We start from the raw sequence: 72,089 nt of genomic DNA, 5'->3' as shown, positions 1-72,089 counted from the left end.
AATGACTCGAGTCAAGTCGATTCATATGAAAATCGTGACTCGAGTCGGACTCGAGTCGCGCCATGACTCGAGTCGTTACAACCCTGACAGAAATCCTAAAGGATATTGACATAATTCGGATCACAAGTGTGATTTCAGATTGGCAACTCCAGTTTTAATTATGCGTAGAATTAGGGCATTTATATTTAAGCTACACATAGTAGAAGCGTGTTTGTAGCTAACATGGTTATGATGCTGTCAGCATTGTGTGTCCTGGAATTGAACCAAAAGTTGAGTTTATATATCTATGGACAGATCGCTGCTCATAGATTTAAATTTCAATCCTGTTTTAAGAATCGGGACTACCGACTCTCATCTCTATATTATGACGAATTGGTTATTGAGGTCGACCAGCCTATGAAATTTCGCCACTGTTTCTGACGCGTGTACGATATCATCATAGCAATGTTTGGATTGCTCTAAATAAGTAGGCTTACCATACGTCCTCTTTTAAGAGGATTTGTCCTCTTTTGTCCTCTTTTTTAGGATTTAGAGCAGATTTAGAGCAAATTGCGAGTGATATGCACAGAAATGAAGCTCCGACGGGTGAAAAACGGTGATTTTAGCTCTGAGCGAAAAGATGACCTTTTTTTTTTAGTCAACCACCTAGCGATGTGGAGTAAATAACGTTATTTTGAGATCTGAGCGGAAATGATGACCTTTTTTTTTTTTTTTTAGTCAACCGATCACAAAGTGGGTAAAATTAACCGATTTTTGAGAATTTCACTCCGGTTTTACAAGTTCCAAATTTCTGAAAAAGTGTCCTCTTTTTTGATTTCCAAAATATGGTAAGCCTATAAATAAGCATATATGTTATCTCCATGTCGTCACTATATAATCAAAAACTAATATTGGGTTTTGGTTTATAATCCCAATTTTATATATAGTGCGGCCCGCGAGCTCAAAAGTTTGCCCACCCCTGGTGTATCCATTTCGAGCCTTCGGATAGAACGCGCAAGAGCTGTAGTCGCCGCTTGTGGGCGCTTCCGGGATCAGTATGCAACTATAGAAATTAAACATGGAACGGCAACGACCGATTTTGCAGCTTCGTTCCGCTTCGCCGAGGCTGGAGTGGAGAGTGGTTTTGCGTAAGCGACTGTAGGATTTCTGGCAATCCAAAACCTATCTTCCCGAGCACATAAATTATTGAATCTGGTCTTGATCGAAAGCTACTGTCGCACTGATTCCGAAAATATAAAGTAAAATAATGATCAGTCACTGATCCACCTAGAATCCGTCCTCTAAGTCGAAATATCGGCATTGTTCGAACAATCGGAGAGTCGCAACGGGTCATTGTTATGGTCATTGTGTTGCGGTTACCCGATCGTTCTGAACAATGCCGATATTTCAGACTTGGAGGACAGATTCTAGGTGGATCAGTGCCTGATCATTATTTAAATTTATATTTTCGGAATCAGTGCGACAGTAGCTTTCGATCAAGACCAGATTCAATAATTTCTGCGCTCGGGAAGATAGCTTTTGGATTGCCAGAAATCCTACAGTCGCTTACGCAAAACAATTCTTCTCTCCAGCCTCTGCGAAGCGGAACGAAGCTGCAAAATCGGTCGTTGCCGTTCCATGTTTAATTTCTATAGTGCAACTGTGCATTGCGTCGCGGCTTACGAGTTACGACTCGCAACGGGCAAGGGGCAACTCGCGATGTTGCGTCGCGAGGTCAGTGTGCAGCGGGCTGTAAGGTAATGGATTCAGTAACTACGAAGGCTGTGATGAAATGAGAGATGCACCGATGCATGACTGTTTTTATTCCTGAGAGGAGAAATTTTTTATGTTCATTTGCTATTCATCTCTTGCCCTTACGTAGAAATGGCGGAGGAAATGCATAGATAGGTGTCCTACTCTGTAGCGTCAGTGGGTAGTATGATCGCAGCAGGAAACAGTTTCCTATGTAATTTGTAGTTCATGAATTCCTAAACCATACCTGAACACAAATATGTGGGGCGGTATCTACTTTCCCGCGAGAAGAGATAGGAAAACTGTGTAATCTGTTGTCTGTGTGACAGGAAATGCGTTTAATTAGTTGCTGGCAGTATCAGGGCTGTGGAGTCGGTAAATTTTACCACCGACTCCGGCTCCGACTCCGACTCCACACATTTTCAATATACCGACTCCGACTCCGACTCCGACTCCTGAGTCTTTAAATGTACCGACTCCGACTCCGACTCCGACTCCTGGGTCTTTAAACGTACCGACTCCGACTCCGACTCCCGACTCCGACTCCAGCATTATTACCAATTTACTTCGAAAATTATATGCGACATTGTCGGTTGAATGACTATCATACAACCATTTAACATATGCGAACATATTATAAACTGTGGTATGCTAAATTGTTTCATTGTGGCACAGCTCGAATTATCCACTATGCAATTAACATGAAATGAAGAGTTGCTTAATATCCTCCCTTATTCAAGTTTTTATAACATGGACTCTCTAATATCCTGAAATGTATGAATCATTCAAATATGGCAGATATCCAATCCTGTATAATAAAAATGTAGATAAAAAATCCAAGTGTAGCTCTTGTTTATGACTCAGCAACTAATAAAGAACTTACTAATTTTGTCATTGCACACTATCCTGATTACAAGCACAAACGCTCTTACCACCAATAATTGACATTGGTCATAAATGGAATTTAGTTAAGTAGTCAAAGACCATAGCCTATGTCTAGTCTACATGTACTTAATCAAGTATTCAAGGATTGGGACTTGCAGTCTTTCTTAATCATTTGTTCGACCCAAACAACTAAGCTAAACTACAAATATTTTTAATTTTTTTAAGTGGGAAGCATCGTTTGGTCATATTTACATCATTTTTACAATTTTACAAAACCAGCCCATGCATTTTCTCTGTCACAGTATCATGGTATAATTCCAAAAATTGCAATAATTTTGACTGCATCTCGAAAACGCATCTTGTGATTTTCTTCCCCTCTGCAACTGAGTTGTAATTCGCAAGTAATGTCTAATTTTATCTATATCAGGGGTGGGCAACTTTTTCGGCGAAAGGGACACCTGAGATTTACGAACCATGGCGCGGGCAACTGGAATGTTGATAACCTTTTTTTAGTCGTCGATAGGAGCGAACCGAATTAGGTAACATTGCAAACAAGACTTATATTAATACGCTTTAAAATTGATAACAATATGTCATGCAACTGTGCAGTGCGCAATCATGCCCTGGTCGCGCGAAGCGCGAATTTTTTTGCAAGATAACGACTGAATTAGGCTATAGCTATATCAATAAATATGTCGCTGACATACATTGGGGGTCGCATCTGTATACCACTGGGCTCATTTGGCAAGGACAGGATTATTAACGTTTAGACATAGCAAAATCGACGGTATCAGTGAACATGCCTCTATCATTTTGTGCAAATGTTTTGTCGACCCTCTCGCTGCGAGTGCACAAGCGAAGCCGCATCTCTTAATTGCGAATATAGTTAGACTCAATTCTGTGAATAATATGTATTTATAATTTTCAGAAGGGGACTCAAATACTCAATGCAAGAAATCTAGTGACAACGAATCATGCGAAGTACCGAGAAAAATTTCAAGTCAAATAAATCTGCTATGAAATATTCTACTTCATGGTCATATACGAAGATCTGGGATAAATGTGGCTTACCCCTGGATACGTCAATGCATAGCCTTTATAAAGCCATAGTCTTATAAAGGCTATGGTCAATGCGTCAGAACTGTTGTTTTAGTCATCATCAAAATTCGCGGTCATGCTAATCAAATTTTGGTTGGCCTTGCAATTGTACCTGATGTCATAAATAATTTCGAGAATTACCTCGCAGGCCACACCTAACCTTCTCGTGTGCCAAATTTGGCCTGCGTGCCACGGGCTGGCCGCACCTGATATGTATGTTAAATAATAACAGTGATTGGTGGTACATAAAAATTCTATTGAAAATTCTTTGAAAGCAAATGTTTTCATGATAGAGAAGTTGGAGTCGGAGTCGGAGTCGAAGTCATAGTCATTCTCACAAACTCTGACTTCGACTCCAGTCAGTATTTTCCCACCGACTCCGACTCCGACTCCGACTCCATCAAGCGAAAATTACCCCGACTCCGACTCCGACTCCGACTCCACAGCCCTGGGCAGTATACTCATAGATTGAAAGTTGTGGCTTACAATCACGGTATATTAGCATAAGAGATTCTTTTTACGAAGTATTTATTATGCCAAATTTTAGATTAGGTGACAGCTGATATCAACCGTTGTTAAGCGTTATAGACCTACATAGTTATAGCTTATATAGGATAGGGTTGCCATTAGGGATGGTGTGAACGTGAGGTTCACGTTCGCGTTCTGTGTGTGAACCTCGAAAATTTAGAGGTTCGCGTTCACAACAGAACCTTGGTAGGTTCTGCACTGTGAACCTTTTTCATATATTACAATTTTCACTTCATTATGACATCTTTGTTTCGAATTTATTGCAGCTCAACTGCGGACCATTTTATGCATGGCGCTGACACAGCATGAAAAATCAACACTAAACGAGCATGCACCTTGACAATCTCAAAAAATTTTCGTTTTTTGTTACAAAAGTTTGTTCGAAATATCCTGCTTTCCGTTTGTGAATATTTACTGACTCGCTGCTGTGAGCTTGACCCGCAGTCACACAGCATCACGAGCGAAAGAAACTACAGGTAGTCAGCGAATGATGCTTATTCAACCAATCAATGAGATTGATATCGTGTTTTGATGTATCATATCTAGCAGGCGTACGGGGTCAATCTTGACTTCATATATTTACTGTATCTTCAAAACCAAATCCGTGCGATTGAGGTGTCGGCTACAGCTTTATAACGTGTGGGGTAGCCTTATATCGGTAGCAACTATAGAAACCTGTTTTCCACTCTCCTCAATATCAATGTTGCAATACTCAGACGCCGAATACATGGTCCGGTCTGGCCAAGACCATTAAGGCGTAAGCTTATATTCCCTGGTAAGTCCTCGTCGAAATTGTTGGCAAAGCGACGGATGATTTTGATTTTATGGGAGTATTATATCGTTTGATTGCCTCAGTTGATACATTTAGCGACGTTTAAAACGCCAATATGTGCTTCAGCATTGTGATATTATGTGGGCCGAGTCGTCGCTAGGTATCGTACATTAATATAGGCTATCACTTCATTGAATGATAGGGTCGGAATTAGCAATATGACGTCACGTGACGTCATGAGGTTCACGTTCGTGTTCACACAGAACCTTTCAAAAAGGTTCGCGTTCACACGAACCTGAACCTTTCAGAGGTTCACACCATCCCTAGTTGCCATACGTCCGGAATTTCCCGGACATGTCCGGAATTTGACTGAAAAATCTGCGTCCGGGAGGAATTTCTAAAATATGCCTAAATGTCCGGGATTTTGAAGGCTTGAAGCAGGCGAAAAAGTTTTTCGTAAATCAACATGAACAATATTATTTTCAAGTCGATTTATGCTTTCAATTCAATTAATGCAACGTAGAATGATATTAGTATTGGCTCCAGGCACCACCCTCGCCAAAAATGCAATCAAAATAAATATAAATAACCATTATTTACTCAAATAAGTCCGATTGTAATCGCAATTATAAGCTAACGGTATATTCCTAGAGTTGGTTAAGGCCGATTGGATGCTTCAATCACAGACAGTGGTTCCCAATCTTGGGGTCGTCCGCCACGATCTGGAGATCGCGATGATGTTGGACGTAATCAGCTTACTAGGCCGTGAGTGAGTTAGGGCAAGCTGATTTTTTTTTAATAATCAGCTTATCAAGTTTTGAGCTTTGCCACGGAACATTTTTTCAAGTGGGAAATGAGGTCGCGAGCATAAAAGGTAGGGAATCACCGGATGTGCAACCAGCTGGTGCATTCTATAGTAGCCTAATATATCGAAGAATCATTATTGACAGAATTCATACTTAAAATTTAACAGCTAAATGCATATAGTAAGTGCCCAACAAGTTACATCGACAACCATATGGTGGGCGCAAGATCCGTGCTTTTGGGGCGGAAGGGGGGGGGGGGTGGAGAAAAAAATGTTGTTTCGGGCCTGATTAAAACACATAAACAGATAGCCGCACCGACCTAACTGTATAGCAGAGCTGTCAAAGTCGATGGGCAATGTTTTGCTAGTGTGACGTCATATTGACGGTCAATGTGTTACACCTCATTATAAAATCCGCTAGTGGGCGCTAAATAGTGTCCGGAATTTGCTTCGCAAAAATATGGCAACCCTAATATAGGATAGCCCTGGAGTCTTAGACGGAGGACGTTTACCGCGATGCAAATTTATAACTAGTTTTGGGAGATTAATGTAACGTGCTGAAAAAGCTTTCGCGGTCGCTCCTTTAAAAGAAAATCATAAGTTTGAGCCAAGTGATGTTTGATAAATGGTCCATCCGAATCGTGCGTCGAAGCCGCTCGTCGACTGCTTGAAGTGAGCGGAAATTGCGACGCCGATTACGGGACAACGACAGCCTTAATTCCCATTTTCGGTTTGCTTATCCGATTTAGAGAACGCACATTGTCCTTGTTCTCATGCAACGGGATTGCATAGCATTAATGCCGTCCTTGATGTTCCTGACCTATATAGTTGAATCACGTGGTTGAAACGATTGATTCCCGGCTGGAGATTTGAACCATTCACAATTCCAGGAGTGCATTGTATAATATTATGATATCGCTTCTTACGTTTTGACTACCACTTATCTTTGGCAATGTAAATGTCGTAGCAACTATCCCGGCCTTGTTTTCGCGTTTTGTGGATTTTTCCTAATACATACGACACGCTATGCCAGTAACTCATTCTAACTCTGGGTTTTTGAACCTGAGGTTCATGGAACCCTTGGGGCTCCGCGGACAAATTTTAACGGGTGCTGAAAGGCCAATGATGAAATTGCAACCATAAAACTTATTTATATGAACTGTCATTATTATTGAATAACGTCCTAATTTCGACCGATTTCCAGTGTTCACTACATACCGCGATATAGCTACACAGACGATTGATTGCAACCCAACTGGTAATTGCGCCGTGACCAGGGCATTCGGATAGTGATGAGATTCATTCGATTTTTTACTGTCATCAGAGTGTTAAATCGATTCCCTAGTCTTTGAAAAGAGCTATCGGGTATCGTTCGCAGCTCATACTTCAAAATAAAATGACAGTCATCATTATGCCATATCTCATGTATCTCTACTTATTTGATAACAAAAATATTTATTGGTAAATATGCCCCTCGCCCGTTAGAGATTACAGCGTTGTAGGCTACTGACCTAACTCTATAAAAATGTGGTTAATAAACTGCGTCGCCTATTTTGTCTCGATAATGAATTATTGCGTCCCGCCGCCTCTACGAAATGGGAGATGTGACCCGCGACCCGTTTTGAATTGGCGATCCCTGCTGTAATCCTTGAATCCCTCACAAAATCCGCTAGTATATGCGATTTGCGCCAACTTCATTCTGGATATGTCGCTACACTCCGTTCACAGTAAGGCAAGAAACCAAGATGAGCTTCAAAGGCGCAGAAAAATAATGGAGATGAGGCTGTAACCATATCTGCATCTCTTGGACCAAAAACCTCATGCACTCGCCATAAGCTCTCTACTTGTTCATGTAGCTGTTACCTATTTCGTGCTAGTTTGGCACCTTCTGAATATGATAGACAATCGATTGAAAAATATGTTATTCCATATCGTCCATTTCAGTCTTACAGCATTATAATAGTGGAATTTACAGTCCACTTTGCGATGAAGATAACTTACAAAAAATCTAAAACCCACTCTGGCAATCTGTTGTCAAAATTGAAAGCAAACGAGGAGTTTTGCGACGTCACAATTAGATGCGGACACCTCCGCGTTAGGGCGCTTAAATGCGTATTAGCCGCATCCACGGAATACTTTAGAGGGGTTTTGTCGGCCGACACTAACGAAGCCAAAACCGAAATTATAGACCTCTCTTCTGCAATGACTCCCGAAGTTATGACCCGATGCGTCGACTTCATATATTCTGGATCTGTGGGGATCTCCAAGCCAATAGCAAGAGACCTGCTTGATGCTGCGGAAATGCTGCAGTTGCAGGAACTATCTGAACTATGTGTCGAATTTCTGGCCGAAGACTTGGAGCTGACGAATTTTGAGGAAGTGGTAGCCCTGTCGCGTCTCGATAGGACGGGTGTTTTCGATGAGCAGATAATGATCTTTCTTAACGCCAATCTTAATTCACTTATGAATTCTGGCCGCATCAAGTTGCTCGATTACGAAACGATGGATTATTGTTACGATTTGATGCAAGAGGAGTCTCACCCGCCCGTGTTCTTGAAATGGGTCGGTCTGCAGGCGTGGGCACATGGGAAACCCGAGGAAAGGGGAACTAATTTTCATGAGCTGTTTTTGAAGATCGATCTGCGTCGTATTCCTGAGGACTTGGTTAAAACGCGAATTGCTACGGATAGCTTGGTTGGAGGTTCGTCCCAGCAAACACAAAACCGTAAAAGGATCATCCGGGATCATCTCGATTAGGTTCTGATTTTCTAAGTGTCGAGGGAATGTCTAAAATACGTAGTAGGATGGTCTTGTGGTTATATTCAATCAGAATAAATTCATACTCGGTGTTGTTCCATCTCATGCATTAGGCTTCGTTATATCCGGTAGTTAACCTAATAATGCAAATTTTCTATCTCTCGCGGGTACGACTAAAATACGTAGAAAGGATGACTTTGTCGGTACATTCAATCACGATGAATTCTATCCGGTTTTGTTCGATCTCATGCGGTAGCTTCGTTCTATCCATTAGGCTTCGTTATATCCGGTAGTTAACCTAATAATGCAAATTTTCTATATCTCGCGGGTACGACTAAAATACGTAGAAAGGATGACTTTGTCGGTACATTCAATCACGATGAATTCTATCCGGTTTTGTTCGATCTCATGCGGTAGCTTCGTTCTATCCATTAGAAAACAATGTTCTCCCTTCGTTTTATTGCGTGAGGATGTCACCGGTGTTGTATATTCGTGTTGTTGCTCTAAAGTCGAATAGTTTTGTTTTCCTCTGATATATATGATCTTCATTATATATATATTCGCTCTTTCGGTAATCTCGCATGTTCAACGAGTATGGTTAATAGTTTTATTCAGAGAATAACTAAATAAGTGATATGTTGTACGTTTAGGAATATGATTATCGATGCGTGACTTCTAGAATATTTCGGCGATTCAAATTTTACGTCATCGCGCCATACAAAGATTTGAAGCGCAACAGGTCGCAGCCAGGCATAGTTCGCTCTTTCTGTATGGTAAATGCCGTAAATATATAGGAATTGTGACTGACTGAGGTAGCGGGTTAAAGGTATATATGCAGTAGCATATAGCTTATGGGGTATTTCGAATTGCCTGTAGTATATGACGCCTAGAGCTGTTTGACTTTCTGCAAAACAAGTGTAGACAACTATAGAAAAGTTTCAGCTTTTCCAGGTTAGAATTAGAGCTAAACCGTTTTTCCGAATTAGATTACAATTATATTGCTGGCATTTCGCTCTAATTTAGTGAAATTAGACCACTATAATTCGCTTCAAACATCTGAATTACCGGTACCTATACCTACGGTATATCATAATATTTATGCTTGAATTTCCTAGGTATATAAGTCATATAGATACATTCCTGTAGAACACTGATTCATGATTTTATAAAAGTTGGTGCAAGAATGGAAATTTTCAACTTGATGTTGATTAATGGAGCAAAATTTGATATTTGAGTGCAATTATACCTCGAATCCAGTGACAAGATTATTAATCGTTGAAACCAAACGCAGCTTGATTATGTTGGCCAGAGAATTTGGCTAGCCAGACCATATTGATGGAATATGGTCACAGTAAGATAATATTTTGGGCTATTTTACATGAACTTTCCAACATTTGATTTGATATGTCCACTAAAACAGTTGTTATTCTGCTTTCGAATAAGACCTTAACCCTTTGCGACCGGCTGTCCAGTATACTGGACCGCCACTGTTTAACACAGAGGAGTCGTTATTTAATCCAAGATAGCTAGACCTGTATTGGTCATAAACTGTTACAATCGTTTTATAAGGATAGCTCTTATGAATTCGCATACATCGAACCATGTATAATCTATTATATCAATGTATATCCTATTTGAAATGAAGATTGAACACGCAAAAACGTTTCCAGCAAAGTTGAATTTGTAACGATGTTCGCTTGAATGAACGCCTGAAATGTAAACCATTGTAACTTCCATTCTAGCCGTCATACAACCAGTTACAGTTATCTTCAATGACTTGCTGTATATTATACCATTGTATGAAAGCCCTTATATCGAAGATTAGCACGTAGAAGATGTTTCAAATTGACGTGAAAGAAAGCAATACCTTGCCACGTGAAAATCATGGCTACGTAAGAGCACCTGGCTGGTTGCGGTTTCAGACAGATGTATAATTGCTTCAGGCAATTGCAAATGATATATATAGTTAGCCATTATCCTGGCAAATCCATCAATATCCCTATCGTGGAGCCTAGTTTTGTATAAGACAACCGACACCAGCCCTAACACTGAACAAATAAGCGTGCGAGTTAGGCTATTTCGGTAGCCGAGCCTGTAATAACAACATCACATAGAGGCAGCCTATGTCAGTTTTAGATGGCACAGAAAGTTACTGTTCACTTCTATGAATAGTGTTGATCATACGTAAATCATTCGCGCTATAGAAGACAGTTCAAAGGGATGTGAAATGAAGCAATACGGTATCGTGTAAAATGAATTCTCAAGCGCATATGGGCAGTGTCGAACAAGGATAAGCCAATATATGTTCACTTGGATTTTGCCTTATCGCAGTTACACACAATAACCAACTGAAGCTGATAACACTTGAATAGCAGGGAGATATATAACTTAGGTACTATTATGTATTATGTTACGTAGAACTGGACACGCGCGTTGCCTTCAGCGAGAATACGCGATTACGTAATGATTACTTATCAGCGGCGGCCGCGTGAGTCATGCTTATCCTCTCTGTCTTTCCAATATCGTAGCGCTGGGCTATGAAGCGTTATAGTAGCGTGTAATGGCTCGTTGGAACGTAGAGATTCATGCGGAGAACAATCAGGTGGTCATATACCAATAGAAGCCATATGAATGACATCAGGATAAATTGAAGAACAAAATTATCTTCCATTTTCAAAAAATTGACAACCTTTCCTCGCATAACGCCATTCCCTCTCGCGTCTGAGCCGTGCGAGTGTCTCAGTCCGCTAGGCGGCTACTTCAGGTTTACGGCAATATATTGGGCGTCGATTTAAGCCCTATGGATCACATTTTATCGGTATTTTTATGGATGCAGTAAAATTTTGGTCGGTAGGCCGGCCGATCACAAAGGGTTAATTGCTGGTTTCAATGGTAACTGTGTTTGTCAAAGGCTGCAAAGGTAATTTCTTTTCCTTGTTAGATGTTTATTTGTTTGTTTGTGGTGTTCATGGTGGTGGTTCGACTACACTGGTCATTTTACACCAGGCCGGTTCTTATTATTATTATTCCGTATCTGCCCGATTACCAGTGAACTCGGCACTTGGTGAATTTGGCCGCACAAACTCGGCACTTGGTGAATTCGGCCGTGGTAGATCTCGTAGCGGTACCGGTCACCATGATTGGTTACTGGAATGTTTGCCGGTGAACTTGGCACTTTGAGTGGTTGTCAATGTTGTACGGCGGTCAGGGCATACGTAGATCACACAGTCACGGCGTGATTAGATCACAGATTGCGTAATTGCGGGAAATAACGCGACGCTCTTCACTTGGTGAACTCGGCCCTTGGAGGAATTGGCACTAGAAGACCTTCGCATTAGAAATGCATTTAGTATGAATGAACAGTATCAAAAAGGAAATTTAAACGTGTCGTGGCTCGTGGTAGATCTCGTAATCTTGGGATCCTTCAACCGTGTTATCGAGACACCCTAATCCCAGAGTGGGATCGTCTCTCCAAAGGCAAAAAATAATTTATTTTGACGTGATCATGCGAAACATTTGTTGATGAGGAACACTGGCTTGTCGTGATCGATAAACGAAGAAGCGCCGCTTGATGTTCCACAGTTTTGATCTCACATACAACGCCAAGATCCATCTTCTCAAAACTTACACGACACAGGCCCGTGACTCACGCCATCGATTCCAAGCAGACCGCGCGTGGTCGGTATATGAGCGCTGTGTTATTTCCCGTGGCTACGCAATCCGTGATCTAATCACGCCGTGACTGCGCGATCTACGGATGCCCTGACCTCCTTACAAGATTGACGAATCACTTGATAATACTATTATTAGTTTGATAATTCATATTAATAGCTGTAAATACACTTCATTTCAAAATTTCCCGAGGGCCGAATTCACCAAGTGCCGAGTTTGTGCGGCCGAATTCACCAAGTGCCGGGTGCATCGGCAACCATCTGCCCACTTACAGCACGGCCCACTCCTAGGCTTTTTAAGACATGGCTATGCGAATCAGATGGCGAGGAGGAGCCTAGATAAACGGTCAACACTTCGGTAGGAATTATGGAGTCGACGTGTCACGCTCGAACCCGCAATTCATTGGTGTTTAGCTATAATGGGACGTACCACTACGTTTCCTCGCCATACCTTGTAAAATGAGACCGTAGCATTTGGCATTTCGTGTGGCAATTGACTTTTGTGTGGAAAATTGTGTTCGTTTTAGAACTTATCCGAAACTTTTATTCCGCCATAGATTGTATATGATAAAACAATATCGGAATTGATCCTAGAAGAATTCCAAAGCAACTCACCACAAAGGAGGATTTAAAGAAGTTTGATGGAAAATTGAATGAAAGCAAAAGCCTTTGCAAGAGATGTGGTATGTTGAATCTGTTTTGGTATTTTTAAATAGGCCTACTTTGTTGTGCCGATAGCAGACAGTATATATAAACGTAAGATGTGGAAGCTATCAAGGTGTTTTTAGAAATTCAGTCAGTCAAAGTGGACGATCGTATTGCTTGGATTATATTTAGGCTTATTTTAGCATCTTTGAGATGCAACTCTAAACGTGGACGGTCATGAACAGTAGGGCTCTTCAAAAATGACTTTTTTTCTCAAATCGTACTGGCTACTTGATAAAATTGTTAGGTTACCTAATTTAAGCCTACAAACAAAATATGGTTCAAATCCAGCCAGTATCTGCTTTGCTACAAGAGAAGAAAGTTCCTATTTATTATATAAAAATGAAAATTTGAAGATTTTCTGTTAACCCCATGAAAGTGTTAGGCTGTCTATAGAAACGATGCTCACCAAATTTGGTTCAATTCCAACCAGTGGAAGCGGAGTTATTGCTGTCGAAAAATTTGGATTTTAATAAGATAGTACTTACGGTGAGCGCAACTTTAATAAGTAAACAAAGAATCGGTCACCGTAAATACTATTTTATTCAAATCCAAATTTTCGACGGCAATATCTCCGCTTCCACTGGTTGGAATTGAACCAAATTTGGTGAGCATCGTTTCTATAGACAGCCTAACACTTTCATGGGGTGAACAGAAAATTTTCAAATTTTTATTACCTATTTATTTTTATATAATAAATAGAAACTTTCTTCTCCTGTAGCAAAGCGGTTACTGGCTGGAATTGAACCAAATTTTGTGTTTAGGCTTAAATTAGGTAACCTAACAATATTATCAAGTAGCCAGAACGATTTGAGAAAAAAAGTCATATTTTAAGAGCCCTAATGTCCATGTGAGAGAAACGTTTTAGGGTAGGCCTACTCATATGTCTCGCAGCGTTCTCTACATAATTGTCAATTGCGATACAAACTGTTTGCTTGTATTGGTGAAGCCATCCAACTTCGAATTGTAAAATGTTGGGAGTCTTGATATCAAATTTTTGAAAGGTGCACTTTGAGAAGATTTCCGATCTGTCAAATTATACAAAAATTTAGCAAATTCTTTGACATATTTCATCTATTTGGGACTCGATCAACGTAAAAGAATTGGTAATCATTTTATACAATGTATTGTATTTGTAGTTGAAGTATAGTAATAATTCTTATGGTTACCGCACTTGTAACGATTCACGGCCATAACTGGAATAATTAGAATGATGTAACTTTCAAATTGTCATGCATTTTGCAACCACATTGTTCTCAATTTTCAAGGTGCTGACCATTCGAGGAAGAATCACCCACCGGGAATTCACGATCCGTAAACGCGGCCGACTGTTTCTCTCCTCAAGCGGAAGCGACAGAGAAGAGGAACGAAGAGAAAAAAGGAGCAGAAATAGCAAGAGTGTGACAAGTCGCGTCCGTTCGCTTTAATGCGTATTTCCATCCGCGAAGTAGTAGGTGGGAAAACTAATGGGCGTTTGGTTAGGGCTTATATAAGGTTGACTCCAGCGCTGTATTTGCTTAATGTTGCTATGAAATAGGGGTGGTGTCATTTGGTATCAATACTGACTATTGAAAGACCATTTGTTAGTGGTCATGGATTTGTTCGGCCAGTATGCAGTAATTTCTGATGGTCACTTCCCGGGCTTCTGTTCTCTAACCCCTCATGATTGTTATTCTGCTTCTAGTAAGACTGTCGATTCTAATGTTTTATCGTATCATTTGTCGGAGGTTTCGCTCGCTTTATTTACAACGTTTTGCTCTCTGCTAGGTCAATTACTGGCTGAGTATCACTACAGCCTAAGAAACTGCACTAATTCTCATTTTAATGTCTTGCTGGTTATCTTGCTGTCAATTCTAATAATTTATTAATGTCTATACCAGTGCCGCCACTCAAATGTTTTGTTCTCTGTACACAATATTGTTAGGTCTTCAGCTTTCCAGGCAGAGTATCATTCCACTTTCTAGACTTGAGTATATATCTCTCCAACTAGCTGCCAAATAACTGATTCATTTGGATTGTTGAATTGATCATTTTGGACAGAATGTGAAGAAATTTTAGTCAAGAATTCTTTTTGTGTTAGTGGCTGTTTTCAAAGAGTGCTGAAGTAGTCATCGTTGATCTTGATAATCAAGTAGAAGTGACGATTGAAGTCAGTTCTCTAGTCATATAATTAATAAAACTTGAAAACTTAGTGGAAATAGTTCAGAATCGAATCCATTTTAGTAAGTATGGGCGAAAAAAATGTAGGAGTCATTCGTTAGTCGCTACCTCTGCCATTTTCGCAGTACGAATGTCTTAGCTATTAATCATCATTTTCATTTTATTTCTGCAGGGTGTTGAGAAAAAAGGCCGCATGCTGGTTATTTGACTGGCTCATCAGAAGATGAAACCTGATGATAAGGACTGTTTTCACTTTCTTTCTAAAGACATTCGTTCGTTTGTTCGTTTTATTTTTTACAACGGCATTATTGCCAATTCGTTTGAAATTAAATTATCACAAATGTGATTAATATGTAGTAAATAATGTGGTGTGTGTACGCAGCCGTGATCAGGTTAAGCCCATAGTGGTAGAAAACAGGTTATTATATCAGGATCTTCTTCTTCTAACGTAGGATCTACATTCTACTCACCATGTTTAAAGGCTGTAGCATCTGCATAATATTTACATTATTGAAGGACATGGAAAAGACGTTGAATTGAGTCGACACAAAATCCCCCTTTCTACGACCTGCCGAGATCTAATATCTACTATATCGGCTCGGCTTTTCTACATCTTTGGTCTGTACTGTGTTTGCTGGGGTGTAAAAGCCTCCTACGCTTCGGCAAATTATTATACACCGGCAAGTTACTTAGTGCTGAGCTATAACCTACCAAACGCCGCACTGTTATCATATTGGAGATCAGTGAATTTTGGAGTTTGTGTTTGAACATTAAACGTTGAATATTTGGTTTATTGATGGAACTTTTATGTGATTTTTCCGTATACTGGATTCGGATTTGGATTTCGACTTTGATAATTTTATATTTTACACAAGACTTTTGAACAAATCCGACCCATTGGAAATGGTCGTGAGCTTGGGTGGGATCAGCAAAAAATAATGCGACGCAATATGGCTTCATAGGTTGCGGTAAACTTAGAAAGGCTTGATATATGTAGCTTTCATTTAATAGCAAGTAATATAGTGACAGTGAAACTTAATCTGAAATAAACCGTATGCCTCATACATATGACACGATGCAATGTAAAAATATTACTTGAAAAATAATTCTTGGTCGCAGTAGGCGTTTAAATTCTCTGCAAAGAAGGACGCCCTCTAGTCAACTCAAATCAGTCTTATTTCAGGGGGGAATCTGGCTTAATATTTTTAGGGGAAATCTGGCTTTGTCATTGTATCGGAAGATACACTGCTCACAAGGTCTTTGGATTTTTATGGTATAGAACTGTTAAGTAGAAATTAGTTCTTTACAATTGTATGATTCTTTGGCGGATTTCAATCTAAGTGTATGTATAAATGCCTACCGTAGATATTACATCCTCTGCTAAAGTGGGGCTCACGAGACGATTTCATTGGGTCCGCAACAGCCTCTCGACCAGATTGCTACTAAGCAGGAAAACGTCAAGCCAAATTTAGCACAAGGCCGCTAGTGAAATTGTTCAACTTTTTCAGCCAACATATGAGCTAACGTGAAAAATATACCGTACCAAATTCATCGATTCAACTCAAGTCCATATCAAGCGGACTTAGTGATTTATTTTTCGTCAGCGGCTACCCAACCGGTCAAAAACAGTTCAAATTTTAATTTACTTTACCAAAGTTTAGTGCGGTCCGCATTCGCCGTCGTTCGGATATATCTGAATATGTTTGGCCATCAGTTGCTCAGTTAACAAATGGTTGTGCGTTAAAAAGCAGATTTTTATAGTCACAGGCAACTTCTTCATAGGGGGGAATTTTAGCTCAAATATCGGCCAAGGGGGGCACGAGACGAAAAAGGTTGGGAACCACTGAGCTAGCCCATTGTTATTTATAACTTTGTAAAACCATGTTATTTCGCCATTCCCAGAAAATAATGCGCTATTGAAATGATATCAGCATCGCTCACGTGTACGAGGCCATACTAAAAAAATATCTTCCGTGAGGCGCAGGTGATTGTGAACTCTAATTTCTTCACGGAGCTAGGTTGCTATTGGGTGGGGGTAAGTAGATATTTCCTTTAGACGAGGATCTCGTGTAGTGGGAGTGGACATTTTTAGCAGGCATGAAAAAGTCATCAAACACAGGAGGCAAACTATTGGAAAAATATTTGTGAATGACTTTTGATACTTCGAAGCGATATAGGCCAGTGTTGGGATCAAGTCACTACCTTCGAGTCACGATTCAATTCGAGTCATTACACATTTTGACTCGAGTCAAGTCAAGTCAATCGATTTTCGAAGGTGACTCGAGTCAAGTCAAGTCAGTCGATTTTCGGAGGTGACTCGAGTCAAGTCAAGTCAAGTCACGAGTCAAGTCACAATTCAAGTCTAATTGCCTTTCCGAGGTATGAGGCTTGATTACGTCATTGTATTTTGCTAGCTGTCTAAAATACAGATTGAGTGGTCATTGATTTTGAACCGATCAACGAATATAGAGTTAAATATACACGCAAGTAAGGCGCTGTATCGCTCACATATAAGTAGAACTAATATACTACGTAAGTAATTGCACAATGCACAGCCTCAGTTTATAGTTACCAGCCAAAATAGAGAATAGAGAAACGAATTGATAAGATGCAATACATTACCCTTTTGCAAATTGATATGATACAATTCGAGCTTGCGCCAATGGTTGAGGACTATGAACGATTTGCGAATTCAATTTCAATAAAACAAGAGGTTTGGTTAAGTTAAGAACACAGAACAGAAATAGACATTTTGCTATTAAATTACTTTACTATACTATAGTTTACGACAACGTATGCTGTCAGCTTCGATCAGTTCGTTTGCGATCAATATATTTGTAAGAGAACAATGAAGGTTCAGTAAAACGCACGTATGATTGGTCGCGGGTTACACCAGCGTTGCGCGAACAATCCGAACATATGTAAGATACAATGATTTTTATCGACACCGATTACTTGATGACTTGAAATTGACTCGTGAATTTTGCTCCGAGTCACGAGTCAATCCACATTTCTGATACGTCAAGTCAAGTCATTTTACCAAAGTGACTCGAGTCAAGTCAAGTCATACGAAAAAGTGACTCGAGTCTGACTCGAGTCAAGTCATGACTTGAGTCATCCCAACACTGGAAAGTATTGACAAATTTTATGCGTCACAGAATAAATACAAGTTTGCCAACCTCAGAAAGATGGCCATGAAACTGCTGGCTCTGTTCGGGTATACATGTATTTTCGACCATTAACAATAACGAGACAAGGTTGCGTTCAAATACAACTGATATTCACGTGCAGTTTCTACATACGACATGCAACCAGAGTTCAAAGAACTATTGTTGGCAACTTTTACCAATCACACATATCTGATTGACTTCAACAGCCATTGTTAATAAATTCATTAAATACTGCTTTGGCCTCTATGCTTTAAACTTAAAGTTTAGATTAAATAAGATTTATTCCTTGTATAGGTGGATAAATACACGATTGTGTAATGTATATATTCTGTAATCTGGCCCGCCAAGTACTTCATTTTCCCATATCCGGCCGCCGACCAAAGAAGTTGCCTGCCCCTGCCTTACGTAGATTCTGATCTCAGCTTCATATGTTGCCTTTTAATTGTTATTTAGCTCGAAAGTTTGTATGTTCCGCCGTCTACAAGTTTTAGAGTTGCTTATGCGCGCGTCTATAAAGGTCAATGGCCGAAAGCTCCGCTCTCCGCTATCTCCGTCTTTTAGGAATCGGCATTTTTGGCTCTCTCCGCTGCCTCCGTTGTTTCCGCGTTTTAGGGTCCGTTCTCCGCTTCTTCGTCTTTTAGGGATGCCCGTTACAACCCGGCTGTAAGCTGGTACAAAACAAATAACTGAACAGAAACTTGACAGTAATATGCTCGGATGTTGGCTAGCACCTCCAGCATCCTCTGCAGATGGATGCTAACAGTGTTGCCGCTCTAGGTTCCTGGAAAAACACAAGATTATGTCATGAAAAAACACTAGATTGGTGAAAAAAACACTAGATTAGTAAATCGTTGGAAAAATTTGCCGTTGCCAAGTAATCATGATGACTAATGTACAAATCCATAGATAAGAAGCGTTCCACACACGAATTCGATACATATGTATGATATACTGAATCATTATTCAATGAAAATTAATGAATAATTTGATATACTGCATGATTATTCAACGAAAATTAATGAAATGAATTCAACAGAGTAAGAAAAAATCAAATATTGTCGCTTTCGAATTGTACGGCATCATAAAAATTATCTTTCGATTGCACACCATCAATCAGACATCAATATCTTTTGTGTGGAAACTTGCTCACTACCGTACATCTTCAACCAAACAATGGGGAGGTGTCCATGTGCAGCATACTTTATTTCCACGCATGCAGTGAAATGTGGCAATGCCAAGAGATTCGTCATGAACTTCCCCAGTAAAGGGAATTTTGATTCACTGAATCCATTGCGCACAGATTTCAATTTTTGCTAAAATTCTGTTAGAGGGCATGGACTGATAACCTGCAACTCAGTTTGCGAATTTGCCAAAGCAGCCCATTCTTCCGACAAATCATCAAGTTCTTTGTGTTGATAAGGCTGTTAACAGACTCAATTAAACTCAACTACGAAAGTATGCCGTCCTTGGCAAATGAAAATCTTGCCCGAATCAGCAGAGTGAGTTCAACAAGAAACGACAGAGCATCAGAGCAAAATCGCTCTTCATTTTTTTCCGAGGCTATTGTTCATAAGTGCGGATTCACAGCGCACCCTATTTTGTAATAATTACTTGTTACTGCACCACCACATAGAATTGTTGAAAAGAGAGACAGCTAGAGACACCACATCGCATTATTTGCGATAAATTAGCATATTATTTAGTAGTCAAATGTTGGAATATTCATTATTTGCACAATCGCAGACAAACACTAGATTAGCAAAATTGTGCAAAAAAATACTAGAACACTAGGACGACCTGGCACCAGAGATGAGCGGATTTGGAATTTCTATGTCCTAATCCAATCCAAATCCGAAACTTCAAATCCAAATCCAAAACCTAATCCATAACTTTTTCATATTAAAGTCCATGTCCAATCCTAATCCGATTTCAACTTGAAATTCAGAAAAAATGCTAATTTATGCAAGGGAGGGATTGGAAAATTTGCTTTCACAACCAACGATTCTCTTGACTTAAGATAACTTAGCATAGTGCTGCACCTCTCGTGTTCATTTTCACCGAGTGAACCATAGTATAGTGTACTATAAGTACATCAATAACTGATCTGAATAAAGTTTGTCGCCATTCGCCACACGACATATTATAATCTCCCAGAAAATCGGTAAATCCAATCCAAATCCTAATCCGTTGAGAAAAAATCGCTAACCCTAATCCAATCCAAATCCGACAAAATTTCACAAATCCTGTTTTTTCAAAACCTAATCCTAATCCATGCTCATCTCTGCCTGGCACCACTGGATGCTAATCTGACGTTGAAGCAAGAAAAAAGCTCGACCGGGTAGGGGAACTCCCGAGTTTGTCTGTGGCTTACTCCCGCCAGCTGATGGCGTGAATTTATCGTACCAGCGTCTTGCTTCAGAAAATTCACTTATTTCCCAGATACAATAGTTACGACCGTTTTAATGGGTCGTATTGACAGCAATACAACGCGCGATATGGTTGAAAGAACGGTGCCGTATGAAAGGAACCACGTAACCTGCTGCCAAAATTATATTGACAGATATTTTCGTGAAAACGTATTTTTCATTCCATAATCCATATCTATTTCACGCGGAACACGACGAAATTTTGGGACTTTACTTAACTTTTGGGAGAAGTAAATAAGTGTTGGTACCCCACAATATCAGTCTCTAAATTCCATTGTCTCGCTGTCTCCCTGCCTGCCTCCCTCCCCCCCCTCTCTCTCTCTCTCTCTCTCTCTCTCTCTGCATTCGCAATGGAAGAATGTAATACTTCCACTTTACAAACTGTAAATAGCGCAAAGAGTGTAAATCACAACACATTAGAACCAGTAGATGTAGCGAAAAATTTGATTTACTTGGTAGTGCAAGAAGTCGAGAAAAACTAGTTGAGGACTTCCATGCTAAAAAATAAAGTAGTTAGGTGGCCGTCAACCAAGTGGTAGTTTGTAAAAGTCTGTTCGGGGCGTTATTCCTTCACCTGCTCATATCAACAGCGCAGGTTGTCAACAAGCCTTGGTCATTATGGACCAAGGTTACATCGCTGTCGATGTATCTGGCAGCACACTTCGTTTGTGCTACCGTGCATTACTCATCCTTGGTACTCAATTAGAAGGGACGTCAAGAGTTTTCCCGTATAGTAAAAAATAGAAGTAACGACGTTTAATTCAAAGGTTGTCAAACAGCTGCAAGTGGAAGTAAACAAATGTTTGTTAGAAAAATAACCAAACACGACCTTGAGTACTGAAAAAAAGGTATATTTGATTGAGTGCTCTTATTATCTTAGCGCAGTGGTTCTCAACCTTTTTTGACACGCGCCCCCCTTGGAGATGGTAAAAAAATCGCGCCCCCTAACCCCCCTTGCATTTATCGTCATGTCAAAAAGAGCACATCATCTAATACAGAGGTGGGCAACGTTTTTGATAATCATATGGACGCATTTCGATTGCTTATGTAGCGAAAGGCCGCGTTCCAGGGCATAGCCGCAATGAACGATCTGGACGCAAAATTCCTTGGTAAACTGTCCATATCCATTCCCGGTGAACTGTGGAATATTCTACTTTTCACAATGGCCTATTGTGCGAACCGAAATAGCGAGTGGCAATGTTATGAATAGTTGCCGGGAGGTGCATATTGTCGCGCGGAGCGCGAAAATTTTTCAAGGCCGTGAACGAATTGTTATTTCTTGCCAATTCTCATTCCGCTGCATTAAAATCGAAAAATGAATTCTTGTTGAATTGCGCGGAGGGCGAAGAAAATTTCAAGATTAATTAAAATCTATCGAAAATGCGGGAGTGAATTCGTAATTGCAATTGGCATGTCTACGGCCGCCAACACATACTAATTGAATTAGGCGACGACGGCCGCTCAAATTCCCTTCTACGGCCGCAGGCTGCCCACCCCTGATCTAATAGTATACATAAGGTATATCTACGCCAATTTTGAATTTGCATTCCACTTGTTGAGTCTTTTACATTGCTGACAAACTTCTCCAAACTTGTTTCAAATTAACAAAAAAACATTGAACAAGACATCCATTAGTTAATTTTAAGGTCGGTCACCCTGAGACTAATCCTGATGCTGGTAGCGAGTACAGAGAGCAAGGCGTCGTTCTGTCCCGCCAGGCTAAATTTGATCAGTTTTGGAAATTAATTAAATTGTGTTGATTTATAGCCTAATTGAGGGCGTAACCGGGCAACCTATGTTGCATCCAAGGCCGTAACAGCACTTCGTCAGGCCCCCCCAAAACGTTGGTCCTGGGCCCCCCATAGGGTGATAAATCTAACTTCTGGGGGGCTTCGCCCCCTAAACCCTCCTCAGCCTGTAGGCTACGTTGTTTAGCGCTGCTTATCATCTATATTGGCTGTCCGTTGGCTCACACAGTTTTTCTAGCCTAAACGCGCGAAGCGCGAAAAATTTCTATGATTCATGACCGAATCGGGCAATATGATCGGGAATTGCATATATATTGCAATCAATTTTTATCCTTTCTCTGCTTACGTAATCAGATTTACCGGTAGAGCAGAGTGAGGTGTGTTTGAAAGGGTGACCCCTCAATAATAAATAAACATCTCCGGGTGTATTGTATACCCGTTGGCAGGAACGAAACAGCACTTCGTCAGGCCCCAAAAAAACTGGAGTCTTGGGCTGCGATAGGGTGACAAACCGACCCGCCAGGCCGCCACCACGTTGTTCACTTTTGCCACGAAATTAGACGTACTGCTCCGTAAGCCAGCGCGAAGCGCGAAAATTTTCGATAATTCATGATAAAATCCGTCCATAAGATCGGGAATTGCATATATATTGCTATCAATTTCTTGTCCTCTATGCTCAGTTGCTCACGTAATCAGATTTACCGGTAGAGCTGAGTCAGGTGTTGTCTTGGAAAATGTAGAGCCCGTAAATAAGAATTAAACATCTTATGGGGAAGGTGGACCCGTTGGTATGACTTCGTTACATGATGTTATTTCGTGACCTCCTGTTTGTCATATTAAAAATATACAATCTCCCAAACCTACTAACCTAAAAGATCACACGATTTCAAATTGGTATTTCTTCACTGGCATATAATTTTTTCCTGCGGGGTGGTATTTGTCTTGTGAGGTTCAGATTGCCAAGACAGGAACATTTAGATGCCAGTCATTTGGCGCCTATAGACTTAAACCCACATGTATTTTGTATGTAACGAAGTTTTCGGTCAGCATAAGGGCAGTCCTTTTCGGCCAAGGTTTTCTCGCTGCCGATCGTTCTGGCACACTTCTTGCAGTCGCATGTTACATGGCCTAAAACTTTATATGTCTTGGTGCGTCGTGGCGAGGTAATGGCCATAACGCTGATATACCCATTTCTATAAATCTTGCGTATTTTTTCTTGTGGGAAGAGTACCCAATATTCAAGATACTTGGCAACTTGAAATCGCGCGCAGCGCGAAAAAAGTTTGATGAAGTTGCTAAAATTTAAAAAAAATACTCTATAATTTATGCTAATTCACGAAATAATTTTGGGCCCCTTTCGAGCTCGCCCCCCCCCAATTGGGGGGTTTGGGGTGCGGCAGTTACGGCCCTGGTTGCATCGAAGTCTGTCTTAGGCAGTGCAGTTCGCAAGCTACCAACAACAGCTGCCCAGCGCGACAAGCTTTAGGCTACTGTCAAAGCTATGAAGCAATGAATGACTTGCACGTGGGAATTGCTCTCTATATCTCAAAAGAATTTCAAAAATTTGCTCAAATGAAGTTGAAATCATACTATACTCCGTTGAGCGCGGTTGCTAGAGTTGCAAGCTTTCTTGAATATGGAAAAAATTTCATCTTCATTAATCGTCTTGTCATAATGGATGTGAAACACATGTTTAGACACGTACAATTTATACTGACTTCGTCAATTTCTCGCGCCCCCCCTGAGAGCCTCCCGCGCCCCCCAGGTTGAGAACCCCTGTCTTAGCGAGTAATTATAGGAGGGTTCTTTCAAAATTACAGGGAATATATTCACGATCACAGGAAAATAACTACGGATCGCTGCAATTTTTAAAAATCGCTATATTCCGTCACGCAGTCGCCATAGCCCAGTTGGTATTTTGCTCATACAGGCGATGGGAACATACCACAAAATTACAATCTACGTCACAAAACCTGAAATTCATAGAATAGTTTTGACTAGAAATTTAGTCGACGAGGAGCCTAACATCACACGAACTTGAGCACGGTAAGTGGTGCAATTGAGCAGAATCAAATTGAGTTCTCCCAAAAATTAGAAGTCATGTGTTACTGACAATCTCTGATTTCGAGGCTCAAATGCTATGCAGTATGCAAGTGCGACTCCACAAAATATCTCCAAAATCAAATTCTACACTTATAGACCGCCGCGAAAATGGAGTGTTTCATAAGCTTCGCCACACTCGACTGAACAGCATGGCTGCAGTATAGCCATTTCAAATAGAATTCATAGCCAACTTTGTTAAACTCTGTTGAACCAGACAACTAGAAAATTTTCAGCTTTTCCAAATTATATTAGAATTAGATTACCGGCATTTCGCTCCAATTTAATGAAATTAGACAACTAGAATTATCTATTTGTCCAAGTCTGTGTTGAACAAATAGGTTATCTTTTAGATAGACATACATACATGCAGAACGAGTTTGCTTCAGAATTTTTTATTGTGGCTCCAAGCTCTGAAGTCGGTCAAAACGAAACGTGGGTATACAATACATGGATTAAACGGTACACACTTGAAACGATTCTAACATCACGTTTGAATGAAAATTAATGAGTGATAATGAAATTTGAGGTACAAATACGTCAAGTACAGGTCGCAAGGTCAAATCAATTCCAGAGTCAATGACAAATATGGTCAGGGTTATGAATTCGGATTCGCCGTTTTGATGAGTTTAGGTTTAGAGAGGTTGGATAAGGGCTAGGTGTAAGACTCGATTTATCAGGCACACAATATAACGTAGCCAAGTCTTACTCGAAACTGCTTCATTTCTGTATTCTAACGATTGAAACTGTACTTTTAAATGTATGACCTGAATAACACCAATTTTGTCATACAAATGAGATGTCATCTAGTAGATATGCATCATGCAATCAGATTGAACGAAACACAATGTCATTTCAAATCCACAAAGAAATCAGTTTGAAGTTTTGGCACAACTAAAACTTATCCCATGCTCAATAATGCTCATTGAAATATTATTTACACAGAGGATTTAGTTCATGTTCGAATATGCATCGTCCTCCTTGGAGAGGCACGGCATTCAGTTGAAGAATCAGTGATCTATACCTTCACCATTGCAGATCCGTGAAGTAGAAAATATTGATCTGCACCGCCATCCACTCTATGCCATTTTCTGTTTATCAAATCGTACTTCCCAATGTAATAAGATTCGCTGTAATCTTCCATTATATAAATCCAGTTGCCGATGTGATAAGCTGTGTTGCAACTTCCATAAGTCATAGATGGCAATGAAGTCCACTGAGCCGAGGTGACATCGTAACATTTAACAATATCTATGCTAGAATCGTAAGTCGACCCACCAATCACAAATATATTTTGATCAATTGCAACAACACCACAGTTACACACAGTATATCCCATTGGTTCAAGATCAACCCACTGTGACAAGGATGGAGTGAATCTACAGAATGAAGAAACTTCGACATCATCTCGCCAGCCTCCTATACAATAAATGGAATCATCCAGTGATACAAGGCTTGCATCACAAATTGCTGTAGGCCTTTTTTGCAGTTGAATCCATTTATTTACAGAGGGGTCAAATCTTTCAACACCGTTTGATTCTTTGTCAATACTGCCTCCGATGACAAATATGGATCCTGACAATGTCACTGAGCAAGGGAACCGCCCGTGGTCAAGTATCATGTCTTCCATCTTTTGCCAATTTGAATTTTTTCTCTTAAAATTGAGCCGGTGAACAGATTTATTCTGACATAAAACGTAAATATACTGGTGGAGAACAATTGTTTCAAAACAATCGAAATGCCGAAACTTTGCATCGTGAAACTTGGTTATTTTCTCAGAAATGGGATTAAAGGATCGAATACAATCGGTATCCTTGTCAAAAAGGATTATCATTTCCTTCTTTTTTACCAGTTCAACTGATGCTTTCCGAATATGGCTCCTGATCAAATCATGCAACTTGGAATCGCGCTTGAAAATGGAGTGAGTTTCCAGAAGTTCTTGCAAAAACACAGGAGAGATTTCGACTAATTCAATCAATTCTAGACATTCATACAAATTTTCTTTCTTTCCACATCTTTCGATCCACTTGAGCGTTAAAACTAATTTATCTTCTTCCCATAACTTTGATTTTGCCGACTTCAAGAGAGTTAAGAAGTCACTTTTTTCAACGCTTCCAAATCCAGCCTCATTTGCGATTTCCATGCTATTTTCTTGTAAAAATATTCTACATCCTGATGTGACATCAACCAGTCCATAAATATCACCAGCATTTCTTGTAGAGAAGTAATTCTCAACAGTAATTGATTCTGCCAAAATATCGGATATTGCATCTCTCACATCTTCCAACTGCATCATAATTGCGACGTGAAGAAGTTCAATGGTTTTTCCATCTGGAATCTCAAATTTACTCGAATATATAACATCAATGCAACTTTTGACACATTCTGAATCCACATCTTTTAAAACGACTCTTCCTTCGCAACTCTCTTTTGTGTCGTGTTTCAGCATCGCTCTAAAATATGCGGAACCAGCCGACAATACATTTTTGTGGGTAGGATAGACATCATCTCCGACTTGAATTATGAAATCACAATGATCGTTATCTTGCTTCATTTGATGTAATTCAGCCATCATAGATGCTCCATGCTTTTCTGCATCCAAACATACCATTCGCACCATAATCGCTGGTCACTAATTAAGCATATGCTGTATAAAAGAGAATTGAAGACATAATCTGTTTTGGCAGTAAACATGAATAATCACACGTATCCCATGAAATGAGTCAGAATAGGCCAAATCAATATGAACTGTACAGTACATATCAACTGGAACATTACGATATAGTGATGCATGTAGCATAGAGCCAATGAATGGACAAGAAAATGGTCAAAACTGACTTCTGAGTGCTAATCAAAATGTCAAGATTTGCAGTAAAAACCAACTTCAGGGAGCTTGGTGAAAGCAGATAGACACTGTAGACCAGGGGTCGCCAACTCAAAACGGGTCGCGGGCCACTTTTCAAATTTCCAAGCGGCCGCGGGCCGCATGAATTTACTATCGATATCAAGTAGGCAACCACGTTTTAAAACTCTACGTCAGTACAACGCTGTGCTACCGAACATAGGCGAAGGGTGTAATGACGACAAAAGAAGTGATATTTTATCAAAGGAATAAAAATACAACAAAGGATCACTGTCATCAATTTCATTTTATCTTAAACTCTGAGCTGTGCAAGATACCTGGAAACGCTTCTGGGGGCTAGCGAGATACATTACTAGCTGATAGACCATCTCCACGTAAAGCTTGATCGTGTGCGGATGCCCGAAGCCAGTGGTTCTTAAACCTGTTTAGACATGCCCCCTTTATGATACTGAAAAATTTCACGCCCCTTATCGTCATATCACAAAATGCATCCATAATACTTACAATCCCAACAGATAGTTAGGTGGCATGGAAGGTTATGAATGTTAATGAGAGAATTTTATAATATGAATTCCGGATTATATACAGCAGACCAATAACTGTAACCACAGATCCGACGTAAATCGCGTGGAGCGCGAAAAATTTTTCAGTTGACCGCAGCTTCACGACCCGTTCAGATACTTTCGCGCCCCCACAAGGGAGGTTTCAGAGCCACTGCCCTAAGCCATTTTCTAAGCGTCTTGGTCGTGGGAGTGTTTGGGCCATTGAACGTCAATTTCAGCATTTCAAAATGTTTTCTTAGCTTTCTTCCGAAATCTCAAATCAAGTCGCGGGCCGCAAAAAATGACCTCGCGGGCCGCGTGTTGGTGACCCCTGCTGTAGACACTCATTTACCAGGGTGCCATGTCAAAATCAAAAAATTTCAGAGTAGGGTACTGTCGATATCTTCGGCTAATTACAGTTATTAACATGGCTTAACGACAGACCAGCTACTGCTATAAGATGGGCATTGGGCAATCATCCATATGTTGGAAAAACGAAGACTAATAAAGCCAATCGGTTATGAAAGTTGACCTATGACATCTCCGTATGCTCATGTTTCCGTGTTAAGCGGGATCTGATTTTTGAGCATATGAAACTGTCGAACAATCAATCCATTCGAATCAGGAGAATCTTGTCCAACAATCTAAAAATTCTGTTTCAAATCATACAGCGGAGCTGGGACACGGTTTTACACTAGAATATCGCTAGTTTCAATTCCTGTGAGAAAACGAATAGAAATGAAACAAAATTTGGACCTGCAATTTAGGAAGAGGAACGCAGTGAGACAACACCATTGAATTGAAGAAGGTGTACGAGTGTGAAAAATGGTTCATCGCCAAAAAACTGCTCATAAAGATGAATGACACAATTGACACATGACAGATAATACAAGACAGTCAAGCAATAAACTTTAACATGAAATAAGCATCAAGTTATAAAAGAGTTATAGAAAGTAAATTCACAAGAATTCACGAACACAACAGAATCGACAGTGGATTGAGATATCTCATCCGCTTTTTGCTCAGGTTATTCCAAAATAGTTGAAATTGAAAGCACATGTTCCTACCAGCTCAAAATATATCGTTTTCAGGTAACGAAAAATCGCCCTTCTGATCACATACTAAAAGGACTACATACGTTGGGTGTGCGTACTCAACAGGAACCAATTACGGGGGTGTGATACGTTGTCAATAATAGATACATACTGCGTCGTATTGATCTGCTGCCTTCCGAGCACGCGTTGAAAGACGAAACGGTGGTCTTTCAGGCTCAATGTTCGTATTTTCGTTATTTCCGTCCTCGGTGCTGGTGGCAATGGCGTCATTACGAATGGCGGCGTATTTGCTAGGGAGTTGTCCACCCGAACAATCTTCGCTGTAGTTACCAAATTCTGCTCCGCCAGTTTCGTCGGTGTTACTGCGTGTTGACATATCCCGAACCGATACCATAGTTTATCTGCCGACGTTAAGTCGGACATGGGCGTAAGCAGGGTATGGTTTGAGAAGCTCCGCATCGTCCACCAAGGGCTCATCCTTCATGTCGCTTGACGTAAATAGGACATGGTCTCAAGCTTCAACTATGACGGAATGGAGGCGCCATTTGTCGAGCAAGCTTATTCACAATATACTAGATGCGTGGCACAGAGGATAGGTGTCAAGTTGAGTGATTTGGTCAATTCTCCAGCAGTATTCACTGACCAGTGACCATTCGTCGATTGGTAGAATGTTTGTTTCTGACAACAAGTAGCTACCTGAGCTCTCCAAGGCGAATTACTTGGCTCGATAAGATTGTCAGCAAGCAGACGTTGCGTTTCTTCTGCGATGAAGGGAGATCTGACTGCAAGTACCTCCGTAGCTTGTCCGCTTCTGGGCGAGTATCTTGGCCAAAGTGACTATGAACGGTTTCGGATACGGAACTGCCTATTTTGATAAGGTAAGAGTGAGCGGAGTCCGTGGTCCCGAAAACGTGAATGTGACTCTTTTGTGTTCCTTGAATATTCTTTCGTCGATGATGACGTCAGTCCCAAAGTTCTTCAGTATGTGGAATGAAACATTTCGATGGTCGTTACTCCCCATGGTGTGTCGAGCAAGGCATTAACCTTCAATCGGCACACATATAGAAGTCTCGCCAACGATTGGCTGGATGTTCAATTTTTCTCCATATTTGTCACCAAATTGTTGATACATGAAACATTCCCCAGGACCAGTATCCATCAATGAAGAAGGTTCAAATTGACAACCTCAACATTGCATTCTGACCGATCCGTAGCTGATACAGTTGTTCGCGGGTCAAATTCTATTTCTCATGTGCTAGGATATACAGGGCCATGTATTGAGGCGCTTACCGTATTGATACGCGGAAGATTTCGTAGGCGATATTGACATAACTTCCAGTAATGTGGCCAGTGATCTGACAATATCAGTGTACGGCATCTCTTGCCAGGCAATTCACGAGGATGCATAGAATCTGCACAAAACAAACAAATCCGCTTCGAAAACGTCGGTTTTCGATGAGAGCTCCCACCTTAATTCTGGGTTTCATCCCCACCTTGTCGTCTCCGCGCATGCATACTTGTGACACATGATGAAGTAATTTGCTAAGTTTCGGAATCCCTAGAAGTGATTTCCATTGTGTGCGCCTTCTAGTAGGCATCACCGAAAGTCAACGCGCTTTCTTCCACAAGTCTCTGGCGAATTGGTGCCGATTGCAATCTTGCAATCAAGGCATCGTAAATCACCTCCAAGAGTGTTCAGCTGAAACTGCCCAGCACCCGCCCGCAGTCTTTGCAGTCGAATGACAGAACTGTCCATAGCCTCGCCAGGCAGTTGTTTTCAAGTCAGTAATTCATGCCAGTCCGCAATGGTGTTCTTCTGCTTCACATTTATCTCTTTCAAATCACCAATGGCAAGGTCATAATCATGAATATCGGATAAGTTTAATAAATTGTTCGGACCTAGGAATAGGCTTTATTCACCTAATTCTGTAACAGGACAGAAATGAAATACACAATACGTACAGTTCAAATTCGACAACGAAAGACACAACACCTTAAGCAACAGACAACTGATCACATACTAACAGAACTACATACGCTGACAGTGCGTACCCAACGGGGAATCAAGTACCGGTAGGCAATAATTGGAAACTACCGATAAGATATGGTAAAGCACATTCGAATTGTGGCTGATATGCTCATAATAATGTTGGCTATTCAGCTTAAAGAACATATAGCCAGAGATGGTCAGTAACGAAGTACTGCAATTTTTTTCTAGTACTAGAGTAGGTTTCGTCTTTATGCATTACTTACTCGAGTGATCATGTTATGGACTGCTTATACTTGAACAGATTGTCGGCAAAACTACTCACCTTTTCCATTTTGGCCACCTCAGGCTAGATGTAAAATACAGTTGGGGTTTAAGGTTGGATTCGATTGATTCAAATAAAATGCGACAAAGTGTCACCTGAAAAAAACTTCATTTCGGTCATTCAAATAATTTAAATGATACTCTAAAATGTGTCATTAAAACAATCAACAATTTTCTCACTCAAGGGAGCTGTACGGTGATCTCGTTGATCTGTCATATAATTGATACACAATCGCAATGAATAACGTTACTACCGTGTTTCTAATATGAATAATAACCACTTATTCAAAGTTCAAGAATACATGTTTACACAGTATTCTCGGAGGTTTTGAGCTGTAGGCCTATTAAAATACCTCTTCTCCTGCTAAGATTCGTGAGGCATTCAATTGAAGGGACAGTTTATAGCTTCACAATTGCAGATCCGCTGATGTAGAAAACTGCACCTGATTCATTTTTCCTGCCATACCATTTTTTGTTCAATAAATTGTACTTTTTAATGTCAAACGAGTGAGACTTATCCAATACAAAAATACGGCTGCCAATGTGATAAGCAGTATTAAAACAACAACAAAAATTCATAGATGAATACTAAAACTACCAACTTTCTGAAATCCGAAACTAGAACAAGAACTGAAGTAGCATGAAAAAAAAGAGAAAGTTGCAATGTAAAATTCCTTCAAACAGCTTAAAACATCATACTACATAAATTCTGAGTATTTAGAAAGCTAGCGGAAGCTGTAAAAAAAAAGTTGCAAAAATTTGCTCTATAATCAGAGACGCCAGATCCATCAGATGCAAAGACGAATGGTCATTATCTAATCAACAAATAATAAGTTTATCACTCAAAGAAGCAGTCTCCAAATAGATGTGTACAACAGGGGTGTTCAAAAAAACTTCCGTTCCAGCTAATCCGTGTCATATCTTTTTTTCGTTTATTGGCGATGTCTTCACCCAAACTCCACCATAGGACCTTGACAAGATCAAAGCAAGTGGAAAAGACATCCCTGCCTCTTCAGGTATACCTAGAACACGATTTTTGGTCATGTCGGTGTGATGAAATTGGTCATCGTGAATACTATTATTTCAAAAATGACCGAAATTTCAATTTTACTGACCTCTGCTTCTACTGGTTGGAATTGAGTCAAATTTGATGTGCGATGTTTTTTAGGTAACCTGGCGATTTGACAATTAAGCCGATGAAATATGAAAAAAAGGTTTTTTTTTACACCTCTAAGGTACAACCAGATCATACTACAACAAAACGGCGTTTCAAACACAATGAAACATCTCTTTGAAGCTTCAGCAGATCTGAGACTTATTCCAAGTTCAACAGAGCATGTTTAAACATTAGTCTACTCACATAGGTATTTAGTTCACTTTACAATATACCGCGTCCTCCTTCAACCATACTCCTTCACCATGACAGATCCGCAGATATAGATTGGATTATCGGCTTCTTTCATTCTTTACCATTTTTTGTTCAATAAATCGTACTTCTAAATCACATCAGGACCGCCAAAAGCATCCAATACATAAATCAAATTACCGATGCGATAAGCAGTATTGTTGCCATGACATGAATTCATAGATGGCAATGAAGTCCATTGAGCCGAAGTAACATCGTAACATTCTACCATTGTTGACAGTATCTTCTTTACTATACCCACCGGTTACAAATATCTTTTGATCAACTGCAACAACACCACAGCTATCAGCATGATATATCATTGGCTCGAGATCAACCCACTCTGATGAGGATGGAGTGAATCTGCAGAATGAAGAAACTTCGACACCATCTCGCCAACCTCCAATACAATAGATGGAACCATCCAATGACACGAGAGTTGCATCAGAAATTGCTGATGGTTTGTTTCGAAGTAGAAACCATTGATTTACAGATGGGTCAAATCTTTCGACGTCAGCTTTTTCTGCATAACCACTTCCTCCAATAACGATTATGGATCCAGTTAAATAAACCGAGCTTGGAGACATACCATGGTCATAAATCATATCATCCATCTTTTCCCATTTTGAATTTTTTCTCTGGAAATTGAGTCGATGAAAAGATTTAGATTCAGAAAAGACATAAATATATGAGTCAAGGGAAATAGCTGTGAAATGCAACGAGAAATGCAACTCCGCATCATGGAACTTTTCTATTTCCTCGGTTATTGGATTAAAGGATTGGAGGCATTCTGCGGCATCATCAAAAAGAATTATCATTTTCTCAGCGTCATTATCTTCTTTTGCCTTAACGGAGGCTTTCATAATATGATCATTGAACAATTTGTACAGCTCGAAGTCGTTACTTAGACGTGGGTCAGTTTCAATGGTGATTGATTCCTCCAAAGCATTGGATACGGCTTGCTTTACGTCATCCAGCTGCATCATCATTGCAACGTGAAGAAGTTCAATGATTCTTCCATCAGGAATCTCAAATTTACCCGAATATATGAAATCGATGCAATTTTTCACACACTGAGAATCCACATCTTTCAAAACAACTTTTCTGTCGCGACTCTCTTTTGTGTCATATTTCAACATGGCTCTAAAATAAGCGGAACCAGCCGACAATGCATTTTTGTGTGTACGATAGACATCATCTCCGACTTGTATGATGAAATCACAATGATCATCATCTTGCTTCATTCGATGTAATTCCTCGAGCATCCTCACAGCATGCCTTGCCACATCTTGACAAACAACCTGCATAATGGTAACCAATAACTTGTCAAGGATATTTCTATAGATTATAGTGCTGTTTTTAAAATACACATGGTTAGAGTCAAAGTACACACAAATCATTCATATCGACAAAATAACCTGCACTAATAACTGCCGGTAACCACCTACGTTAATATTGATAATTTCAGTGGAATACAATCACACATTTTCGAAACTTTCAAATAGAAGTCAGTCAATTCTAAGAGTAGAACAAAAGCATCAACATTAGCCTCTTCGACTGGTTACAGAAAACATCTACCTGAATGACGAAATGAAAACAGAAAACAAAAAATACTTATAGCAAGGGTTGAGTTACCTAGCTGTAGAAGAAGCATAAACTATGATCGAGGCAAGATCATTCTTCCATTTTTCTTTGACCGATGGACATTTTCCCATAATACATTGAGTATTGAAGCTACGTTTGTGATTTCTAACTATTCGTTTGGTAGTGGATGCTGTGATCCAAACGTTTCATTAACCCTTTCGAAATATTATCACAAGTGGTATAGTGAATTGTGTAAATGCCGTAAGTTTTATAATTGTTTGGTGATATCGAATCGTTCGAATTTATAATATACTAATTTTCCTTACGTTTAGCAGTTTCTGGTCGCATTTTCAAGTACCAGTACCAATAGACGAAATCCCAAGAGTGTGGTTACTTGACTTCTCCTCGAAATCACAAGGAAATGCCGGTTTTGGCCGTCTTGAGTCTCGAGTACCGTAAATTTCCAAGTATAGTACGCCCCCATGTATAATACGCACCCTTAAAATGGCATGCAAATTCTGGAAAAAAGCCTGTACCCATGTATAGTACTCACCCTGCATTCACAGTACATGAATAGCTGTGTTTTAGTACGCGATGTTGTTCTGTTTTGCGATGTCACTGGCGAACAATCATGACATAACCATTGCTAATCATTATGCAATTAACGGCATTGTCTCTAAACGATAGTACAGAGCAGCCAAAGCCTGCAAGGCTGGCAACGCGATAGTTCGCGCCAGCGACGCGAGGTCTTGCGCACGAGGCCTATTACAGATGCGATTGCTAATCATTATACAAGTAACGGTATTGTCTCTGTACGATAGTAGATAGCAGCCAAAGCCTGCGACGCGACATCTTGCGCACGAAGTCAGATGCGATTGCTCAGGCCAACGGTTATGTCGTGCACACCACGCCTGTTGGAGGTGCGACTGATTACGCAAGCGATTATATTTTGCGCACATTGCCTGTCGATGAATCAGCGAGGATTGCCGCGCGCACGTTCAGCAATCAATGAATGACCTAATTTCGCTCGAGCGCAAACGGCAAACCAACTCGGCAGGAGATTGCGTGCTGTGCAGACGACTCTCATTAATTGGCAACACGCTTTTTGCTAATTGGTAGTGGTTACACTGATAATACGAATTACTGGGCACGATGGCTGAAAGTGATGGGCGATTGGAAACAAACATGAAGAAAGGTGTGATTTCAAGTTTTTTATCGAGGGAGATTTTTTTCAAGCGTGTTGTTCCCATGTATAATACGCACTCCCCGATTTTAGGGCAAAAAATCGTGAAAATTTTGCGGATTATACATGGAAAATTACGGTAATATGGCTTGGTATATATACAAGTTTTCAACACTCTTAACTGTTTCTGGTCGCAATCTCATTTACCAGTACTAGTAGACAAAATAGCAATGGTGCGGTAATGTCAGTATTGGCCGTTCGAGACTCGAGTCATATGACTTGGTCCGAGGCATGTGCAATGACTCGAGTACACGTCGAGTCAATGCACAGATTGACTCAGGTTGAGTCGCGTCATTTTCCATCTCTTGAGAAAATGACTCGAGTTAAGTCGAGTCACTAAAAATTTGCCACTCGAATGGAGTCATGACTCCACAGTCCTGATTATTAGAGTAGAAGGCCTAAAGATTGAACATTAACCATGAATAATTTTCACATGTCAGCCTACACCACATCGGACTGGGTTCATATTCAATATTAGACTGATTCAACAACATTTAAATATTCAAATAGCCTATCACTGATACAATGTAAAACTAAGTAAAAATACAAGCAGTCTAATAATTTCTAACAATGCGTAGGCGGTAAGCCTACTAGTGGTTCTCCTGCAAAGTCAACCCTGAAGTTTCCTGTTACACATTGTTCTATTAAAGTTTCTGCAAGGCCAAGTTCTATTTAATTCACCACCAACTTGATTTGGACAACTGGATTTCTTCTTAAATAAATTTGACTTTGAAATAATCTACTTCACTCTCAAATAGTGATGAAAGCGAAACATTTCGTCAAATTTTGCCTAAAAATATGTCTAGTTTTCATATATTATTGGTCCTAAACGTCGTTAACAAGTTGTAGGCTTGCTTTCAGACAGTTTAGTATATAACACTTGCAACATCTTAAAATAGGATAAAACGAAAGTAGACCGTGAGCTCTGTTGACTCTATATCACACTAAAGAGTGTTCTACATTGTGACACGCGGCCCGTACGTTCATCGCTTCTTTTACTGCAAGACCAATATATATACAAGAAAAAAACTACTACAAGCCACCATAAACATCGATTGGCTGTCGAATAAACATTACAACTCGATACCATCAGCTAGCAGCGTGTTCTCCTACTCAATGTTATTGTTTATTGTCGGGCGCGTGAGAGAGGGAGATAGAGATAAAGAGAGAATTCATTTATTAGTCAACCAGCGAGTAAATCAATAGGCCTGGTTACATGTTCGACTCGACTTGGCGTTCAAGTCGTCTCCGGTGACGTCACGCCTCATCTCCGAGCTGACTCGTAAAAGGGCCCGTTTACATGATCCTTCAGGAAGCGGTATCGTGGACGACCGGGTGTCGCTTTAACCCTTACAAATATTTTCGTAGTGTCTGGTGGGCTAAGGTACAACGACAATGTGTGTTTGGTCGTACTCTGAAACGTTTCTTATTCTCGAAATTAACGAGGATGATGAGATACTCTTAATATCGATATTTGTAGAGGAAAATACTCTTGTTCATGTCATGATTGTAAAGGAAAACAATAAGTAGCCTATAAGTAATCAGCTAGCTTTTTCGGCGTCAACGAAGATGGGCCGTGGAGTAGGCGGGAGAAACGACTGTATTGATATTTCAGGCATCACTTGTCGATGCGATTAATATAAGGTCATCGCCACTCAAGTGACCCACTTGCAAAACCCATATGCGGCCTCTAGCTAGATGTTCGGCCGCTCCTCTGTAACAGACTACCCCATGTATGCGGATGACTCGATCAAGAATCACGATACAGCAACTACTGCAAAGACTTAATTGAAGCATCTTGTCGGCATGAGATACCAAATAGGAAGTAAACAATACCAAGAATGTCTATAAAAACTGTCAGCAGATCACTATAACCCAGAACTAAAAACAAAGCAATAATCCCAACACCGCTGCGCTTCATCATCACCAGGAGAGTCACAAATCTCCATATCATCCTCACGGGAGAGACACCAGCTCCCCCATCACACGCGCGCTCACATCAGTTTAGCCAGTGGAACAGTATGTACGAAATGCAGCAATCATTCATGTATTCCCGTGTCGATGTAGCACACTGCACAGCCGTTTCTTCAATCGGTTTACTATGCATATGCATGTCGTAGTCGAATTGTATATACCGGTACAATCCACATATCTTTCGATCTGTAGTCTGAGAAGTAGAAATACAGAGCACAGTTGCTATACCGGTACTGGTGTAGGGGAGATGTGGTACCGATGGATCATAAATTGGAAAATGATCGCTGGCCCCAAGATGTTCAGCCGAAAACAGCAGGTCTTTTCCTGGCTCAGCACTTTGATACAAGCTCTAGCTATCGCGCACATATACATGAAATCCGTCTTTTTCAAAAAATATTTTTGGACGTTCAAAATTTGTTGCTCGAACGTGTCATCGGTCCCCACCCGGTGGGTCCAATGGCACACGACCCGGGGACCTAAGACACATATACCCTAAATACCTCAGATATGACAACTTTTCTTGTTCAGCATTATAATCTAAGCTGCAGTAAGCCAAAGAAGAATGTTTGATCGCAACCGTCAAGAAATAGAATAAATATTAACTCAAATGTTGTCATAAAATCACGTTTCGATTTAGGCTCGGACTTATAAATTTGAGGGTACATACATATTGCCCGAAAATCGACAATGTGACTTCCAAACACCTCGTTATAGCGATAAAACATCATATGCAATTATTACATAAAGATTTTCTGTACGTAGGCATGTTTCATTTGTTTTATGATTAGTATGCTTGATTATTTTGCTTGATTTGGCTATTGTATCACCGGTCCCCACCCTACGAATTTTACACATGAATCGAAAAAAATTCCACTCAAGGAAAGTACTGAAAAAAATAATAGGTGCCATTATATAGCCTGATACAAGCCCTGCACTTCACAATAAAAATGATTGCTGGTTTGTTCGTGTTGAAGGTTACAAAGAAAAATGCATATGTCGATATAAATTTACTTAACACCCCTAAAACAAAAAACATCTGTGAGAGACCCCATAGCTCGCGCACGTCGAATTTTTTTGTATGTGAGGAAAGATTTTGCCAGCAAGCAATTGTGGACAAGTTCACGGAGTGTAATCATGGAATTATCATATAGAATTTTCAAAGTATTTTCGGTCCCAGTGATCCATCGGTACCACATCTCCCCTATTACATGCATTCCATCGTAAACAAGCGAGCACTTACAAAGTAACCCCACCTTTCCTTGCCATGTTTGCCCAATTTCTCAACAACACATGAAAAACATGAATTACGATGCCAAGAGCCCGCGCGGCAAAAACCAGCGCCGTCGAACGAAAATCGTCGGACGCCGATGGCCGAATACTCAAGCCGATCGTAAACCACATTACACGACGGCTTGAGGCTCGAGTCGACTTGAAGCAGTTTGCCTTTCTCTCTTCATCAAATACGAGATAGTCGGATCGACGAGTCAGCTTCGAAGCTGACTTAAACCGTCATGTAAATGGGCCTAATGATTGCGGCATGGCTATGATTACAGCAACACAGTGAAAGCAAATGTAATAACAAATATAGTATAGACCAGTGATTCCCAAGTGCGGCCCTGAGGGCCGCATGCGGCCCTTAGCTAGCCTTCTTGCGGCCCCCAAAAATATTAAGAAATCAAGTTATGACAAAAAATTAAATTTATATTTATAAAATACAGTAACTTGGCTTGGAGTCTGGAGTTTTTAATTAAGATTGCAGGAAAGTCGTGAGTAGACTGCTATCGTTATGTCCAGTTGAACAAGCAGTAGCTATAGATATATATAGGTAAAGACAGGACTGCAGCTGCCACACGCCAAACCCCCAATGAAGGGGGGGGGGCGAGCTCGAACGGGGCTCGACAGCGTGATTTCATACTGCCAAATATCTGTATTTTTGGGTAGGCTACTCATCCCCAAGAAAAATGCGCAAGATTTATATAAATGGGCATTGGGCATATCGGCGTTAGCCTTCACCGCGCCACGACGCACCAAGCGAGAAAACCTTGGCCGAACAGGACTGCCCTTATACTGACCGAAAACGTCGTTATATATACAAAATACTGTCTTGGCAATCTTAACCTCACGAGACAAATCCCATGCCACAGGAAAAATATATTCCGGTGAAGAAATATCAATTTGAAATTGTGTGCGTCTCTTAGTTTAGAAGCCTACGTTTGGACGATTCTATATTATTTTGATATAGCAGACGGGAGGTCACGAAATAACATGTTACGGAATCATACTAATGGGCCCTACAGTTTCCAAGACACCTCACTCAGCTCTACCGGTAAATCTGATTACGTGAGCAGCGAGGACGAGAAATTGATGGCAATATATATGCAATTCCCGATCATATTGACCGATTTTATCATGAATTATCGAAATGTTCGCGCTTCGCGCTGGATCACTTAACAGTACAACTATAGTTTCGTGGCAATAGCGAACAAGGTGATAGGGATAGGTTTACCCCCCTATGGGAGCCCAAGACACAAGTTTACTATTTTTTTTTGGGGGGGGGGATGAAGAAGTGCGGGTGGCTGACGAAGTGCTTTTTCGTTCCTTCCAACGGGTATATACGCCCGAAGATGTTTAATTATTATTGAGGGGCCCTACCTTTTCAAACACACTTCCCTCGGCTCTACCTGTAAAACTGATTACGTGAGCAGAGAGAGGATAAAAATTGATGGCAGTATATATGCAATTCCCGATCATATTGACCGATTCAATCATGAATTACAGAAAATTTTCGCGCTTCGCGCGTCTAGGCGATGAATCCAGACTCACTAAATCGCCCCTAAAGCAGCATAATTGGTAGTCCTATAGCTCACGACCGAAGCGTCCGCATAATTTGATAGGTCCGGTCTTTATCGAAAGCTAGTTTCGCACTGATTCCAAAAATGCTTATTGAAATCTCGCCAGGGCAATAAAACTACTCCGAAATAGCCTTCAAAGGTCGACTGGTCTGAACAATGGGAGCGCAGCAACACAATGACCATAACAATGGCCAACGGCGTCAAGTGATTGATCGGAACAATGCCAATTTACATATTTTGATGACATTTTGGGTCCGTTTAATTGCCCTGGTATTCGTGCGGCCCCGAACTTGGTATGAAATTCTAAATTTGGCCCTGACACCGAAAAAGTTTGGAAACCACTGGTATAGACGCTTAACTGATAAAACCGTTAATAACGGTTGAGACATCGTGTAGAGCAGAGATGGTCTCACTCGAAAATTTCTGAATCCACCCGGCTCCGGCTTGCCATTTTAAATTCAGTATTCGAAACATTTTGGCTGAAGGGTTTAGAGCAGGGGTGGGCAAACTACGGCCCGCGGGCCGCATGCGGCCCTTCACACCTTTCTGTGCGGCCCGCAAGAGTCTGAAGAAACCTGATAAAAATATTGATAAAATGCGTACTAGAAATCGAATTATTGCAGGGACTTGATTTAAACTTTTTCTTAGCACATTTCTCAGTGATAATTCTACGACAGTGGTTCTCAAACTGGGGGTGCACCCCCTTGGAGGCCTGAAAGCATCTGAAGGGAGGCGGGACGCTGTGCTCGACTGATAAAATTTTACGCGCTTCATGCGATTTACGTCCCATTCATGATTATTGCTCTGTATTTAGTCTGAATTTTACATTTAAAAATTTCTCATCCACAGTCAAAACCTTCCATGTCATGAAAATATCCGTTATATTTGCTAGCATCCTGATTTCGTTTTTCCATATGACGATAAGCGGGGGAAAGGGGGGGGGGGGGCGAGGGCGCGACATTCTTTACCATCATAAGGGGGTTAATTTTGTCTTAAAAAGTTTGAGAACCATTGTTCCAACGTAAATACCTCCTATGTCATTTTTTAAATTATATTTCTGACGCGACAGCCCGATCTCAAGGCCCGCGCAATCTGACAAGTTTCAACTGCTAAACATCACAGACATCATAAACGAGATTGACATAATTCGGATCACGAGTGTGATTATAAAAAACGATTCGCGCGTGACTTGGTAGATTCATTCTCTGTATGCGTAGAATTACGCTATTCATACGTTATCTAAACGTAGTAGAAGCGTGTTTGAAGCTAACATGGTTATGATGCTGCCAGCATTGTGTGTTCTGGAACTGAACCAAAAGTTGAATTCCTAAATCTACGAACGGATCGCTGGTCACAGATTTAGATTTCAATCCTGTTCTAAGAATCGGGACAACCGACTTTCATCTCTATAGTTTTGACAAATTGGTTATTCAGGTCGACCAGCCTATTAAAATCTCGCCACTGTTTCTGACGCGTGTACGATATCACCAAAGCAATGTTTAAATAAGCATATATATTATCTCCATGTCCTCACTATATCATCAGATACCAATATAGCGTTTTGGTTTATAATCCCAATTTTATATAGTGAGGCCCGCGAATGAATTCAAATGCTGAATGCGGCCCGCCACCTCAAAAGTTTGCCCATCCCTGGTTTAGAGTCTAAAAAATGCCGGCTGATATCATACTAATGTCTCATACTTCAGTGGAAAATCCTGCTAGTCTCCTACTTTCCATGCGAAATCACAATCCGGATCCATTCGACAAAATACACTCCTTCGTTCAGACTTGGACAATTAGAAAATTTTCAGCTTTTTCTAATTAGATTACTGGGATTTCGCTCTAATTTAGTGCAATTAGACTACAATAATCTAGTTGTCCAAGTATGCCTGCGTGCTTCTGTCTTTCTCATTCGATTTTGATGGTTAAAAGTTGTTTTGTAATTTTATCAGTCTACAAGCTAAAATGTTGAGCACCACTATTACTAGCAAGGCAAACTCTTCTGTCAGCTTCAAGCCTTGCCAACTCTAACCTGGCATGTGTACATGTAACAATTTCATTGTAAAAGCCCTGTTCATGGACACATCGTCAGGAGTTCAACAGAAAACATGATCACAGAGTTCCAATTTATCGAGAATTCATTAATATTACTGGAAAGGAGGTGCTAGGTAAAGACTGTGCTAAGAAACGTCATAAAAAATATTTCAAACAGCAATGTTTCCATCACACTCTGAAAGCAATTTCTAGATCATTCTTAACAATCTACTAAACCCCATACAAAAGTGATATGGTAGATGCTGAAAGTCGTCAAAACGAAGTACTTAATGTTTTTGAAGTACTCAAGTATGTTCTCTCAAATGGCACTACTCATTTAAGCAATAAGACTACTTTTACTTTACTATTTCTGGGGTAAAACTACTTCGCTTGTACATCATGAAATATTTCAGCTAGTTTTGTGTGAGTTTGCAGCGCTTCTGTGAGTGTGATTATCTTAGGCCTAGAAGTAGCCCGTGTTATCGTAGCTAAATCTTCATCAATTTTTAGTGTCATCAGTCATTTTAAGCAGTCGAAGATACATTTAAAATGACAACCCATCTCGACTTGATCTACCTTTTAAAGTTAATTTGAATGATCGTAGTGCTGATATGTCGAAAATTGACAGAGTGTAAATTTGTGGCGTGATCTCTAATGGACCAGTAACGCGGACAGCTTTTACCAGCTCGGTGACTATACCTTAACCATTACAGTTCCGCATACACAAAATGACGGACCTGCGTTCAAACGAGTGGCATACCATTCCTTCTTCGATAAATCATACTTCTCAATATTACCTGAAAGGCCACACTCATCTACTGCATAAATCCAGTTGCCAATTAGATATGTAGTAGTCCAACCACGACAACGAATCAACACCACAGTCATCAAGCGGATATCATCTCATTGGCTCGAGGTCAACCCACACTGATGACGATGGACTGAATCTGCAGAATGAAGAAACAAAATCGCCATCCTCCCCTTTACCTCCGATACAATAGATGTAATCGTTCAATGATACGAGACCTGCATCAGAAATCACTGTAGGTTTGTTCTCCAGTTGAAACCATTGATTTACAGATGCGTCGAATCTTTCCACGTCCCTGGTTGTCGTAAGATAACTGCCACCGATGACGAATATGTATCCAGAAGAACAAACAGAGTGAGGAAACATACCATGATAACAAATCATACTGTCGGTCTTTCCCCATTTCGAATTTTTGCAATGAAAGTTGAGTCGAAAAACAGATTTAGTCTCGCACAGAACGTAAATATACGAGTCGAAGGTAATTGCAGTGAAATTCAACGAAAACTGAAACTTCGCTTCATGGAACATTTCTATTTGCCTGGTTACTGGATTGAAGCATCGGAGGCGTTCTCCTTCCCGATCAAAAAGAATAATCGATTCAGCAGCAGCATTTTCTTTTTTTGCCTTGTTAGAAGCATTCGAAATATATCCAGCAATCAACTTGTACATTTCATAGTCTTTGCTTATGAGGGGTTGAGTTTGTAAAACATGTTGTAAATACGCCGAAGAGATTTTATCAAAGTGGATCAATTTGAGACCTTCGTGCAAATATTCCTCTTTACTCTGGCATTTGTCGACCCACTTGAGTAATAAGATAAGTTTTTCTTCTTTCCATAATTTGGATTTTCCCGACTTCGAAAGACCGAGAAGTTCATCTTTTTCCACGCTCCCGAATCCAGCTTGGTTTGCGATTTCCATGATACTTTCTTGTAGAAATTCTCTGCAATTCGAAGACACACCTACCACTCCATAAATATCACCCACATTTCTTGTAGAGAAGTAATTCTCTGTGGTAATTGATTCAATCAAAATATCGGATATCGCATCCTTTACATCTTCTAACTGCATCATGATTGCGACGTGAAGAAGTTCGAGCATTTTGCCATCAGGAATCTCAAATTTGCTTCAATATATGAAATTGATGCAACTTTTCACACACTCGGAATCTACATCTTCTAATACGGGTCATATCAAGTCACTTGAGCCAGGCCATATTTCCACCATCTTGGATTGTCATGAAAATAGGCATGCTTACAGAGCTGTGTTTTCTGATTTCAGAAAACCAAATTACATCAAAAAAGGTCATCTTGAACCGAAGATATGACAGTCAAAAAATTGCTACTTTTGTGATCGCTCAGGCGGAAAAAATGTCAGAAATTTACATATGTAATTTAAATTTGCTATATTTCGGTCAACTTGGGGATTGTTGAGAGTAACACTCTCGCACTTGTTCATTTATATCCTACTTCATACTTTTTCGCCTTCTTTGACACCTGGGGTTGCATAGTCTGACCTTTAACCTCGCGATTTTGTTCATGTTTTTGAAAATCACTCACGCGTGACTTCATTTTCAATTGCAGATATTTCTTGGTGACCAGGTGATATCGTCAAGTGTAAGGTACCATTGGAAAGCTCTTGAAAAGTACTATTAAAATCAACAAAAAATTACTGACTTTTTATTGTCACATTGGAAAAATTTGTTGTAAATTAGTGTTGGAAAAATTGTTGATTTCAAAATATTATTACAATTTTACTTTCATAACAGGTTGTACGGTATTGTATTGAGACTTATGTAAAGTATGGATAATTGTAGAATAGGTTCTGTTTGGAATCATCAGATTTTGAATGTGGAAGGAATGATGTCCTATTGCGTGAAAAATCTCCGAAAAATAAAATTTAATAATTTGCTAAAAGACGAATTGGATGCCACGAAATCTTTTTTGAAATATAGATTTCAGCCCGCTACCACAGTCAAAGGTACTCAGGCATTCCATCATTTTAGGCCATTGTCATCAACCAAACTGGGAGCAAAACATGTCAGCCAAGACCAGCAGTATGTACTATGTATTGGAAGTTGAATTAGATGATGACTCAAACCAAGAACACGTACTTCAAACTGAAATTATCAAAAACAAATTTGTATACTACGTTTATGATAAAAAAAAACTGGTATATTGGCAAGGTCACAGAAATTGATAAGCCAAACAACAAAGTCTTAGTTGAATTCATGTACCCAAAAGGCCCAGCAGAGGTTTTTCACTGGCCTCAGAATTAAGATTCTTGCTGGACACCGCTCCAGCACATTTTGTGCACAGTTGACATTCCTTGTTTATTTAATAATCGGGGACGGCACCAACTGACAAAGGAATCAGCACTGGAACTCAAACAAGGTTGGAAAAAATATCACCAAAGATAAATAGATCTGATATGAGCATATAGTTATTGTAATGTACTAACTTGAGACTTTATTCATGCGAACATAACAAAAGGTCCTGACGTGCAGCGCAACAGAAAACGAATGACCATCGTCGTTTACTCGACGCAGTACAACACAATTCAGTAATTGTAATCAAGTAATAATAATGTCCAATCACGATACACATCAGTTATTATCTAATCATAATATGAAAACTACAAAACCCGCAGGACATTGATAATGATTTTGATTGTCATTGTTCCTTTCATTGTTTAGTGCTGATCGTTGCCCGAATGTATTGTGTAGGGTACTAAAACATTGCATCTTATCGTATCAGTTGTGAATTCTGATGTGTTTTGGAAGTATTCTGAGGTCACCTCAACCTGTGTAGCAAAATTTTCAAAAATATCTCATAAATTATTGTCAGCGTAATTTATGTCAGCAATTATATGTTTGAGTTATACTGACAACTTTGTTTATAAAACACTTAGTACTGTACTGTATATAGAATTAAGGTGAAATGAGTTGCTTTACAGCCTGTATGGAATCGGTGTCCAGTGCTCACACGTTTTATTTTATTATTATTTTTTATTACATTACTTTGACTTGGAGAGTCATCGCTGCTCACCTGATATATCACGCAAAACGTACCGAGGTATTAGTAGGGCTTTACAGAGTTTGCTCATGTTAAAAAGGGTGAGGATTTTGAATAAAACGTGTTATTTGCAGTTTAGTTTCATGGCACTCTTATGTTATGTTATGATTCAAAAGTCACTAATGTTATCGTTGATTTTGAAAGTTCTCGTCAAGAGCTTTCCCATGATACATTAAACTTGATGACATCACCTGGTCACCAAGAGATATTTGCAATTTAAAATGAAGTCACGCGTGAGTGATTTTAAAAGACACGAACAAAATAGCAAGGTTAAAGGTCAGACTATGCAACCCCAAGTGTCAAAGAAGGCGAAAAAGTATCAAGTAGGATATAAAGGACCAAGTGTGAAAGTGTCACCTTCAACAACCCTAATTTGAACGAATTATAGCAAATTTAAATAACATGTATAAATTTCTGACATTTTTTCCGCTTAAGCGATCACAAAAACAGCAATTTTTGAACGGCCATATCTTCAGTTCTGCTCATCCAATTTTAATAAAATTTATTTTTCTGAAAGCAGAAGTAAAAGTTTTTTAAGCACGCCAATTTTTACGATAACCTGAGATGGTGGGGGCACGTTTTGAAATGCTTCAGCATAGCTCTGAAATAATCCAAACCTGCTGACAATATATTTCTGTGAGAGTGATAGACATCATTTCCGACTTGAACTATGAAATCACAATGATCTTGATCTTGCTTCATTCGATATAATTCCTCCATCATCTTCACTGCACGTTTCTCTGCACGTTTAATAGCAACCTGCACTATCATCATCACCAACCACTCTTCAAGGATGAATAATAGCACTATCTAGGCTACATTAGATATACCATATTGCAAAAGTAAAGATAGCCGATATTGAATCACTAGTAGTCAAAATACAGACATAATTGTTATCACTAGAATACCAGCATTGACAAAATGTAGATAACCAATCGCATTAACATTGATTGATAATTTGACGAACATGGCAGCTTGGTTAGAACTGCTACACATCTAATCCCAGTGTACTGACATATAAGAGCTGTTAGTGATAAATTATCAGGGTAGAAAAATATCAACTTACATCAATTCAACACAATTTATTATTAACAATCTCAACATGTCAATACACCAGAAGACTGCGATACAAGTAGATAGAAAGGTGTCGAAATGACATTGAGAATTCTTTGAAATCAGACACCCACCTGTACTAGCCGATGCAAAATAATAAATGGTTGACGTGCTAATGAAAGCAAAATGCATGTGTTAGGAAGTGGTAAGTAAAATCAATGATGAAAGAAAAGACTGGCTAGGCAGGTTAGCACACCAAATAACAAAATTCATACCCAACTTGCCTTTCATTTGTCAATTTCTTACCTACAAAAATATCAGCTAATGGTTTGAATGGAACCGAATGTGTGTTAAATGACAATAATATTCCAATTCAATTATTATAAACAATTTCATGATTTTAATACACCACGATACTGCTATACAATAAAAAATAGGATTTTGTCGAAACGACTTGGAGTAATCTTTGAAATCAGACACCCACCTGTGCTAGGCGATGTAAAAAGGAGGTGTGCACACTGAATGAAAAGTAGATGCAGGTAATAAAAAAGGAAAGGTAATGACAATCACAATGTGTAACTCGAAACAAGTTTACTTCAGACCCACATGCGATTAAAACGGTACTTTCAAATTTGCCATTACAAATTCATAATTTTATCACTCAATTGAGCCCCGGCACACAGTCATCTGTCTTTAACTCGCTACCAATGTTCCCTCTAAGCTGCGCACGTGCGCAGTGCTTTCACGGTCTCTGTGCACAGAAAATCTAAGTCGCGCACAAAAAATCCGAAGTGATGAACTTTTTTGTTGTTACGCACTGTTTTTCAAGGATCTGTGTGCACAGTGAGTTGGTGAGTGTGCGCAGACACGTCAAAATTAGAGGGAATATTGCTTGCTACCCAACCATTTTTAAACAACAAATATATATGTAAGCTCACTTTGAAGTTACAGCACAGCAGAAACTTACCCGAATCTCGAGAATGCATGTTTAAACATTATTCAAAGAGGTTTTCAGTCAATGCTAGAATATCACATATTCTCTAGAGCCCCCAGTTTAAGAACCACTGATCTATACTTTCACCATTGCAGATCCTCGGAGTCCGAAAGTCAAAGTCCAATAACCATAATCATTTTCTTCTTTTTTCAAGCTATACCATTTCTTGTTCAATATATCGTACTTCTCAATGTCATCAGAATCGTGATACCAATTCACTGCATAAATCCAATTGCCGATGTGATAAACAGCATGGCCCTCATCACAAACATTCATAGATGGTAATGAAGTCCACTGAGCTGATGTGACATCGTAACATTCTACATTGTTGATGAGCTCCTTCCCACTATGACCGCCGGTCACAAATATCTTTCGATCAACTGCAACGGCACCACTATGACGCACAGGATATCTCATTGGTTCAAGGTCAACCCACTCTGATGAGGATGGAGTGAATCTGCAGACTGCAGAAACCTGGAAATCCTCATCACCACCTCCAATACAATACACGGAATCATCCAATGACACGTGACTTGCACCAGAATCTGCTGCATGGTTGTTCTCCATTAGAAACCATCGATTTAAAGAAGGATCAAACCGTTCCACAAAATTTAGCTCCGGGTCGTAACTTCCTCCGAGGACAAATATTGATCCACACAACGACACCGAGGAAGGATATGTACCATGGCGACATAACATATCTTCCATCCTTTGCCATTTCGAATTTTTTCTTCGAAAATTGAGTCGATGAACGGATCTATTCTCACATAAAATGTAAATATACGACTCGAGAACAATGGTTGTAAAAAATTTAAAATGCACGAACTTTGCATCGTGGAACCTCGTTATTTTCTCGGAAACCGGATTAAAAGATCGCATACAGTTTGCGTCCAAATCAAAAAGAATTATCATTTCTTTTTTGTTGACCCGTTCAACTGATACTTCCAGGTAATGTCTGTGGATCAACTCATATGACTTGGCATCATTCCTGATAATGGGATGAGTTTCTAGAAGATGCTGCAAAAATGTTGGTGAGATTCCGTCAAACTCTATCAATTCGAGACACTCATGCAAATTTTCCTTCTTTTTTTGACCTGTCTCAATTCACTTGAGCAATACCTGCAGTTTTTCGTCCTCCCACAAAATCGATTTCTCCGATTCCAAAACACTGATAAAGTCATTTTTGTCAACGCTACCGAATCCAGCTTGGTTTTCGATCTCTCTAATATTTTCTTGTAGAAATTCTCTACAAACTGAAGAAATGTCATCGAGTCCATAAACATCAGCAACATTTCTTGTAGAGAAATAATTATCAACAGATATTGAATCTACCAAGATTTCGCATATTGCATGCTTCAGATCTTCTAACTGCATAATGATTGCAACGTGAAGAAGTTCATTGATTTTCTCATCAGGAATCTCAAATTTACTGAAATATATAAAATCGATGCAGTTTTTGACACATTCGGAGTCTACATCTTGAAGTACAACTCTATTTTCTCGACTTTCTTTCGTGTCATGCTTTACCATAGCTTTGAAGTAATCTGAACCAGCCGACATTATATTTTTGTGGGTGTGATAGACATCATTTCCGACTTGAACTATGAAATCACAATGATCTTGATCTTGCTTCATTCGATATAATTCTTCCATCATCTTCACTGCACGTTTCTCTGTATCTTTAATAGCAATCGGCACCATCGTCACCACCAACCAGTCTTCAAGGATAAATAATAGTACAATCTAGGCTACAATAGATATGCTGCAAAAGCAAAGATAGCAGATATTGAATCAATAGGAGTCAAAATACACACATAATTAATATCACATCATTTCAGACTGGAACTATGAAATCACAATGATCTTGATCTTGCCTCATTTGACGTAACTCCTTCATCATACTAACTGCACGTCCCTTCACATGTTGCAAAACAATCTGCACCATGATCAACAATGACATGGAAACTATACAATAGAGATAAGTACTGCTTCGAAAATAAATATACTTATGGTGTTGATAGATGCTGAGTAATATTTATGAATATCGATAGAGTAACCGACTGGTTACAAGTAATTGGACAAAGTTCTCTGATGTCTGGTTCCCAGTATTAAGAATTTCATCACAAGTCTGCAATACAATGAGAAGATGTCGAAAGATAATTATCAGTGAACTCGGCCTTTAACGAATTCGGCCCATGGTGAACTCGGCCTTCGGTGAACTCGGCCCATGGTGACTTTGTAAATAAAAATTATCATAAGCGTTGGGAATTGTATAAATTATCGGAGACAATAGTGAATTGGTGGTGGTGGATATGTCGTATGGATTTTATTCCCACTGGGGGGCGGTATCGTATGTCGGACGTATGAAATGTTATATTAGGCATATGGAGCTGTAGTGTAATGTTGATGAAGAGTGCAGAACCCCAAGGATCAGACTCTGAACGGAAAAACCGCATTGCACATGGTGAAATCGGTGCATCCCGAGATCAGGGTTGGGGGATATTATCTCGGGCTATTCTAGGGTATTTATGATACTGTATTCTCATAATCAAGACACTCAAGTAGAGACACTAAACCACGTGCCGCGCACGAAAAGATTTTAGTTTGAATCCATCTACCCGAAAATATTCCACTATTTATAAATATTTCGAATATTCTCGGAAAATTTGGGAATGACATGGTCCTATTCGCCCCTGGCTACGTCAAAGCGGCGAACATCAGTTGTATTGGAAGGTCTCTTAGTCGTGCTAATGTTCATGCTTGAAAATGTTTGCGCCTAAATGCCTGTAGAGGGCGACGCGGGCCTTATCATCACATAAGACCGGAAACTGTGGGCGGGCCGGACAAAACCCCCCCGCGGGCCGTATGTTGCCCGCCCCTGGTTTATACCAATGTCAATGATTCGAGTTGAAACACTGAAAATAAAGATTTGAATTTGTTTTTGTAGAATGTAGACTGTGATGGAATTGTAAATACAGATTTGTGAACAGGTGGACGAAAAAGCATCAAACATGGCAGGAAGCTAAGTAGCGGAAAGAAGTCTGAAGAATCGTACCCTTATAGTACTTATGGCTGATAGAAATTTTAAAGAAAAAAACTTCAACACCACCGGACAGTTTTTTGGTGAAAAATCTTAAAATTAAATGTATAAGTTGGATAAGTTTCAAATGTAAAAAAACTTCTCTTAATTTTTAATTAAAATTCTTAAAATTTAATTACTTTCATATTGTAGCACAAAACTTTTTATTTTACGGTTTTATATTCAGCTGGAAAAGGCTCGAAATAATAGCAGTTATTGTCGTTGGATCAACTGTAGTCATAGGCGGTTGATTTGGTGTCCTACAACAGTATCAACAATATATAACTGGAATTCCAGGTGACTGACAGTAGTGTGACAGTGACAGTAGTCTATGGGTGTTTTGCAGTGTTACTGAACAATTTGGCCCCTTTTCCTGCGCTTGTTGGCCCTTTTTCTCATAAGATGTCCGGCAACCCTCAGAGTAGTGACGATTGTAGAAAATTCGGAGCACTGATCATAATAATTGCTTCATTGCAAATGAGCTAGGAAATATTGGAAATATAATCGGCATTTGTGCATGCCACTTAGCCACTGCTTGCTAGAGTTAGTTCATTCTCAAATGCAAATAAAATCTTACCGCTTATTAGCCAAAATTTAACCAGAAGTTTGAAGAGTTATCTCGTCCAAATCACATATGTAGCTTTACCCCGCTCAAAGCACAGATGAAAGTACTAAAAAACCTAAGGATTATATACCAGACCAGCATATTAATGATATGACAAAACGGCTAAGATTTGGTTATCCCAAGCCCACAAGTATAAAAGGCTGAGATATTCTGTATGAACATGATAATAGCAGTCTTGAGATTGCTTATAACCATTGAAGTGATAATATTTACCAAAGTATGTATAACTCGATATCAGATAGTGCTGCAAGTTGATTCACAAAACATTAGCGAACAGAAACTTGACAGTAATATTGGCTGGCAGCACTTGGGTTGTAGATGCCGTAGATGGTTGTTAATGTGATATTCAATTGTATTATGTGACATTGAAGCAGGAAGCATGACCGGGTAGGGGAACTCCCAAGTTTGTTTGGTAACTTATTCCTGCTAACTAATGGTGTGGATATATTGTTTGGTAGCTTATTCCTGCCAACTAATGGCGTGAATATATCGTTTTCAGGTAAAAAGAAATCACGCAACTGATCACATACTAACAAGACTACATACGTTGAGTGTGCGTACTCAACAGTAACCAGTTACGTAATAAGGTGAAACTAGGAAATAGTCCCCCCCCCCGCGCCGTAAAATGTTTATGATACAAGGGTGTTATACTCGGACAATAATAGAGACATACTGCGTCGTATCGATCTGCTGCTGAAAGACGAAACGGTGGTCTTTCAGGCTCAATGTTCGCTTGCGGAATTTCGGTGTTTCCGTCGTCGGTGCTGGTGGCAATGGCGTCATTCTGAATCGCAGCGTCTTTGCTAGGGAGTTGTCCACCCGAGCAATCTTCGCCGTAGTCACCAAATTCTGCTCTGCCAGTTCCGTCGGTGCTACTGCGTGGTGACATATCCCGAACCGATACCATAGTTTCTCTGCCGTCGTTTGAGTCGAACATGGGCGTAAGCGGGCTTTGTTTTGAGAAGCTCCGCCTCGTCCACCAAGGACTCATACCCCATGTCGCTTGACGTAAATAGGACATGGTTTCAACTGTGAACGACATAGATTCGTTGATGGGTTCCAATGAGGCGTTGGCCAGGTAATGAGATCAATTGCTTAAGATGAATCGTTGTGTAAAGTAATCGTGGCTTTGGTCTGCGGTCCGATTTTTGTCGAGTAATTTGCGATCCATAGAGCGTAATAGGCGAACAGCCCTATCATCCTTATTATCTGCAGCTCAGATCATGGATGTAGCAGATTTAGGAGTGTAGTCACTCTCTCTGGTTCAGGCTGAACAGGCCGGTGTCCGGCCTTGTACCCCAGAATAGAAAATTTGGACTTTGCAACTTGCGTCTGAGCTTTGTTGATAGCAAGGTTGACGCGTAACGCCGCTTTCATGAAGGCATTCAAATTGTGGTCGTGATAAGCCTGATCCACTCCAGCGATGGTGATATCGTCCAGATATGTAAAACAGCCTTTCAGATTATTCTGCTGGACAATGTAATCGATTGTTCGTTGAAATCAGGGTACAGCATTTGCAGACCAAAAGGAAGTCGTCGCCACTGAAACAAGTTGCTTCTTGACTGATAGGTTCTCGGTCACATGGATTCATTTGGAGGTGATGATAAGTCGACTTCAACTCAACTGTTGTGAATACCTAGTACTACGTAAGCTCATTCACAATATCCTAGATGTGTGTCAGAGGATAGGTGTCAAGCTTAGTGATTCGGTTAATTGTCCTGCAGTTGCCACTGACCTTTCGTCGTTTGGTAGAATGTTTGTTTCTGACGAGTACCTGAGCTCTCCAAGGCGAATTACTTGGCTCGATAAGATTGTTAGCAAGCAGACGTTTTGTTTCTTCTGCGATGAAGGAAGACCTGTCTGCAAGTACCTCCGTTGCTTGTCTGCTACTGGGCGGCTATCTTGGCTAAGGTGACTATGAATGGTTTCAGATACGGAACTGCCTATTTTGACAAGGTCAGGGTGAGCGGAGTCCGTCGTCCCTTAAATGTGAATGCGACTCTTTTGTGTTCCTTGAATATTCTTTCGTCGCACGATCGCGTACATTGTGTCCGTACTCCAGATTCAAAATTAAGTAAATGGAGTAGAGTAGCCTATACTGAAACAGTTGAAGACACTCTTCCATATGTCTTAGTTCAAACCGTCATTGTGTCCATTGTTACATTGGGCATTACCCTGCTTCAAAGTGCTGTGATACATTACCAAAACCCTATTTCGTAAAACAAGTCAACCAGTTTTCGCGACTGAGTTATCATCACATCATTTTTTGACCTAACAATGGAAGATTTGGCACTAAGAAACTCGACTTAGACATTCTTTTACATTAAAATACTTAATTTTGCCAAAATTATGCACTGGAGCTCATAATGTACATTTTGCTCCGAGTCACGAGTCAATCCCAACACTGGTCTTATGACAAAAACACAAATACAGACACTCGATTAAGGGTGGGCGAATTTTAGAAGAAATGTTAGCTTTGCTGGACACCAAGGCTTTTTCACCAAGATGCACAATGCTCAGAAGGCAACGAGCAGCATACATTAACATGTAATTCACTGCTATCAATTAAGAAATAAAATTTATACGCTGCAGGGTAGAGTCTAACTTTTTAACTTGGTCCGCCAATGTATTTTCTGCTTTTCATTTGGCCACAGTGAAAAATAATTGCTCACCCCTGCATTACAGATTGTTCTAATTTTACAATGGCCTGTACACTAGTTCAACTCAGACAGAGGTTACAGCCACTGCGTACTTTTCCGCAACCAAACACACCATGATCATTACTGATTGATTAAGTATTTGCTAATTGAAACAGAATAGGAGGCATAAAATATGTTTTGACAGTAAACATGAATAATCACAGCCATCACATAAATGGAGACAGACAGCTGGCGAAATTTGACTGATTAAACTTCACTTGAATATTCGAATCTACAGTGCACACTGCACATAACTTATAGCCAAAGATTGACATCACAAATGACAAGAAAACGGTCAAATCTTACATTTGGATGATCCCTCCACCACAGTAGCCAAATCATAATGACCTGAGTTCTAGCAACAACCAACCTCATGCACTGTATGAAACTGGCTCTTGCTAGTGTGTTGAGTAAAATTTCATTTTCAAGAATCTGAATTTGTCCGACAGCTCAGTATCCTAAGGACAATCCATTAGGATCAGAAGAATCTTGTCCAACAATCAGAAAACTTTGTTTTAAATGACCATCTTGAATGATCTCACTCATGCAGCTGAACCAGGACGCAATCCAGCAATAGACTATCACTAATTTTATTCCTGTGGAAACAAAAACATACAAGACATAAAATTGCAGTTGCAAATATAAGAAGAGTGACGTAAACAGACTACACCACTAATTTGAAGCAGATGTACCAAAATAAATGAAGGTTCGACATTATTTCCGCTATAGAAGGCAATAATCAGCCGAGGAAGATGAATAAGTGACAGAAAGCATGAAGCAGTCAACATATAGAACAGCCAAGCATGAAACCATAAAACGCAACAACATCCAAGTGTAAAAAAAGCAAATTGCTGCCAGATTCTATGGTTATGAGAGTGTCAACAGTGAATGGAGATAATCTCATTCGCTCTCTGCCTAATGGAATACGGCAATATTTGAAAGATTGCTCATAGTGATGGAGACATTCTTCGAATGACGTTAGCAGATATGGTCAGTAACAAAGTAGGCTACTGCTCCTTTTTTTAAGTACTCAAATGTGTTTCGCCTATTTGGTTGTTGGACGACACGTTCTCCCATAAATTGCTAATATAGTCAAACTCCATTCCATAAATTGGGCGTGTTTTGAATTTTCACAAAGGGGTACAAATACTAAAAGCAAGAAATTGAGTGACTATAAATCGCGCGAGGTGCTAAGACAAATATATCTGCCATGAAATATTCTACTTTATTCCAATGAAAAAATATCTACGAAAATTGTGCCCGGATCCTGACTACGACAATGCATCGGAAGACTCGAAGCTGATAATTTAGTCATCAACATCCCAAATTTCGCAGTCGGGCTAAACACATTTTTGGTTGGCCTTGTATGCTCACAACAAATTACCCGGTAATTATTTTTTTTAATAAAACTAATTTCGAGAACTACCTCGCGGGCCACTCAAAACCTTCTCGCGGGTTGGTCGCCCCTGAAATAGATCGTAGGAACTTTACTTTGTTCACTCAAACGTTCAAAACTGTACTTTCAAATTTGTACTCAAAACTCACAATTTTCTCAATAAACTAAGCTGCCACTCAGTATAATGCATACAACCATTTTCGCTGACGCCGCAACATGGCTTCAAATCAGATTGCCAAATACGTTGAAGTTTCAACACACCCTAAACTCATTCCGATCTAAAGAATGCATGTTTCAACATTATACAAAGAAGTTTCCAGACCACGCTAGAATATGTCACTACCCCAGAAGATTGGTGTATCATACAGTTTAAAAACCAGTAATCCATAGCTTCACCATTACAGATTCGCAAACATCGGACAAATGATTTGGTTTTTTTTTCATGTTACACCATTTCTTGTTCCATAAATCGTATTTCTCAATGTGACGAGAGTCACCAAACTCATCGACTACAAACATCCAATTACCGATGCGATAAGCACTATTGTTGCCATGAGTTAAAGTCATAGATGACAACGAAGTCCATTGAGCTGAAGTACCATTGTAACATTCTACATTGTTGAGGATATCATCTCCACTATACCCACCCGTCACAAATATCTTTTGTTCAACTGCAACAACACCACGGCTATCAGCAGGATATCTCATTGGCTCGAGATCAACCCACTCTGCTGAGGAAGGAGTGAGTCTGCAGAATGAAAAAACTTCGGCACCATCTCGCCAACCTCCGATACAATAGATGGAACCATCCAATGACACGAGACTAGCATTAGAAATTGCTGACGGTTTGTTTGGTAGTAGAAACCATTGATTTACAGATGGGTCAAATCTTTCGACATCAGTTTTTTCTGTACCATCGCTTCCTCCAATAACGATTATGGACCCAGTTGAACAAACTGAGCTTGGAGCTATACCATGGTCGCAAATCATATCATCCATCTTTTCCCATTTTGAATTTTTTCTCTGAAAATTGAGTCGATGAACAGATTTAGCTTTACAAAAGACATAAATATATGAGTCCAGAGAAATCGCTGTGAATTCCATTGAGAAATCCACCTTTGCATCATGAAACTTATCTATTTCCTTGGTTATTGGATTAAAGGATCGGAGATATTTTGTCTCATCATCAAAAAGAATTATCAATTTGTCAGCGTCATTATCTTCTTTTGCCTTAATAGAAGCTTTCAGAATATGACCAGTGAATAACTTGTACAGCTCGGAGTCATTACTTATGTGGGGGTGAGTTTCCAAAATCTGATGCAAATACGCCGGGGATATTAGATCAAACTTGATTACTTCAAGAAATTCATGCAAAGATTTGCTTTTACTTTGAGATTTGTTGATCCATTTGAGCGATAATGCCAGTTTTTCTTCTTCCCATAATTTCAATTTTCCCGACTTCAGAAGGCCGGCAAGGTCATCTTTGTCAATGCTTTCAAATCCATCTTGGTCTGAGATTTCCATAATGTTATCTTGTAAAAATATTCTGCATCTCAAAGAAACATCAGCCAGTCCATAAATATCACCCACATTGGTAATTGGTAATTGATTCCTCCAAAATATTGGATACGGCTTGCTTTACATCATCCAGCTGCATCATCATTGCGGCGTGAAGAAGTTCAATGATGCTTCCATCAGGAATCTCAAATTTCCCCGAATATATGACATCGATGCAATTTTTCACACACTGAGAATCCACATCTTTCAAAACGACTTTTCTGTCGCGACTCTCTTTCGTGTCATACTTCAAAATGGCTCTAAAATAAGCGGAACCAGCCGACAATACATTCTGGTGTGTACGATAGACATCGTCTCCGACTTGGATTATGAAATCACAAGAGTGATCTTCATTTTTTTCAATGCCATGCCATTCTTTGTTCAATACATCGTACTTCTCAATGTCAGAAGAATCGCCAAACCAATCAGACAGACAGACAGACAGACATTCTATTGCTTCGTCAAACATAAAAAGTTGACTGGAGGTGACGATATGGCCTATAAAGGCCTTGTTACTCGTCACCTCCATGGCAGTGAAATAATCAAGTGCACTCATCCCAATAAATATAACAGTGGACAGTCTGCAACATGAAAGAAAATAATAATCACAAATAGAAGAAAATAAACACAAATATATAACAAAGACAGTAGCCATGGCAACATACTAGGTAAAGCAATATGAAGTCAATAAATAGATGTATAATTTATATTACAACGGGTACTAGATAGTAGATACTCTCATTTCTGATTATAATTTGAAAAAAGGTAATCCTGGTATTGGGTTTTAAATTCATGCTAAGGTAGCTCTTTGATACTGTCGGGCACGTCATTCCAAATATTTAGGCCCATATATTCAATGGACTGTTGGGTCAGTCTGGAGTTCATACGGTGAACATAAAGATGACCAGATTTCGATAATCTAGTAGAATACCCATGCACAGTGGAAGATTGCTCAAACAAGCTAATAAAGTAAGGGGAGATATTACCGTTTGTGAATTTATGCATCAGGTTGGCTATTTCATAATTATACAAATCGGGTAGCTTAAGTTTCCTGAGAGCTAAATAACCAGGAGTAGCAGATGACCTAGAATCTATGCCACATATATTTCTTATGGCTCGATTTTGGATGACACAGATTCTGTTAAAATCCGTCTGATTGGCCTTCCCCCATACACATAATCCATAAAGCAGATGAGGGTGAAATAATGAGAAATATATGGTTCTCAAGGTCTGTCTAGGGAGAGAATGTCTCAGTCTCGCTAGAATTCCGGCCGTAGCAGATAGCTTTTTACATAGATTGAAAATGTGGGTCTTCCATTTAAGATTGGAGTCAATGATAATTCCCAGATATCTTGTATGGGTTGAGGGTGCAATAATGACATCAGATACACTTAGTGAAAAAGTTGAGGCAGCTTTACAATTGAAGACCAGTACCTGAGTCTTAGTTGGATTAATGGTTAGTCGGTTGGTTTTCATCCAAGCAGTCATCTTGCAAATCTTGGAATTAGCTTTGGTTTGTAGAGAGGTCAAGTCTGTAGCAGATATAAGTACGCAAGTATCATCAGCAAATAGGACCGAGGTCTCCGAGATACATGCAGCAACATTATTGATATAAAGACTGAATAATAGGGGTCCTAAAACGGAGCCCTGTGGTACACCACATAATATGTCACTCTTTTCAGAAGGTAGGTGATCCTTACTGTAAACATATTGACATCGATTGGTAAGATAGCTTGTAATCAAATCCAAGGCTACACCTCTGATTCCATAACACGAGAGTTTACTTATAAGTATTGAATGATTGACAGTGTCGAAAGCTTTTTTATATCAAGAAAAACAACACATGAAATCATACCAGAGTTGTGTCTCTGATAAATTTTGGAAGTAAGGGCAAGAATTGCTTGATTTGTGTCAAGATTTTGTCGGAAGCCAAACTGGTTGTCTAATATGACAGAGTGAGCAACGAGGAAGCTGGTAAGTCGTCGATATAGTAGCTTTTCAAAAATTGTTGACAAGGATGGTAGGATAGATATGGGGCGGTAGTTGTTGACATTGCTTTTATCACCTGACTTGAAAATAGTGACAACCTTGGCAACCTTCAATGCATCTGGAAATATCCCTAATGAAATAGAACTGTTGAAAAAATTGACCAGGTGTCTAGAGACCAAAAGAAAAATCAATTTCAGTAGTTTAATAGGAATTCGATCACATCCCTCTTTGTCATTCTTGAGTGAGTACGCTAAGATAATCTCTCTTCTGTGGTCGGAGAGAGAAGTATCGAGTTGGTAACACTGCGAATAGCTGCTGTAGGGGAATCATTGCTTGGCGGCACTTTGGATGCTAGGTTATTACCGATATAACAGAAATGTTTATTGAATAAGGAGGCTATGTCGTGAGAATTAGAAGTCGGTACCCCCTGCTCATTTGTAATGGTCGTTGGCAGTGAACCTTTAGCCGAAGGACGATTTATTATGCTATTGATAGTTTTCCAGGTTTGCTTAGGATTGGTATTATTTCTGTGAAACAGCTGATAATAATACGTCCGTTTTGCTTTAGCTTTGATCCTGGAAAGTGCTTTGGCATACTCTTGGTATTCAATTTTGGATTCGTCTGAGCCTAGTGATATCCATTTTCTATGAAGACTATTTCGTTTTTTAATGGCCCTAAGAATACTGGCAGTTATCCAAGGTTTCAACAGCAATTTTCTTTTTTTTCTACTCAGTTTTTGTAGAGGCATATGTCGATCGATTAGTATCTTCACTACTGACAAGAAATGTTCGAATGACTGATTGAAATTGCCATGGCAAAGACTGGGAAGTTCATTGGTTCAGAAGAATTCCTCTACATCATCCGTCAGAAGTTCACATGCTTCAGAATGCATACTGCGCCGGTATATCGGTTGCATATTATATTTTTGACGTTTTTTTGACAACTTAACCTGAGCTACAACAGGGTAGTGATCAGTCATAACATAGTCTAACATCATAGGTCTTATATTAATAATGGAAAGATTGGTGTATATGTGATCAATAATGGTGGAAGAGGTAGCTGTGACTCTAGTGGGTTTTGAAATAACGGATGCAACTCCTTTAGATCGTAGCATAAGGAGATAGTCCTGGTGCGGCGCTAAATCTGATAGGTGATCAATATTTATGTCTCCCATTATGAAAAATTGGATGTTTCTTTGCTGCAGTTTGTTGAGAGTACTACTGAGTTAACTTGTGAATTCTGAAATATTGAAGTTAGGGTGACGATAGATGACACCAACAACAGTATGCTCATTTCTAATTCGAGGATTAGAAATTTCCACCCATATTTGTTCAACACCACTGCATTACAAGTCATATTCATGAACCTGTTCGGAGTTGATATAGGACTTTAGGTAAAGTCCTACACCACCAGCCAGTCCCTGTGTTGGAGAATTTAGGTAGTAGTAGCCGTTGATATCAATTGAGGTATTCGGTTCACCTTTTAGCTTAGTTTCCGATATGGCAATCAAGCAAGGTATACTCTTTAAGCTAGCAATCAAATCACTCAGCTCATCCAAATGGTAAGGCAAGGACCTTATGTTGAGGTGAATCATTGTAAAATGTTCATATTCTTGGATTTGACTTAAAATAGGCAATAAATGGTCACGCGTAGTCACAATACAGTCACTAATATTTGGGTATTGCATATCCTGGAAATTTGGGGAACCGTCAGCATTGATTTCGTTTGGAGAAGACATAAAGATAAATGCTCGACAAGAAAATAATGATTTAAGCGTCGTTACGCAGCTTTTCTAGGGTTTCGTAAGAATCGATGAAAATAGATTTTGTGTTCCGAGAAAAATTTTACCATTGACCACCCAGCAGTGCTTGTATCCTAGAGATTTACCCAGCTTGCGAGTCTTTGAGTGGAGCACTCTTCTGAACTTGGTCAAGTTTTCATTGATGTAGAGATTCTTAAAGCCAGGCAAGTTATCGTGGATGCTCCGAAGTTCTTTTCTTTTTTGCAGGAGTTGTGATCTGGTTTTGGAGTTTCTGAACTTTATGAGAGCCAATGGAGCTTGTTTGTCTGCAGTTTTCGACGATTGTTTGAGTCGGTAAGAGCACTCAAAGTCACTGGGTTGGATATCCAGTCCAATCCTTCCTCCGATATCAATTATTTCTTTTTGCAAATTTTCGTTTTCTTTTTCAGGTAATCCACTGATCACCAAGGAATCGTTCCGCTGATTCTGTTCGAGTTGGTCGATCATTTGGCGATTGCTGTGGAGTAGTCCTCTCAGTTTCTGATTGTCCAGAGTGATTGCTTCAACTTTTGATTCCAATTCTTTCAGCCTAGTGTCCTGGGCTTCCAGTTTGGATTTCAAAGTGTCCTGAAATCCTTTTATTTCGTATAGACTATTTTCTGTTTCTTTTTTTTGATGAATTATATGATCCATCTTATCATGGAGCAAACTGATGGCATTGGTGTCTTCGTCTTGATTTTTGGAGATAGCAGAATCAAGATGGTTTTCCACGCTTCTCTCCACCAGAGGTTTTAGTTCCTGCACAAGTTTCTTGAGTAAACGGTTTTCGCTGTTGTCGATTTTAGTTGCAAGTTGTTTGGTTATTTCTTTCAGCTTCTTTGATATCTCTGGATCCATATCAAGTTGCAGAGCAGCCAGTTGTTATACTAGTTGTTATACTATGCACCTTAAACACAACCACAAACACCACAAAAATCCAATTGCCGATGTATTAAGCTTAATGAAACTAAGACATGAATTCATAGATGGCAATGAAGTCCACTGAGATGAAGTAACATCGTAACATTCCACGGTATTGACTTTCTTTCGTCCACTCCACCCACCGATCACAAATATATTTTGACCAATGCCACAACACCACACCCACACACGGGATATCGCATTGCCTCGAGGTCAACCCACTCTGACGAGGATGGAGTGAATCTGCAGAAGGAAGAAACTTCAAAACCATTTCGCCAACCTCCGACACAATACACAGAATCGTGCAATGATACAAGACTTGCTCTACAAATTGCTCTAGAGGCTTGTTTTGGAGTTGAAACCATCTATTTTCAGAGTAGTCAAATTTCTCCACATCATTCGATTGTGTGCTACTTCCTCCAATAACAAATATTGCTCCGCACAATGACACAGAGCGAGGAAGATCCCCGTGCTTGCAAATCATATCATCTATTTTTGCCATTTGGAATTTTTTTGTCGGAAATTGAGTCGATGAACAGATTTGTCTCCACAAAAGGCATAAATATATGAGTTGAGGGAAATCGCTGTGAAATACCAGAAGTCAAACTTTGCATCATGAAATCTTCCTACTTTTTCATTCATTGGATTTAAGGACCGGGGGCATTTGTTGTACCGATCAAAAAGAATTACCAATTTATCAGCAAAGTGCTGTTTTCAAAATACACACAAATCATTCATATCGACAAAATAACCTGCATTGATAACTGCCGGTAACAAACTACCGTACTTTAATATTGATTGATGATTTCACAATTGAATACAACCACACATTTTTCGAAAATTGCAGAGACATTCAATTAACATTTCCCATTGCAGCCAGTTAATTAAAAAGGTGGAACAAAATCATCAACATTAACCTCTTTTACTTGTTATAGAAAACATCTACCTGAATGAAGACAGGAATACGGAAAAGACCAAATATTTAGCCTGCATGGGGTTAGCTGTACAATAAGCAACAATGAACTACGAATCTACGACCGAGGCAAGATCATTGATAGATTTTTCGTTGCTCTATAGACATTTTTCCATAATGCGTTGAGTATTGAAACCACTTGTGATTTCTAACTATTTGTTTCGTAGTGAATGCTGTGATCTAAATGCATCCAAATCCCTTTTTAATTACTAGCACAAGTGGTATAGTGAATTGTGTGCGTAGCAAATCAACTATTGATATTACGTATCACAGAAGCAGTCCGTTTTGTATTGGAGGAATTTGCTCTCTCTCTCACCGATCGAGATAGTGTAATGGTTATGCGTCCGGCTTCTCGAGCGGTAGGTCGTGGGTTCGATCCCCGGCCGGGTCATATAATGGTATCGCAGCTATCCTGCTAGGCGCTCAGCAATCACGGATAGCATGGAGGAGAGAAAAAAAACGGGGGCGCAGACTAGATGACCTCATGGGGCCGTATCGCAACTCCGTCGCCAAAGCATCTCGATGGTGCAGGCGAGAAAGAATATCATATCTCTCTCTCTCTCTAATATCATTGGTAATTCGGTTTCTAATCTTGCTGTGTGATGGTACAGATTGGGTACTGCACATTTTCAGACTTCGGTGCGATAAGAAAACCCAAACTAAAGCGTTTTACATGGTCAATTCACGATTACAAACATGATATCATGGAGACGCCAAAACCACATAAAACAAAATCTGAAAAATAAGCTATGCCAAATATAAACATGCCTAGTCCTCGGTCATTTAGCGTTAGTGGTTAGAACACATCTTGCAATTTCAAAATTTGTAACCATTTTACATAAGCATCAGACGCTACTTTTCAATAGGAATGCGGGATCGATGACGTCAAAAACAGGTAACGTCATAGTGCGGCAGAATTCATAAACAAGCTGTGTAAATGCTACATATTTACTTTTACACCGACTTGCAAGCGTTTAGTAACACCATTAACTTAGTCGCTTGGTGACAAAATTACGAGTTTACCCAGCCGAGAAGAACGGGGATTAAAAAACAGGCTTAAAACACTTCAAATTTACCATGGTAGCATCCATTTATTAGTATATGCGGAAATCGCTATCATACATGGATCAGAAAAGCTTTACTCTTTTGATGAACTCGCGTATTTGCTGTATATAATGCCAGTATATGCTAATCATGCTAAGCATTCAGTATAAGCTAAGTATAAGCTGATCATGCATACACTTTTATGTTCTTTCGGTTTGTAACCTACATGACAGCTTTTCACTGTCAGCTCCAGCAGAGCTGACGAATTTGGTGCTTTCCCTTTTCACGTAAGGCCGGGAGAAGCAGCAAGAAAATAATGTGAATAGTTTACCGCAAAAAGCCAAACAGCAAAGCGATAACCCATACAAGTCAAATACCACATCCCCATCCCCTAGCTCTGATAACTTGACCTAAGGCATTGCAGTGAAACTCAGTGTTGGTGACTTTAAAAAAATCATTAGCTTGAAAATGTGGCTCAGTGATGTGATTTTGGTCGGTCTCGCCTGGGCGTCTGTCAAATGGGGAACGACCTCAAATTTAAACGACGGTGAAGCAATCAAGCGATATATTTTCATATAGTTCAGGCACTGACGTGCTTAGCACGGGTTTTTGAACTTTTAGCTCGCCAGCCATTGTGTCATGGACAACATGAGATGCAGCTAATCAATCACACAGCTCAAAGAGAGATCCAATACTGGAAATAGGTTTATCGCATATTTTCAAAATCACCCTTTTACGTTTTGCGCAATACTTGATAAAAGTTGTAGTAAAAAGTAGCATGAAAAAAGAGAAAAAGTTGCAATCTAAAATCCATTCAAACGGCTCAAAACATTATACTACATGAATTCTGAGTATTTGGAATCTACCGGAAGCTGTAAAAAAGTTGAAAAAACTTGCTCTATAGTCAGAGACGTCAGACATATCAGCTGCAACGACGAATATGGTCATTATCCAATCAACAAAGAATAATTTTCCCACTCAAAGAAGCAGTCTCCAAGTAGTAGTACAACCAGATCATGCACACCGAGAGAGATAGTGTAATGGTCGTGCATCGAGCTTCTCGATCCGTAGGTCGTGGGTTCGATCCCCGGCCGGGTCATACCAAAGACTTGAGAATTAGTCCGGTATCCGTAGCTATCCTGCTAGGCGCTCAACAATCATGGATCAGACATGGGGTGATTACTTCATGAATGTAATCGATTGCGATTACGATTACTTCTGAATCACGCGATTGCGATTACGATTACGATTACAGCAAAATCCGGAAGTAGTCGATTACGATTACATTGGAAACGTCATCACGATTACTCACGATTGCATTCATTTTGCTTCTCAGAACTAATCTTAGAAGATATATTGGAAGACAATATAAGGAATTAAGGATTGCGATGAAAAGGCCTAATGAAATAACAACTTTATTCTTTATAAATGAGACGTCATTTGCTTGTTACGTCATAATGTACTCATTGCCCCCATCGCAGACGATTTATCGCACCCAATGATTTGCATTCTTACCTGGTTCGTAACTGTCGCACCCCAAACTCCCCAATAGGGTTGGAAGCGAGCTCGAAGGGGAGTCAAAAGTATTTCATAAATCAACATAAATTATGGAGTATTTTCGAGAGATTATATTAACTTGGGAGTTTTCTTCGATTTAGTGTCTCTAGATGGCTTGATTTTGAAATGCATACCTCTCCTCCTTAGACAAAAGCATGATTTATAGGAGTAGACATTTCGGTGCCGGTTATTACCACGCCATAACACCCCAAAGGACATATGCAGTTTTGACTAACGTCCGACTCCACGAAGTGTGCTGTCAAAGACCTTAGCCGGAACTTTAGGTATGTGTCCTATGCAAAAGTCGCGCTGGGTGGGCGTGACGAATAGTACTGTCATTCCAATCTCAGCCCCACAAATCAAATGTCACCCGGCGCACCCCCAAAGGAATGAAGACATGACAATTTGTGTGTGCGTCTGACGAAAGTTTTTCTTTTAGTCTGCTGCGTTTGGGCGATGGGCGACTACAATATCTTTTGATTATATAACAGGTAACAGGTAACTAATCAACAACATACAATAATATAGTTAGAACAACAAACCAGAAGTTATAATTGTCAATTACGTCTCCTCAGCTCTTCAGGTAAATCCGACCATCGGGGGCTGGGAGAGTAATGATATAATGGAATTACCAATATTATTTACGAAATGCAGTCATCAACTTGAAAAATGACCAGAACATTCCTATGGGGCCCAAGACCAACTTTTAGAGCGGGGGACGAATTGCTGTTTTGGTCCTGATTCTAGCTATAACCCACTCTTTACCTAGTGTAGAAGCGGATGGCTATGGCGATTGCGAAATATTGATTGGCGCCCGTTTCAGTCATATGAGAATCAGATAAAGCTAACATACTATTATGCCGTCCACCTAATACATATACTACAAGCTCTGTTATGATATGCATCAGCAGCTGTTGATTTAATGCTTCGTTGTGGAAATCGTAATGTTTCATTTGACGAGTACAAAATATCAAATCTTTGTCGGGTGTTTTTACGTACGCACATATGCCTACTGCTCGCCAACCAGCAACGGTCAAACTGCGTTCAACTATAGATTACTAACCTACGGAAGCCACCGGTTAGTAATCCAAAGCGTAATGAAGCATAACCTAGCATCAATATATAAGTTACTATTTGGAACTAGGAAGAGTGGTGATTATTATCCTGCAGCGAGGTAGTGGCGTCTGGGGTGTATTGATAACCTGATATGCGGCATAGCGAGTATTCTTTCAATCGCGCTACAATGTGCATCGAATATCTATTTACTACATGTAGATACGTCTTACGCCAGTGGTTCCCAACCGGGGAGGAATTCCCCCCTTGGGGGGAATTTTGCAATTTTTAGGGAGGAATTCCACTTTAGAATTGTAACGGATTTCCCAAATTGTTCATGTTCGAACTGTCATGTAGACAACCAGATATATCCGAACGTATGCTCCTTATGGCTGTTTTTTGTCTGCTGAAAGTATGTTCAAATGCTATCTAAAATCTCTTTTTCATATACAAATCCCCCCCAACCCCTTTTTTCTTTCTAACTAGTTCAGATGTGCTGCAGTTCGCAAGACAATTTTGTAGGCCAGCGACGGCTTCTCAATCAAATATATCCTAAGCGAGTAAATGTCGTGCCGAATCTATCACAACAAGGCCTCTAGTGAAAGTATTTATCTTATATTTTCAAGTCAACATTTTCAGACAGTGACTAAATATTCCAACGTCATCAATTCAAGTCAAAGAGATCGCTAGCCTTGCTTTATTTTTAGTGGACAGCTACCCGATCGAAAAAAGACGTGGTAAACTTGGTGCAATGTTGCAAAAACGTAATGGGTGTCCTAAATTTCAATGCGCTCCAGCAGGGAATCTGATCACGTGTATGTTATATATCAGGGCTGTAACCCAGTCATGAGGCTCCGAGTCACAAGTCAATCTCACTTTCATAGTTTTGACTCGAGTCAAGTCGAGTCATTTTCAATTCACCATTGAGTCAAGTCCGAGTCCAAGTCACCGAGCAGACGGTCGAGTCCGAGTCATGGTATTATGACTCGAGTACGAGTCCAAGTCCCACTCAAGTCAACACTGTTTGGTGATATTGAATGATTTGGATTTATGGCATACTAATTTTCCTCACTTTGAGCAGTTTCTTGTCACATTGTCAAGTACCAGGATCAATAGACGAAATTCCAACAGGGTTGTCACTTTACTGTTCTTCGAAATTACAATGAAATGTCGGTCTTGGCCGTGTTATAGTTTTGAGTCATATGACTTGGTTCGGGTCATGCACAATGACTCGAGTCCAAGTCGAGTCAATACCCAGATTGTCTCGAGTCGAGTCGTTTCCGTATTTTGAGAAAATGACTCGAGTCAAGTCTAGGTATCAGAAAATGGTGACTCGAGTCAAACTCGAGTCTGGTCAACTCTTCTATATATGAAAGTACCACTATTGTTGGCCAAATGCATACGCAAACTTGAGAAAAAAAAAGCGAGACCAGTAAATTTATGGATACTGATTTTTCACAGCAGTTATATAAGCGATTGGTGCACGGTAAGCCGGAAACACAAATGGAAGTGTGGGGGTCTGTTGAGTCAAGCCTTCCAGAATTTGTGTGATTGGGACCAAGACCATGGTTTTTGGAGTTCTACAAAGTGTTATTACAGCACTGCTAGAAACAAACACTCGATACCGCCCGTCTTATTCTCACAGTCAACAGGTGTTTGCGCGGTAAAAATGAGCATTTTTATTCATCGGGCAGATTTATCCTAAGGGGGGAATTTTGGCTAAAATTCCGGCCAAGGGAGGCACGAGATGGAAAAGGTTGGGAACCACTGTCTTACGCAATGACGAGCAAGGATAATACTTCTGACGTAATAATGACCAGTGGCGTTTGAAAATCATACGTTTGAGCTATCACTAACATGGCAAAATATCTCTTCCATGTACACGAATGTTCAGTTTATGTCATAATCCTTGTACAAATAAAAAGTAATCGTTCTTTCACAAAGAAATCGATTAGATATGGGAAGTAGTCGATTACGATTTCTTCAGAATTTTTTCTAATGTAATCGATTGCGATTACGATTACTTGAAAATGCTGTAATCGTCGTAATCGATTACGATTACTAATCGCGATTACCCCATGTCTGTCATGGATAGCATGAAGGAGAAAAAAACGGGGGTGCAGACTAGATGACCTCCCGACCGTAAAAGAATATCCTCTCTCTCTCACACAACAAAACAGATCAAACATTGAAGCTTCAGCACAGCTGAGACTTTATTTAGTCTACTCACAGAGGTATTTCGTTCTCTTTACAATATACTGCGTCCTCCTTCAACCATATTCCTTCACCATCGCAGATCCACAGAGATTAATTAATTCATCAGCTTTTTTCATTCTATACCATTTTTTGTTCAATAAATCGTACTTCTCAATGACATCGGAACCTCTAAATCTAGCCACTACAAAAATCAAATTGCCCGAAGCAAAATTAATAAATGGCCGAGCTCGATCGCGCGGTCGCCAAAAAAAAAAGATCTTTAAGTCATTCCTGTGACCGCATGGATAAATGGTAGCAATTCCAGAGCAAACTTCGACTTGGACTCGAAACTTGCTCCATTTGAATAGAGTTGAAATTGATAATAATCCGAATTCCAGTATTAAAAATAGGCTACTTATATCACCCAAGTTTTCACAGCGAACTACAGTAGGAAGGATAATTTTGTACGAGATAGGACTTTGAAGAATACTAAACCACATTTTGTTTAAAGCATTTCAATATCCGAATCTGCACTTTTCTGATGTCCATTAACCCGAGATTGATATTAATCATTGAATTTATAGAACCATTCCCAGCGCCAAAATACATGGCCATAGTTTTGACACAGAGGTTGTGCAAAAGAACAATCTGGCAGTTCTGACGGTGGGGGTTCAGGGGGTTTTAGTCCACGTTAGAGCATCCCACTTCACCATGGCAGATCCAGAGACACTGAAAAATGTATCATTATCTTTCATCCTACACCATTTTTTGTTCAACAAATCGTACTTTTCAATCTCATCAGATTCTCCCAGTACATCCACTACAAAAATCCAATTGCCGATGCGATAAGCAGTATTGTCGCCATGACATGAAATCATGGATGACAAAGTAGTCCATTGAGCTGCAGTAGCATCGTAACATTCCACATCATCGGTGGTATTTTCTCCATTCCACCCACCGGTCACAAATATCATTTGATCAACTGCAACAACACAACAGCAATCCGCAGGATGCTCATGGGTTCCAGATCAACCCACTCTGATAAGGATGGAGTAAATCTGCAGAACGAAGAAACTTCGACACCCTTTCGCCAACCTCCGATGCAATAGATGGAACCATCCAAAGACACGAGACTTGCATTAGAAATGGCTGACGGTTTGTTTCCTAGTAGAAACCATTGATTTACCGATGGGTCAAATCTTTCTACATCAGTTGTTTCTGTTAAACTACTTCCTCCAATAACGATTATGGATCCAGTTGAACACACTGAGCATGGAGACCTCCCATGGTTGCAAATCAGATCACCCACTTTTTCCCATTTTGAATTTTTCGTCTGAAAATTGAGTCGATTAACAGATCTAAAATCACGAAATACATAAATATACGAGTCAAGGGAAATTGCTGTCGAATTCAACGATAAACTACACGTTACATCATGGAACTTTTCTATTTCCTCAGTTATTGGATTCAAGGATCGGAGGCATTTTGCGTCATCATCGAAAAGAATTATCAATTTGTCAGCGTCATTATCTTCTTTTTTCTTAGCGGAAGATTCCATAATATGATCATTGAATAACTTGTAGAGGTCGAAGTCGTTACTTATACCTGGGTGAGTTTCTAAAATCTGTTGCAAATATACCGGGGATATTAGATCAAACTTGATTACTTTGAGAAATTCGTGCAAATATTCGCTTTTACTTTGACATTTCTAGATCCATTTGAGCGATAATGCAAGTTTTTCTTCTTCCCATAATTTCAGTTTTCCTGACTGCAAAAGACTGAGAAGGTCATCTTTTTCAATGCTTTCAAATCCAGCTTGGTCTGAGATTTCCATGATATTTTCTTGTAAAAATATTCTGCATCTCGAAGAAACATCCGCCAGTCCGTAAAAATCACCAACATTTCTGGTAGAGAAGTAATTTCACAATGGTGATTGATTCCTCCAAAATATTGGATACGGCTTGCTTTACATCATCCAGCTGCATCATAATTGCGACGTGAAGAAGTTCAATGATTCTTCCATCAGGAATCTCAAATTTACCCGAATATATAAAATCGATGCAATTTTTCACACACTAAGAATCCACATCTTTCAAAACGACTTTTCTGTCGCGACTCTCTTTCGTATCATACTTCAACATGGCTCTAAAATAAGCGGAACCAGCCGACAATACATTTTTGTGTGTACGATAGACATCATCTCCGACTTGGATTATGAAATCACAATGATCATGATCTTGCTTCATTCGATGTAATTCCTCGAGCATCCTCACAGCATGCGTCGCCACATCCTGACAAACAACCTGCATATTGGTCAACAATCACTTGTCAAGGATATGTCTATATTAAAGACTAGTGTGCTGTTTTAAAACTACACATGATTAGAGTCAAAGTAGGCTACACACAAATCAACACACAAAATAACTTGCATTGATAACTGCCAGTAACCATCACGTTAATGTGGATTGATAATTTCACAGTGGCATACATTAACCACACATTTTTCGAAAATTGCAGACACATTCAATGAAAATTTCAAATAGAAGCCAGTTACGGTAATTACAAGGGTGGAAAATAATCATAAACAAAACCTCTTTTACTGATTATACGAAACATTTACCTGAATTAGGACATGAAAATACTAAATGTTTACCATGCATTTGAATTAGCTGTACAATAAGCAAAAAATATGATCGAGGCAAGCTCATTCATCGATTTTCTTTGCCCGATGGAAATTTTTCCATCATACACGGGTATTGAAGCCACGTTCATGATTTCTAACTAGTCGTTTGGTAGTGAATGCTGTGATCCAAACTAATCCTTTCGAATTACTATCACAAGTGGTATAGTGAATTGTGTGAATGCAATAATTTTG

General features: G+C 39.7%; 3 protein-coding genes and 1 long non-coding RNA gene across 4 annotated transcripts; 2 read left to right on the top strand and 2 right to left on the bottom strand.

The window, feature by feature from the left end:
- Positions 1–7,805: 7,805 nt before the first annotated feature.
- On the top strand, positions 7,806–11,068 carry LOC145438984 (kelch-like protein 25). Its single transcript, XM_080316398.1, has 2 exons — positions 7,806–8,520; positions 10,995–11,068. Exons 1-2 carry the CDS (start codon positions 7,806–7,808, stop codon positions 11,066–11,068), a joined length of 789 nt encoding a protein of 262 aa, XP_080172524.1.
- A 1,004-nt stretch (positions 11,069–12,072) lies between these two features.
- On the top strand, positions 12,073–15,458 carry LOC145442913 (uncharacterized). Its single transcript, XR_013916173.1, has 3 exons — positions 12,073–12,930; positions 14,221–14,406; positions 15,285–15,458. It is a non-coding gene; the product is annotated as an uncharacterized LOC145442913 (long non-coding RNA).
- Positions 15,459–43,317: 27,859 nt separating this feature from the next.
- LOC145438976 (kelch repeat and BTB domain-containing protein 12-like) lies at positions 43,318–44,325 on the bottom strand. The gene has a single exon (XM_080316386.1). The coding sequence runs from the start codon at positions 44,323–44,325 to the stop codon at positions 43,318–43,320; it is 1,008 nt and encodes a 335-aa protein (XP_080172512.1).
- A 17,157-nt stretch (positions 44,326–61,482) lies between these two features.
- LOC145438966 (uncharacterized) lies at positions 61,483–62,394 on the bottom strand. The gene has a single exon (XM_080316376.1). It carries the CDS (start codon positions 62,326–62,328, stop codon positions 61,483–61,485), a length of 846 nt encoding a protein of 281 aa, XP_080172502.1. The 5' UTR covers positions 62,329–62,394.
- Between the last annotated feature and the right edge of the window lie 9,695 nt (positions 62,395–72,089).

Source organism: Botryllus schlosseri, chromosome 1, assembly GCF_051294905.1.
Source record: "Botryllus schlosseri isolate E-star chromosome 1, Bs_hap1, whole genome shotgun sequence".
Lineage (NCBI taxonomy): Eukaryota > Metazoa > Chordata > Ascidiacea > Stolidobranchia > Styelidae > Botryllus > Botryllus schlosseri.
The sequence above is the reverse complement of the archived record's forward strand: the minus strand, read 5'-3'. Positions and strand labels throughout refer to the sequence as shown.

Coding starts and splice junctions, on each gene's coding strand:
- LOC145438976 (XM_080316386.1), bottom strand. CDS start 44,325: ATGCTCGAACTTCTTCACGTCGCAATCATGATGCAGTTAGAAGATGTA.
- LOC145438984 (XM_080316398.1), top strand. CDS start 7,806: ATGAAGATAACTTACAAAAAATCTAAAACCCACTCTGGCAATCTGTTG. Junction 8,521..10,994: donor TACGGATAGCTTGGTTGGAG/GTTCGTCCCAGC, acceptor TATGTTACGTAG/AACTGGACACGCGCGTTGCC.
- LOC145438966 (XM_080316376.1), bottom strand. CDS start 62,328: ATGGATCCAGAGATATCAAAGAAGCTGAAAGAAATAACCAAACAACTT.